This window comes from Antedon mediterranea, chromosome 10 (genome assembly GCF_964355755.1).
Source record: "Antedon mediterranea chromosome 10, ecAntMedi1.1, whole genome shotgun sequence".
Taxonomy (NCBI): Eukaryota; Metazoa; Echinodermata; class Crinoidea; order Comatulida; family Antedonidae; genus Antedon; species Antedon mediterranea.
In genome coordinates, this window is record NC_092679.1 from 20,979,500 (window position 1) to 21,051,588 (window position 72,089).

Consider the following 72,089-nt stretch of genomic DNA (forward strand, 5'->3'; position numbering starts at 1 on the left):
TGAGTAGGGGGTTACCCCGGTGTATTAGTACATCACAGCCACTGATCACCAACTGGGCCCTCTGGGAGATCAGTCTTTGACTGAAGAGGTCACCCAGTATAAAGATAAAACAAACAAACAAACAAACAAACAGTAAATTTTGCTGTTAAAGTTTTAGAGAGCAGATAAATATCTTTAAAAATATGAGTTTGTTCAAAAGAATCCTTATCCAAGAAGAATTGTTTTACCACCAGAACAAATGGTGTGCTTCGAACATGTGCTAATTGTATAGCTATGGTCTGCAGCACTCCTCCACTCAATCACTTGGATTGAGTGCGTTCAGCATAGTCCCAACATCACACTTCAATAACAACAAAGAAACGAAATCATTTTTTAAATAATTAATTTTATTCATTTTTTCACTACACCACATAATTCACCTTAATGAGACAGAAACAAAATATAACAAATCTAACAAACAGCTAAATGAACTATCTGGCAACTGTCCTGTTCATTATAAATAAGATTACTCATTCATTGTTTTACACGTATAACATTCATTTAATGCCAGAAACCACACACATATGTGTTTGAACACTCACACTAACCCTCCCTCCCATATCCCATATCCCATTTGACTATAACATCATAAAGCAAACTTTTACGTTTTATCTAAAACAAATCAATTTATTCTTTTCGCATTATATTTATTGCGACTGAACGGTATTCACCAATTTAGACCGCAATATGGTTATTTAAGCACCAGTGTAAATCAGAGAGGCAGACTGATTTAAAGTCCGTTTATAAACTGTACATTATATAATCCACATAGTGACCCAATGGCCAACAAAAATAAAGCAAAATAAATAAGGACTCTATAGGCGATTATCTGAACAACAACAATGTTAACAATACAAAGGAATCTATGTTAATCTATAAAATAAACATATTTCTCAACATAAAAGAATCAATTCAGTGACTATTACTTTTAACAAAAACTTTGGTTACAAAAAAAAAGTTATTCCTGACAGACATTCACAAATAAAACATGATTTTCGTTTAGTAATAAAACAAATATTTATCGAGAAAATATAGGTTCTGTATACTGTACTAAAAGTACAATAAACTAAAAAAAAACACTGTTCTTATCGAAATAGGTGATTGCACAGTATAAAACATATAATAAAATGAGGAATTTTCTAATGCTTTATTACTTTTTAACATTGTTGAAAACTATTAGGGAAATGCCTATACCCTATCTAGGCCTAAATACATCACAGTGTCTACCATTTAAAAATCATTTATACAAACAATGTTTTTTATTTTATACATATATTTTTTCTTTATTTGACATCAAATAGATATGATTTTTAGGTGAAGTTGTTCAGGAATTTTTTATTAAAAAATACTCAAAAGGTATGCATTTTAACTATAGCACCTTTTCAGACTATTGACTAATAACTATCCACAAGGAGACATTTTAACCTGCTCACTGACTAGAAAATGTTTTTATGATTTTTAAAGTTTTTCTTCTATTTAAATCAAAACGGCTTTGATTGTCTGGCATTTAATATTACAAAAAAATAAAATAGTAACATTAAAAACAGTAAAATTCACTAACAAATGATTTTTCAAAAGAGAACATAATGGAACATTTAGTTAGGCCCATAATCAGTTAAACCATTTTAAGTGCCATTATTTGACACTATACTGTGTTCAATCAATTGTCTAGGTACCTCTGCAACTAACCATGGTGCTGATTAAAATTCTAAATCAATTATCTTTTGTCAAAAAGAAAAAAATTAAAGATTTAAAATCAACAATCAATAAATATTGTTATACCTTATATAAGGTAGAAATGCATAATGCATAATAATGTCAATTATTTTTAAAATTTGTAATAAAAATCAATGAATTTTAAATAAATAAGTTGATTGTGTACTAAAATGCACAGGGCATTAAGTGTGACTAAATTTTTAGCAAAACATTAACAATAATTTTATTTTAGAACTGTTGAAGGGTTAAAAAATAGAATAAATATTTGGAAATAGCGATAATTGTACATGACATGACATCTAATAAATAGTAAATATAACATTAAATAAATGTGAGTAGTGAAAACAATGTTAATTTTAGACAAAATACAGTCAATTCTACCAAAACATGACATGTCTGATTTATCAAAACTCGCTTAAAGCAAAAAGAAATCATATTAATTTTGTTATAAAAGTCAATAATTTTTCGTAAGTCTTAACAAACCTAGGCAAATATCTAAACCGAGATTGGTTTGATAAATATGGCCAACATTTTTCACTTAAGTACTTATGAACTTAAGAAAAAACTAATAAATTCTCGCCCATTATTTGAAGTAAAGCTTGATTCCTCTCTAGTTTTTCAGGAAGCCTGGTAATGGGAGAGTTGACTGTACTGTATAGTATTTATTTAGAAAGTACATAATAAAGTAACAAATAAAAGGTTGTAAATCGTGCCTTGGCACATACATAAAATAATCTTCATCTTGCACAGTAATGAAATAAATAATTTTAAAAACTTTTTCCAAAAACATACAATTTTGTTTATGTACATGGGTAATCTTTATAACCCTGGTTTCTTCAAAGTATTTATCATTTTTAAATTAGTCAACAATTTCAGAAATATATTACAATCTTTTAAACAGGATATAGTTTATATTATTATTGGATAGATGTGCTAAGCCTTAGTACTGGTATGGGCGAGTAGGAATATTCAAAGGTTTTCTATCAATTTGCAACTTTTTCCTCACGTTGTCAAAAGCAAATTTGATTGCTATCAAAATTGCTTTAAACCAAGGAAAAATAATATCAATTAATAATTTATTTAATGAGATACAATAAGGACAACCGTACATTGGGTTTACTAACATATTGTAGAACATTTTTGCATATTTGAAGCCTTCTACGGACAAACTTTGTACACACACTGGGCTGTACATGCAGACAAGGGGGATTTTAAGCTTTTATACATCGTAGGTTTCACGATAGTCTGTACAATTTATGTGGTGTTATTGATTAAAAATTATTCAAATATATTTATATTTTATCTCAAGGAATATTTCTACTTAACATTCTTTTAAATGGTCTTTAAGAACATTATATATTTTACAATGTTTACTAAAACTCCAGACAAAGGCTATAACACACCAACTAAATGATTGTTTAAGATTTTAGCTATATTTGATTAGTAATATAACTTGAAAATGTTATTTAAGTTGCAACCATCAATAACTTATTAATATACCTTTAAAATAAACTTCCTAATGTTTGAGATCATTTCGTTTCTGGTAAAAAAGCTGCATTTTGGCATATTATTTCTAAAGTGTGAGTTGTCATTATTTAGAATAAATAAGCATAATGGAAAAATTAAAAGCTATTAAATAATAAATAAATTACTTAGAATAAGATTTACATTGCAAATATTAACAAAGGTGGTACTGGATATGAATCCAGTCTTTTTTCTTAATTTATTAAATCTAAAGATTAATACAAGATATTTCTATTTCTTGTGTAGACTTCTTGTTATGTGTGTTGCAAAGTCATACTTATCACAACAAATATGGCCACAAATGTTGCATTCGAAAGGATGGTTAACCCCATGGCAACCAAGATGGATGCCAAACATAACATCATCTGAATATACCGTGTGACAATGTTTACACCGACGAACATCGTCCTGAGTTGCAGTATCCCGCGTCCCTGAGCTCGTGGCCATGTTGTATTGTGTCGGTTCCGGTCGCATATCATTTCCAGAATCAAAACTTGATGTGCGCGATTTTGAGTCTGATTTCGGTGAGGCTTCGTCGGCTTGACTGTATATGGTAGCATTTACCGAATTGTATTGTGGACTCACGGGACTGGCGCTAGTCACGTACACACTTCGTGGGGAATCTTGTGTTTTCATGAGTAGGCCAGGCATTTGCATCAGTGGGCTGGATGTAGGACTAGTAGTGTTAAAATTTGGGCTACCTGGTCGGTTATAACTCGGAGACACACTTTGCGATGGTGAACCGGTAGATATAGTTTCTGAGACTGCTGGGCTCAAACGAAGTGAACTAACATCTGCTACTATAACAGGCATTGTGGATTTATGTTCAGTACGGAATTCTGGCCTAGGAAAATCTGGTCTTGGGAAACCAAAGACGGGAGAGAAAAATTCTGGCCTAATTGGGAAATGTGGGCCAGCGAGCTGGTGATGCGGAAAGATTCTTGGATTGTGGAGATGCGTTAACGTCGGTGGAAGGCGTTGTGGACCGTCTGTTAACAACGGACGCATAGAAATTGGAATGGGTCCTGGAAAGGTTACTGCAGGCACATCGATTCTATCATCTCTGATCTTAAGCTCTTCCTCCATAGAAGACTTTATAACTTGCGGAATTCTAACAGACGCAGTTATGACGTCTTTGTGGCGCTGGCTTTGTAGATGGATATGATAACCCTGCGCACTTGTACTCATAAAACCACATGCATGGCACGTGTACGGATTTCCATTTGATACAGGAGTCGTAGGCATCACATGCTTTGCTTTCTTATGGCTGTCCATGGCCGTGAAAGAGGGAAATGTCATCCCGCAAATGTCGCATCGGTGAGTCCGCTGATGTGACTTCATGTGCATTATCATACGTTTCTGGCTTTGGTACGAGTTCCCGCAAATCACACACTTAAATTGATAGTTTGTAGCTTTACCAGGAGCATGGCGAGTTCGAAGATGCAGTTGAAGATGATCTTTACGCGAAGATCTATACTCGCACAGCGGGCATTTAAAAGGTCGGTGACCGCTGTGAAGATTCATGTGCCTTCGCAAGCTCTGCTTTTTCGAAAACTTCCTGTTACAGACTATACAAATAAAGTCTCGATCTGGGGCATGTTCTTCACTATGATGAAAATATTCTTGTTCATTTTCGGTTCGGAAATTGCACTGACTGCACTGGAATAAGCCACGGTGAATCGTGTCCTCAATTCCATCTTCTCTTCTGTGAAGAGTATAATCGACTGCTTCATCGACAGTTTCGGGGCTTGAGTTGTTTTTAACAATAGCTGAGCCTCCTCCATTTTGTAAATTTGGATGACCTGAAAAATACAAACAGAAATTTAGAAATTAATATTTAGTAATTAACAAGTTTGTGTTTTTTCAGGAAGAATGCTGTTGCTGCAGTAATTTTATAGGCTACTGCAGTTCAAAATTGATGGTATGCAGTACAGAGTAAAAGCTTTGTAATATTCTAAAGAATATTTATATAAACAATATAATAACGGTAAACAATTAATAAGCAATGTTTATTATTGGCAAAATATAGGTTATATTAAATATAAACATTTAATATAAAATACCAGACAAATTAAATGATTTATGCCGAATGAAAATACCAACAAAACATATTTCTTCAATAAACCCAACTTTAAAAGCTACTCAAGTGAAAAGACTGTTCAAGCGTTGACTAACATAATTCCCAGGTCCATACCTTTCATTTAATGTTGCGAAAAAGTCTAGAGAAATACCCAATTTAATTGACTATATTTGTAACTAATTGAAATAAACGATGGGGAAAAATGACCGATTGACCAGCGTGGGCAATAGATGTTGATCAATCATTTTAATTACAATGTATCTGCGTGATAAATGCCGATTACAAAGTTTTTAAACTGAAAATATTATAAATGCCTTAAGTTTGAGTTCATTAAACGACCTACATTCTACAACACAAAACCTCAAAAGATCTTACAAGGGATTATGGAACCTTTGACAGACAATTGAGCAGAAAATTTGTTCATTTATTCTTCAATAGAGCAGTATTAATAGTTAATCTATTCTCTAGAACATGGCCGCAAAACTTTGTTTTCCTGACGTTTGATAATAAGATTTTTGGTGGTAAAAAAACACATCAGAGCGCGTCGCTCGGAGCAGCAAGCATTGCCATAAAAGTATGCTAAGATTGTGCGCGTTTGCTGACGCGATTGTGGATAGAAAATCCCCTTGTGGTGTATGGGTTTATAAGGCTAAACCGACGGCTTTATTAGTCATTAGTTAGAACCGAATCAAACAAAGATATAGATGCAAAACAATAAATATGATGGACGTACATACACTCTTATTTTACAGGCTTTTGAATCAGCCGATTGTTAACTAGCCTACTGGATTAAAGGAACTTTCTGACATTGTGTCAATTTACCATATATGGGTTTACAAAGACACCGACAAATTTCAATATCTCATCCGACGACAAATGTTGTTACACAACCAAAATATATTACTATATACATAACATTTTGTATAGGTAATACATATTACAGGATTGACATATATTCAAACATCCTGTTTTTATTAGATCATATTTTTCAAACTTAAATTTAAAGATCAGAATTTTATTATTTAGAAAATGATTCAAAGCATATTGGTATATTTATAGAATTATTTTATATATATTATTTTTATTTTATTTTCTTTTTTTTTTACATAGTATACGGATTCTTACTATCAAAGTTTACGTGTAGGATGAATATTTATCAGACTTTTCACGCATATGATGTTTGAAATATGTGTTGTATACAAAACCTCTTTATAATATAAAATAAAAGACTCACCTAGGTGTATAAACATACCAAAAATTTTTATTAACAAATTTATATTATAAATAAGGTAGCCTATTTATTACTCCAACACCTTTTGTTTTATATATCTGCAATCTACTTTTGACATGAACTTAATATTATCGTGTCATACACAGAATTGGTTAAAGACGGGATTTATAAATGCACTATTTACTTCATTTAAAAGATTAAATTACACAGGGATGTGTGTGTTTGTCAATATTATAGCTTTTTTAATTATTTTATAATCCACAGAACAATTGAATCAGAATATATAAACAGTGATGAAATAAGTTTTTGTAGAAGAATAATTATTGTTAAATATATTTTAAACCGTATTATTATTATGCTAATGAAGGCAATATGAATTACATGCATTTAGTATAGGTTATTTTAACTTCGACCCATATTCTCAAACTCATTAACTTTTATCATAATGTAAACATTCATTATATTCAAGAATTATTTTAAAACATAAACATAATGTACAGTATGTTACGTAAATGATTTATTATGTCGTAGGCAACATTCATTGTTTATTATAAAGAAATTCAATATGCAAGAACAGATTAAAATGCCATTTTTTGGGGTAAAATAAATAGTATCATTATGTGCTAAACTAAATTTAACTTTAAAAAATGAACATTTTTTATTTTGTAAAGAAATTTAATCTCTGATAAATCACTAAAAATGTTTATTTTGATGTTTTAGGAGTAACAACACTTTGCCTGTAACTTAATACAAACCAATTTATTTTTATACTCAATATATAGATTCTTCTCAGCTTCTCCCTAATTACAACATCCCATAAAAAATTCAATTCCCTCGAAATCGGGACTAAATTTGACGAAAGACTGTCTTTTGAAGCGAACTACAAAATAAATCTTAGAAGCAGGTTTGCTTTGATTTTTATCGCAGCAAATTCTCGACAAAGTACACGTAACATTTGAAATCAACGATTCTCTCCGGTTCAATGTACTTGCCGCAGCCTATTAGGCCGGTAGAGAATTCTACCTAATCACTAAGAATGACAAATTATGCACACTACTAGAAAAACCTAGGCAGATGGTATAGCCTATGTAATGTGTACAAACTGGCAGGAAGCCTATTGTTGCCTCAGTACAGAAGGCCATATGTTAGGGTGTTCTTAAGCAATCTCAATAAAGCAAAATTGTACCGAGGCTCATTAGTTTCACACTTTCAGGAAATCTATTGTGTATAAATGAAAAGGCCTGAAGGTGAATATGAGGCTCCTTCACATTCATCTTATGCAAAACACGCCGCTTGGGCTTTTGGATAATATAATAGTGTTAATGTTAATTAGGGCTGCAGTACAAACCCAAATTTCCTTGTTCATTAACTAAAATACCGAAGGCAAAAGCATTATGCGACGGCGGTCAGCGTAAAGGATTTAATTGGTCTTTGAACTATTCTTATGATTATAGTCTTTTACGTAGATAAAAATATCGTAATGATGAGGAAAACGGGACAAATTATTCAGATCAGGTAGAAAGTGTAGAGAAAGGTTAAGGTTGTTTGACCTGTTTATCATTAAGTAATTCTGCTGTTTAAAAAGTACAAATACGAATCTTTATACATGCTTACATTATAATGAGATTATCAGATTTTATTACAAAACACTATAAAAAAATATACCAATGATACATATTTCATTTATTACTTTAATGGTTATTTGCTGTATTATCATTACATGTTAATTAATCAGAAGCAATATATTCATTCATTCATTTATTCTCTTTTGTAATTTAAAATTCTACAAATTTATTTTAATACATAATTTTACAATGCAGATATCAGTTATTTATTATTTGTTAATATTTTTATTCTCAGTTATGGCGACTTTTTCTAATTCTCACAAATTTCCTGATCTTTATACTTTCTAAATTAATTAGTTAATTTTCAGTATCGCCCGGCGGTTTTAGAATTTATTGTGCCTGTTAATTTATTTTTTATATAATTTTTTTTTTAGTAAAATGTTTTAGGTATTTATGATTTTATGACAGTGATAAATTTAGAGATATCACTGTTTTAAAATAAATGTTTTTTTAAAGATTGTGAGCAGGTCAAGAAATAATTGGGTTAACTACAGGTGTAATCGTTTTTTTTATTACGGTAAAATATACCTTTTATTGACCATCAGCCAGTCATTCATCCCTATCATTGTATATTAATGACTGATCTACAATTGCAAAATATCGTCGTATAATCTTACATTTTCACGTAATTTAAAGAACACCCATGAGAAGTCATAGATATCCTAGTCAGGTTTATGATTATCGTCTATACCTTGATTATTTACACCTTTTCAGCGAATCGTATTAACGTCGTGGATGCACTTTGATAGCGTTTACTGCAGCAGCCCACGTGAAACATTTGTGAATGCTTGGATACATAGTATTGGCGATTAAAACGAGGGCATTAGCTGCGGTTCACAGCATATGCTGACTAAACAACTTGTAGTAGACTACACGTGTGATCAGAAATCAAAGCCGTTTGATTTACGTAAATAAAATGAAAATATTCTGCAAACTGCTGTACTATTTCGACGAAAAACAAATAGATGGATGTACTCTTTAAGACTAAATGCAATTTAAATCTTTGATTAACCCAAAAGTAATAAATATAATACCTTTATTAACCTAGTTTTTAACCTATTGTTTTTTTCTCAATAAATGTAATAAATATTTTCCAAAAGATTCTATTTAAGTACAATAACAGCTTGTTATATATAAAAAAAGAAGTGTCATTAAATTAATTTAATATGGTAAATCTAAACAGAAAATATTGAACAATCTAAAGTAGCATTTTCAGCAGATGCCTTCCATATTAGATCATTTTAGATTCATAAATACTGTATTCAAATAGCAAATTTATTTAATGATATACTTAATTCATTAAGAAAATCTTTATTGAAGATTATATCAAAGATTACATTTAAGCTATGTATTGCTCAACCCGCAATAGATGAAATACAAACACTGAAATATAATTGTTTGACCAATATGATTTTGATCTACTAATAATAAAATTAATTTATTTCATCTTAATAGAACTTCAAGGATTGACTAACCCAGATGAATTATAATTTGTGGTTTTTTTTTTACAATATTACACAAATCAATTCAACTACAACACTCAACCTTATAAAGCCAAAACAAATCAATGATCTCTAATCATTATTGATAAATTTATCGCTTCCTAACAGATTTTAAAACCAAATCCCATTTATTTAATATCATGATCTACCCAGATTATTAGCAAAATTCGTCTGTGGGTATTTTACTATAAAAAGAGTATTACTTGACTTTTAAACCGGACTTTTGATAACACTTCACGTGATACGTTCTTAGAAGACCACCACAGAACGTCCACTTACCTAGTATTGTTTTAACACCATAACCTAGATATATGTATTGAATAGGATGTATTGTGGTTTATGAAAATCCAGTGCAAATTATAAAGGTCACGATTACTGAACTATTGTTATTAGGAAATAAACAAATTAATTTATCTTCACCTCATGATTGAAAGCAATGCGTGACATGACAACAAATTGTATTTAACATGTTTTATTAATTATTTAAATGTATGTGTAAATTAAATAATTTTGACGAAATACTATTAGAAAATTATTTTGTTTTAATTTATGTTTTGATTTAACCTTGCTTTATTTTTTATTTTAAAATTATTTTGAGATTGAGATGCAGTCACGGTTATTCCACAGCATTATGTTTTCCCCACTACTGTAATAGCAATTAGTTTAGATGTTAATTACAATTATTTAATATATGGCTTTAACATGGAGAACTGCCTATCCCACACAATGTGAGATGGTTGGTAATATAGGAACTGTTAAACTTTATTGACAACGAAAATAACACTATCACTAAAACTGGTTCAAATTAATTATTTCCTATGTCTCAATTCTACTTATAGATTCAATACCTTACAGGTGTAAAAACTACCCCATCAGGACACTAAAACAACATTACTTGACCTGAGGGACACCAAAAACATACAGGAAAAGATTACTTAAAAAATAGCAGATTGAAATGTGTTTTTATTATCGACAGATGAAACAATAAAATTAGGAATTGAAGAATAAAAGATGTTGATTAAAGTAGAGCAGTGCGTGGTTATTTGGGATGTTATTGCACAGGTGTACGCTGTAAAGAACATGACGTTCTTGGGAATATCTTCTGAACATAAAAAATGTTTTCCCCTCCGTCATATAAGTCGTCTTCGCAGGAAATAATTTTGAAAGTAGGTCTGGTGATATACTATCACAGAACAAAAGATATTTGTTTTAAAATCAAACAAATATAATAAATTACTTTGGGATTATTATTATTATAAATATTTAGTTTGTTGTCAGTGTATATTTGGTAGGACTGTTAAAAAAAAAAACATTCTAAAACTCTGTCTACACTATTAAACTAGTTTGAAAAAAAAAGTGTGATGTGCCCAAATAAGGTAGTGATACCCAAATATGGTATTGATATGACATCATCATGTCCATTTAAAAAACAACTGTCAATATTAAAAAAAAAAGACAATGACGATTTTAATTTTTAAAATCAAGCTATAAAAACAATTTGATAGCGATTTGTAGTGAGTATACAATTTACAAAAAATTAAACAAAAAAACAACAGGCAAATTGTTAAAAAACCATGAATTGCCGATTATTAGTTTAAAATATATAGGTCTTTTTTATAGGTCACTTTCACATACACAGAGACATTCTCCCAGCCTCGTTATCTAGGAGATGAACTCCAGTTTATGCAAATGAGGCCATTTATTAATGAGTTCAGTGTACAAATATATATGTTAATGAGAATTTGTGTGGAGAAACCAGGTTGGAGGTAACGGTGGATGTACAATACGCTCATCACGCATGAACAAGCACCACTCCGCAGATAAAACATATAGCCATTGGCCTTTTAAGGTCAGGAGACCCTTTACTCTATACATAAACAATCACCCTCGACCATGTGTTCATATTATATATATTAAGGTAGTATGTTTATAGTATTGGTCTATGCAAATCAAACCCAGAAATACCATATGGACTTTACAGGCCTACTTTATTAATTACAGCAAAATGATACACCGTATTTATGTATACAATTTTGTGTAAATAAATGAATAAATAAAAACAAAATTTACCATTTTTAATGTTCCAGCCAAAACATCATATTGTATAAAAATAAACTTTGTTGTTTATTAATTCTGTAAATAATTATATATTTATTTTGAAATTTAACCTGAAAATTGAGTAGGAAGGGGTTGCATTCAATAAATTGGAGAGAAAAACAAAAACGAAATAAACCATAAATACTGTTATGATACAAAAAAATAAGGGTAACTAATGTTGTTATTTACAGTATTTCTGGTAAATATTTAAATAATACAGGTAGGTTTATTATCGGATTTAATCTTGATACACATTTTTATTTTGTGATTACAAATAAAGATAAGAAAATATGTGTATCTACTATAAAAGAATCATTGTTTGTTGATAAAGAAAGTAGAGAAGATAATAATAATAATGTCAATATTAATATTCTGAAAAGATTGCATGAACTGTGTTTAATACATGACAATGATGTCATAGCCTTCTACACTTTTTTAATAAAATAAGCTAAAAAATAATACAATTTTTAAAGTAGAATACCAGAAATAACATTATTAATCATTTTATTTGAATAAACAAAAAATGAAGAATCGGTAATTGACACTAACAAGCATCGACCTAGTATTCATGATTTATAACCAAAATTAAAAATCCTTCTGCCATAATATTTCAAATATAAAAATACCCCACAACCCAGTAGGGAATAAACTTGATTAATATTCACTATTACCCTAACTCAACATGATCTTTCTGAATCGTATTACTGAATCATCCCAATTTAACCTTTTACCTAATTACTGATTTATTAGACAATACAATAACAGCAAGGTCCACACCGTAGAAACACGGGAACGGATTAAGTCTTTGTTTTCGACCGCGATATGAATTTGTTGACCTCGAGGCATTATAATCCGAACTCAAGGATGTTTTACCCAGGGACTGAAAGTCAGTCAATGAAAAATGAGTAAACAGAAAATAATAGAAGAAAGTACAATACAATGAACGAGGAATATTATTTTGGAAAAGGTTGATTTAAAACACATATGGTTAAATTGCCGATAAGCCCAGTTAAAAAAACAAGGCCATATCATATCAAATTTGTTTATGAAATTCAAAATAAAGTGTAATGATGTATAAACAAGCTTAAAGTTATTTCTATTTCTTGTAGAATTTCCCCTAAAATTCCCTTTACATTTTGGTATAGTATATTTATGTGAAAGCGAGGGAGTTTGTTATTTTTCTTTTTACGTACTATCTCAGTTTATAAGTTTTGTATAAACTGTCTGATGAAAACAATGGATCTGTTTGCTTCTCAATCAATCTTTTAAGGTGGTTTTATGTTTCAGTTATTTTTACTTTTTTTTAGTGCAAAATACTTAATTAATAATTAATATAATATTAAAAAAGAATATTTAATAAAAATCATATATAAACAAATCAGGCACAGAACATTAATATATATATAAAATATTTTATATATATATATATATATATATATATATATATAAAATATGTTTGTTTTACTTTTGTTGAGCAGACAATTCTATTACCAATTTGTATAACTATTAAGCTAAAAATATAGCTACAATTTATTTAAAATAAAAGTCCATAAATAACATTTGTATTTAAAATCATATGATTTTTTTTAACGTTTAAAGCTGGTTTAGATCTATAACCTACATAACAAAAAATAATTTTTCTTTGAAAATCACCTAAAAATGAAATGTGTGTACTTATAATCTATGATAATATAAGACACTGAGAAGAAGTTACACATGTTATCCTGTTCTGGATTTACTTCAAACTAGGTCAAGTATAAAAGGTTACAAGTCGTGTAAACGTAAAATGTTAACTCATCGTCTGTAGACGTAGGTACCGATAAACTTTAGTTTTATCAATTTTTTTTTTTTAATCTGAAAATTATTTTCCAAGGAATTTAAATTGATTTTGGCTAAATTTTTACAGAATGATTTCCGAAATGAAAAAGTTTATCGATTCAATACACAATGATACACACGTGTTGATGTGATTTCAGATTAAACAATTTGGATAAATAAATATGATGTATCTGCAGTATAAACAATATTAATTTAATAAAAACATTTATATTTACTTGACAAAAAAAACCTTTTACGATGTATTGTCCCCCAAAAACATGAAAAAGGGAAGATTACTAAAACTCAGAAGGCCTTTTCACACAGAACTTCGGCAATATTGCGGTAAGCAAGCCGGCGTTATTGCCGGTCTAAACCCATTCACACAGAAGGTAATATTACGGTAATTTTACCGTCTTCTGTGTGAAAGGCCACAGTGGAAAGGCGCAATATTTAAAGATTACTGTCTTCATAAAATAGAGGTCGCACTTTTTGAGAAAAGAAAATGGCGGGCACCTGCACAAAACATGCCATGCGCGCACATGTTTGCTGATGTTGTTTTGTGTGTCCGTCGTTTAGTTTTTTTATTTACGATGCATAAAATCTATATTTTTGCCCAACACCACTCCGTGCTAATAACTGCCCGATCGTGATGGCCATTCTACAGAAACAAAATCTATTAGGCCTACAAATAGACGCGAATTTAATTATCAGAAGCGGTTATGAGCTAGCACCGGGAGCGCGCACCGGAGGATGTTCCTGCTAGAACTATGCTAACTAGGGCCTAGGCTTACGTACGTTACAGCAAGTATAATCTTTGGACCAACATCTGTTATATTTTTATTATTATTGGCCGTATTCTTCCATTGTATTATTTACAAACTAACCTAAAAATATATAATATAATGGATATAATCTAATAATTTGGCCTAAAGTAATTGCCACAGTCTTTCTCAATCAAGGAAAATGTCCCCAATTTATCCTTGCTCAAAGAATATATATTCTTTGCCTTGCTTCACTGCGTAAGCAGGCGTTATATCGTGGACTCTTTCACACAGATCAGGCTTACGACCGTGACGGTAATATTACCGCAATTTTACTAGGTCCAGAGGCGGTCTAACGGAAGCCGGCATTAAGGGGTTTTTACCCTTTCACACATAAGCCGGCGTTCGCGAATTACCGCAATATTACCGTCTTACAGCTCTGTGTGAAAGGGGCTAGAGATTGAATACACCATTTTTTGAGTTTGAATAAAGTTAATGACTTCTAAAGAGAAACAAATTTGTTTTCACTTTATAAAAAAAAAAAGTAACAAAACCATTGGTTTTCATCCAATTTGACTATTTTTTCTGGTAAATAATTTTTTTTTTCAATCAAATTTTTGGTCAAAGTGAATAACTATATGTGACATTAAAGTAGCATATTCAACAAAAATATTTAAACAAATATTTTTTCAGGTGTACAGGTACAATATCTTTAATTAAAATAAGCATTTTTTCAAATAAAATGAAGACTTACTAAACTCTGGAGCATCAGAACCGTCGAGTGTCGGAGGTTGTCGTTGGCTAATACATTTATGCACCATGATTGTTTACCTCTGATAAAATACTTTTACACAAGTGTAGTCTTTGACTTCACAGAAACTTATAAGCACCGATAACCTCATCAAACGTATTAAGTACTGATCTAACAATGGGCTCTCTCAATTGTGACCAAATCAGAGCCAGTGAGAAGCCTTTTATTATTATGTTTTTTATCAGCCCAACAGATTATTATCAAACATATCAGGGTTTTTTGTGTCTTACGTGTGGTAGATGATCAACCAATCAGAAGGATTCACTATGGTGGAAGTCAAAATTAAGTTGGTTTTACAAGGGAAGCGGTTTCCTCGAAATGCATCATCGAGCAACAATTCATTTTATGACTTCACACGGCATCAAACAGATCTAACACTTTCCTTTTAAAATATCTACCTTAAATATACTGTCTATATATATTAAATATCTATGTTAAATATATATTTTATTCGATAGTTTTAATTTATCTTCTAAAATAATTTAACTGGATATATTATATGGATTCAACTATGAATTTAATTCAAATATAGATCTACTATAGATATTTGAAAATGGTTATTTTTCTCTGTATATTTATAAATTGAAATATACCAATCAATTAAATATCAAACTCTTTAAATCATTATATTTAATATACAAACATAATACCCTGTATTTTATTATATTATTTACCAAAGTGACAGTCTAACATACCTTTTTGATTACATATGGATATCACAATGAACGTCTAACTGATTGAAATGATTGCATGTACTTTTTTTTTTACTAAAATCCCAGACAAAGTAGATATCATTGTTGATGAAAAGGGTTGAGAAAGTACATGTTGATGAAACGAAGTAACACATCTAATTGATACCCTAAAGGTTGATGGTTTTATATTCTATCAGAAGATGTATTTAATATATCAATGCATCCTTCTTAGTGTAACTTGGGCTGGGATTCATACCTCAAGGCAAAGTCTGCATCATATGCCGTCAATTTCAAACAATAGCAGGGGGATTAAATACAGTAATTAATAAAATTAATTATTAATTTGCATATTATATTAAGGTTCAGTAACATTTAGGTGAAAATACTCGCTTTAAAGGTATAATTATTCAATATGCTTTGACTTTAATGTTATTTTTCTTCATGAATAAATTTCGAACACCATAAAATCGTTACTGAAAATATACTGTATTGTAAAGACCAACAAATTGATTAAAAGTTTATATATTCCAGTTGTAGCTCTCTTCTGGGAGAGAATAGACCAATGTCGGTTTATCCAGGTAAGCTAGGCACGAAATAGACTAAAATTGTTTTCTAAATTTTTTGTTATTTTAATATTGTTGCAATGCCAAACTACTGTACGAATATTTTGTTAAACTCTCATTATGTATGTAAACTTTCACATTTTCCTGGGAAAATAAAGAGATTGTTAATATTGTCAAAACATTCGTTGCCATTAGATTACAATTATCCTGTATATAGTATCCTCAATAGGTATTAATATTAACCTTTTAACCTAACTTCCAATTTTGTATTGCCAAATTTGAACCGGTATTGCAGTTCACAGGATGAACGATACAATAAACACTTTTCATTAAGGTTATCAAATTGATTTTAACTAGTATCATTTAACATTCCATTGGCTACACAAAGCTAAAAAACTGTAACTATTTAATTATGCGTGAAAGACTAAAATTAAGGTAAAATATTACTGGGGTGTGAAGCTTACAAAAAGATACAAATTCTCAACAATTGTAACCCGGTCGTGTGTTTGTTAATAATAATTGTTAGAACGGTACGATCAAAGGTGTTGCTACCGGTAACTACTAAAACCAGAGCGTGGCTTTGACGCCCAGAGGCTTTCTCTATTCATAGCAATAAGTTTTACTTGATTTTTTACTTGTGTATTTTTGACTTGTGTATTTGTAATAATAATGTAGACTAATAGATGTCGATTGTCATAGGATTTTCTTTGATCTGACCGTATCTAGGCCAAGCCAAGGATCCTAGATCAAGAATTATCAGCACGCTTTAAAACTCAAAACACCTGTAATCTAAAACCCATTAATTCTCCATGATATTTTTACAGTTATTGGACAACCTACTTTGGCGATTTGCTATTAGTAAAATCAATAATTAAAAACGTTTTGAGCATATTTTAATCTGTATATTTGTTTTATAATTAATTTTAATATGAATAGACATATAATTACATATTTCAAACATTTTATATTTATCTTAAAATGTATTTGTATTTGTTAGTCCTGTTTTTATTTCTATAGATCCCTACCTGACAGTGATTTAGTTCACTTTTGGGGTGCCCTGTCTCATGTTCTGGCTGTTATTTATTATGTTTGTATATTTTATTGTTTTTTTTATTGTTTTGAGACGATTGAATTAAATGAAAAAAAAAATGAAAATAAAGAAGAAAATGAAAATGATTGTTAGAGACTAAACTAGAAAGGTTTATCTACTTTAAAATAATTATTCATTTTTTCTCTTGCTTTGTCTTTGAAATGATTCTTTCACAAAAAGTGTGACATAATTGAAATTTTATAAATGTCCTTAATTTTAAATTACAGCAACACCTTCATAATTAGACCTACTGTATTTGAGTAGTATGGTAGTTAGTACAAGAATGTCATTGCCAGTTATAATTATTATCTTGCATTGTTATGCGTGATCTTATTAATGATTAAACAATTTGTTTTTGTTTTGATAGAATGTTATGCAACAATCTTGTTATTTTGTGGGAGATGAACAAACACATCATTTTGCAGGTAAGGACTGAAATAAACAGTTTAATAAGGTATCACTGATACTGAATTCTGTCAACAAATGTTTACCTTTACATTTTGATGCTAAATATTCCGCCCCCACCCCATGGGATTAAATAGCAAACTTACTTCCTTTAATATTTGTTTTACAAATTCATATTTGTATATATGTCAATACACTTTATACACAAAATGTTCATTAGAAAATTTGATTTATGATACAGAATTTACAAACACAACTGTAAATACTTTATTAAGGAAAGACAAAAAGATAAATATTTATGTTATCGCAGAAATCTAATATCGCATAAGCAAGGAGCGGCATACAAGACCCAGTAAACTTCCTGGTAGAGCAATCACAGAACTAATCACCATAATTAACAGGAGATTATTAACCCTTGTCATGTGTTATAAATCTTTTGTCAATAAATAGTTTATTATAAAAAATGTTTGGTTCGAGGATTTTAGTGTTTACTGCTACACCAGTATTAGAAGCCTGTTCTTTCAAAATACACATAAAAAGTCTTGCATTTACCTAAGGGGAATCACATGGACAGTGTAAATCATAGGGGACAGAGCCAACAATCACATGGAAAAATCATGCGGTGTAGGAGCTGACGATCACATGGGGCCCCTGTAGAAGAAGTGGACAACTGCATGGACACTTTGTAAAATCATAGGGGAAGGAGGGGGATGATCACATGGACACTGTAAAATCATAGGGGAAGGAGGGGGATGATCACATGGACACTGTAAAATCATAGGGGAAGGAGGGGGATGATCACATGGACACTGTAAAATCATAGGGGAAGGAGGGGGATGATCACATGGACACTGTAAAATCATAGGGGAGGAAGGGGTGATCACATAGACCCTTTGTAAAATCATAGAGGAAGGAGGACGATGATCACATAGACAATGAAAAATCATAGGGGAAGGAGGAGGATGATCACATGGACAGTGTAAAATCATAGGGGAAGGAGGGGATGATCACATGGACAGTGTAAATCATAGGGGACAGAGCCAGGGAACATTTTCGCCAGTGTAGCGTAGCAAAAAGCTATACAAAACAACCTTATTGCTACACATTTTGAAAATTGTGTAGCAAAAAATACAATACAAAACTATGTTTCTCGACTTAAAAATCAGTTTGATTAGCAATATTGCTAAACAAAATTTTTAAATGAAAATTTTCCCTGAGAGCCAACAATCACATGGAAAAATCATGCGGTGTAGGAGCTGACGATCACATGGCCCCCTCTAGAATCTGAATTAAAAAACACTATAAGACAGACTACAGTAATTGCACATCGCAAGGGCAATGACTGAAACCCCTGAAAAGATGTATTAAGTCCGTGATTATATGTGTATCTATGGTGTGTCATCATCATCTTCTTAAGATAAATGGTTTTGTCTCAACCCCTTCATATTTAGCTACACGCTGACGATAGCTAATGACTCGTCTTGAATAAAGAGCAAAATAAATTGATAAAGTCGCAATTCTTTTAATTTACTTGTCGCATTGACTTGAGATGAGATACTTCGTACCAACATATGAGACATGCAGTAGCAATTATTGTTTTAAAAAAAGTTTATTCAAAAGGGATTACCATAAAATGTTTGAACCAACTATTAATTTTCACTCACTTCTCTTATTCTCTAAATGTACAAGATCAGAAAATACTGTGCCCAGAAATAAAATACAGATTGTTGTTATCATGACCATATTATGGTATAATAGTTTTTCACGCCACTTCAAATTATTATTATCGTCAGATGAGTGGCGTTTTTCGAATAAATATTTCTTGTTTAAACTTGGTATAGCATTATCTTTAAACATATCACATGAAAAAAAGAATAAAAGTATGGATGAAATTTTTTTTTTTTACCTTTAAACATATCAATTAAATCTGGGTCTTTTTCTTCTGTGACCCCGGTAACTTCATCTTCATCCACCATGATTGTCTCCTTCGACATGTTATAATCTTCAACCTCCTCTTTCATGATTTCGTCGGTTGCTTCTCGTTTTATTTGAATGTCCGCTGAAGTCATCATCGGCTAACGTAAAAGATCAGAAGTAAACACACCTCTACAAAAAGAAGATAGCAATGATAAATATTATGCAAGAAATATGCAAAATGTTATAATTATTTAATCCCACTATCAGTTAAATTGCCTGAGAAAGGTTTTTGTAAACATTATGATTCACAGTGTAAATTACACTACATTTACCAAAACAATACCATGACCTATCACCAAAATGACTGAAATAAAACAAACCAATGTTATCAGTACAAATCGATAAAAAAATCCAAGTGTGTAAAACATTAATACACAATCATAATTTCTTATCTACCATTTTTTTTTACAGTTCAAAGTACAATATTTATGAATCTAACCTTTTATAGTATTGTTTTTTTTTTTAAAGATAAACTGTAGTATTTCAATCTATGGGCCTGTTTCTGCTGCAACTGCTCAAAATATGGTATAAAAATACGGTATTTTTTATACCGTATTTTTTAGTACCCCGTTTCTGCTAACAATACTTCTTGGGTGGTCATGTTAAATTTCATCTTTTTTACCCAAATTGCCATTCATTTATTTGATCGATAATTAAAAGTCGCAATAAAGGAAATTTTACGTCTCACTTTCAACAGCCTAGCCCTAGTGATAGAGATGTTGTGAGAGCACAGAAAACATCGTAATGGGGACAATTAATTCGTTCCCTCCCCGAGTTATTGTATTTTACAATGTTGTACTGCTTTCGCAGGCTCTTCAGCTTTGAGTTTACTTGCTTTGGAGACAAGTCTATTCCATACTCCTGCTTTATTTTTTTAGAAATGTCTTTATAAATGTGGTTGTCCCTTTTATTACCTTTTAGTTGGCCAGACATTTTAGCTTCCCCACACACATTTATTTAGTAAAACTGTGACGTCTTCGCTCCACATTTTCGCCGAATATATCTATACACGTGTGTAAAGCAGCTGACAGCGACAGAAAATAAAAACACGAATGTTGACCTTTTGTCATGTAAAAAAAAAATATGGTATTTTTTATTGGCAGCAGAAACGGGTACAAAAAATACGGTATAAATTTGTAAATACCGTATTTTATCCACAAATTTTGAGGGGAAAATACGGTATACAAAATGCGGTATATTTTTTATGAGCGCAGTTTCTGCTGCCAAAAATATACCGTATATATACGGTATTAAAAAAATACCGTATAATATACGGTATTTATTTGGCAGCAGAAACAGGGCCAATGTATCAGAATGAAGGAATGTTTGACCTATGTATAAGCAATTATATAAATACTTATTAATCATATTTGAAAATACAATATAATTGTATATAATCATGATAACATTTATTTTAAATAAATAAAAAATTAGTTTATTCAGTAGAGAAATAGTTGTATTTTTACATAGTTTATTAAAGAATATTACAATTAAATTATTAGACAAAAACAAATTAACTGTCAGTCCTATATTTCCACCAGATGTTGATATCGACAATAAGTAGTGTCCACAAGATATAGGGCATCTAGGCTAAACATAAGTAGACAAGCCACTGGCACAAAGCCTGCTGCTACGTCTTTCTACCAACAGAGGGTTTAAGCTGGTTATTAATGAGGCTTGAACAAACTAGGTTAAGACAGCAACCCACTTCAACAGCCAGTATAATAAGGATATTATGCTTGGACATTCAGTAATCATAATATATGATTGAAGTATATTCAGTTGTTTTAAAAAAAAATTAGCTGATTGTCTGTAGGCCACTGTATCTGAATTCTGTAATTACAGTGTCACATACAGTATGTATCACATGTGATGCCTGTATTATGGCCATAAACCTTGCAGGATTTAGCAATACCCCCAAACCTTTATGTGCCATACTGTATATGGCGATACACAGTATGTAACTGTACTAAACGAAATACTCTAATTTAACACTCAATGAAAAAAAGCTAAACTCAAGAATAAATGTCCATATTACTGTATACAGAAAAAGTGAACTTTAAAGTAAATTCAAAAGGGCTTTTTTTGAAAACAAATATTTCCACAAATAGTTACAAGAAGGATATAGTCAGAGTGTTTGAAGTGGAAAGCAATCCTGAAGTGGAAAGCAATCCTATATTGTGTTTGTTTTCTTTATTGAATGGACTTTAAAGTTGATATTATGACAAGCCTAAAAGCTATTGTGATATATTGTAAGTTTAGTATTCTCTTTCACAAGTTGACATACGATATTAAGTAATTTAAATAGTCACAAAAGTGATACTGCACCCAGTCTAGCAAATATGTCATTAAATGTTGTTATGAATCATGAGAAAAAAAGCAAACAAAATTATAATTTACCATAAAGTGGTCTAGTGGTTAAAGTGTAAACAAGAAGTTTGATGTTCAAATCCAACCAGTATAGGTTTATATTATCTTCAATATAATAATCTACATGTTGGACCTGATTTAAGTCTAACTAACTAAAGTACTTGATACAACAGCAGAGCAAATCAAGCCTGTAGCCAGAATTTTTACAGGGGGGTTCTTTTTTCCACAATTAGGGGAAAAGTGCAAACATAAGCAACTGAAGAAGAAATATTTAGACCTAGCCTATTAGATAAAAATAATTTGCCTGCTTGTTAGGTAAGATTGGTCAAAAAATTGTCGTTAGTACTGTTAATAGCCTAAGCCTATTTACTAGACTTTTCGCTGCTGGTCTCCAGTTTCTTCTTTCTTTCGAACCCTATGAATCCCTTTGGAGACAAGCTTAGAAATCTATCTTTAATTTTATCTATCTTGAATATTCATTTTTTGTGTAATTTATTTATTTTCTGTGAAACAGACACCATATCAAATTTAAACAGAGCATATTCAAGTTGTTTTTACTCCAGTCTTCATACACAATGATTTATTTTCATTTTATTCGTACAAGTTGCGTTATTTTGTTGTATTGTACCTATCTGTGTTTTATTACTACTCCACCAATTTCATTTCATAATGTAATGTATTATGTTATACTTATAGTAAATATTAGTACAGCATTCAGGATCTGACACACTAACCTCTACCATACTAACCAGTTCATGGGTTTTAAGTACAAACTTTTTTTGTATGCATTATAAATAGAAATATCATAATATATGAATACTAAGGCACTATCAAACTAGTTTTTTGAAAAAAGGTGTGATGTATGCCCAAATATGGTAGTGATATGACATCATCGTGTTCACATCATATTTTGTTGTAATGTAAAGTTTGATAGACATTTAGCTTTACGGTTTGACAAAAATATGAAACGATTTAAAAAAAAACTATTAAAAAAAAATGTCTGAAGGACTTCAAACGTAATTAATTGATGAACAAAGTTCAATTATTATCAGTTACACTCGTCAACAGATGAGACAAAGAATTTGGTAAAGTATATGCAAATAAATTTTTGCCAAAATATAGTGGGAAGTTACATAGGTTTAATAGGGAATAGGAGGGCTAATGGCATTGATAAAATACATGTATTTGTTTAGCTGTAGATAGACAGATTCAAGTTCTCCAACATCCCTTGCCCCACTTCCTACCCCTTGGGAAAAATTATAATGCAAAAGATATGACATTAGCACAATTTAATACTTTTTAGACCTTTCCCCCTCATCCTTATTTCAAAATCGTGGATCTGGAAGAGTTGCCAAATTGTGCAATATAGATACTGATAGGGAGCCTGTACTTATAGACCTAGTAATTAATATAATAGCAACCCTATTGATGGGCTACCTGGCTACCAATTACTTCACCTTCCCACCATCTATCATATTAGCAAGAACAACTATTTGCCTGCGAAATTTCCAAAAATATAATTCATACTGGATGGCCTAACTTGTACTTAAGCTAGTGGGTTTTCATTCCCAGAAACCTTTCATTTTAAAACCAAATCAGAAGATTGATAATCATGAATTCTTGAACCTTGATTGAGGAGAAATAATTAATATTTAATATTAACCATATTCCAAGAAAGAAAAAAAAGTTACGCCTTATTAAAGATAAAACCGACTCAAAGTAATGAGAGGAATACTTATTAATTTTGCAGCAAACTTTGGTTGCCAATATCGTCCACAAAAATTAAGTGCAAAGTGTATTATTTTATGAAAAACGTAAGCATATTGAAGCTGTTGGTCTGGAGGATGGAGTGGGCACGAGAGTTGATTGTTAATTAATTAACAATTTCAAGTTTTAATGACAAGACGTTGGGATTCCTTGCAATCAATGATTACTTTATAACTAACTATTGTAGACTATATGCACACATTTGCTTGAAATGGTATGCTATAATGTCTTGCATTATCATCATCATCATCTACAGTCCAATTCTTATTAGAGTTTGATGTTCGTTGTTAAGTGTTTCTTGTGGATGATGAGAATAAACAAACCAACAGTGGTGTTGGTAGTCTATGAGTGCCGCTTAACCTGGATAAACCAACATTAATAGCCCTTAACCCAATTAAAGAGGATGACAATATAAAAAGGATTTTAGTGGAATTCTTCTCTACAAATGGTATAGTTCATGAACTCAAGTGGAAGGTTCCCCACAAACCACCATCATCATTTAATGAAAATTTCGAGTCATGTATATTTCGCTCTTTGAGGATAAAGGCTGTTGTCGGTTTATCCAGGTAAGCTAGGCACGGAACTTAAACAGTTGTTGCTTCCCAGGTGTCGTGTGTCAATGTTTAGGTAGTGTTTTTAGTACCTAGTTTTACATAATTTGTTGCTTTTCCATAGCATTGTTCTGCAGTTCTGCAAACACAACATGTTGAGTACCAATATTTGTACTATACTTATACCTTTTTATGCAAATATGTACCAGGACATGATGACAGATGCTTATTCAAAATGGGTCCTTTATGGAAACTAGTCTAATAATTATATAACTTGGCCATTACATTTCATTGCAGGGCTTCAGTTAAATCCATAACATTTGTATTGGCTTTAGCAGCTCACTAGCTTCATTGTGTTAGAACAAGGAAATATTACGATCGGTCCAACTATATAAATCTATACAATTTATTATAAAACTTTATAATAGGAAACTTTTATGTCGCATATGATTGACAGTAAATGAAGGCTGAAGATTCAAATAAAAAAATGTCTGTAGATAAAAAAAATCATAAAGAACAGTACTGTATATAAACAACATATAGATGATACTATATATAGCAACATTATATAATTAAATAATTTTGAATTATGATAAAAACAATTAAGCCTGTAAATTGAAGGTAATCCTATAAATTATCAGGGTATATACCTTGTTTAATTATGCACATAAAATAGTATAATCTATTATCATTCTATTAAATCTGGTTTATTATCTATTGTCTTTCTTATTCTTTTATCTATATATGTATATCATAAATATTTATAAATTTAAGGTGTATTGATACAAAATTATGATTTACAATTTTATTATTATTTTTTGAATTACAAAATATTACTGTATTATTAAATTTTAATATTTCATTGTTTTCTTTTAAAGGATAATTATAAAACCGTTGATACTTTAATATCATAATAATACAAATATTTTTTCATATTCATAATTTATTAATATTACACAGTTTTTAAAATTTATTTTTATTTCATACGCATCCAACAATGAGCAGGATGGATAAACTATTTTATAATTTATTGTGCTTAAACTTATTATTTGAGACTTAGTTAGTGGTGTTGAATGACTCATAAGTTACAAAACTGGCACTAAGTAAGGATTGAACCCTGTACCTTGGGATTAGGCAAGGAAAGCACCACCAAGCTACAGCTCGAGTTATTAAATGTATTTCTATTTTTTTATTTTTTTTATTATTTATTGCCAAAAACCAGTTACAAACAAACAAAAACACAGAAACTAAGGGAGTAGGCAGGAACCTAAAAGTGAACCTAATCACTATAACAAGAGTTCAGGTTCCGTACTCCCAAAGTAACAACAATGATATATAATAAACTATATAAAAATATTTAAATAACAAATAGACGAATCAACAGTGTCAATATAAAAAAAACCGGATAAAATACATTGCTATTATACATGTATGTATGCACTTGTGTAAATATGAATATATTGAAAATTAAATAATGATAATTTATTGGTAATATTTGTCACATGTACTGAACCATCAAACAATGTAAATACGTGCTGATTAAATTTTTTTTTATCACAACAAACAGAACAACAAACAGAATCCTAAACAGGAATAAGATTAAAAACAAATTATATATTAATTTATGGTTATGGCACCTTTTGTATTCTATGAACACTGCAATAGTGATCTGGAATTTACATTATCAAATTCTATATTTTTTTAAAGTCTTTGTGTTGTACCCCAAAAACCTGAAAAATGAAGATTATTACAGACTTGACAACAAAGTTAATCACTTCTGTAGATAAAAAACCTGAAAAAATTATGTTTTCACTTATAAAATGAGTGTTAAATTCAACCAAAAACCCATTGGCTGACAGCCAATTTGACTATTTTTTGGCTTTTAATTACAGTTTTTTTTCAGGAATATAATTTTTTTTAGATCCAATTTTTAGTCAAAGTGAATACCTAATATGTGATGTTAAAATGGCACATTGAACAAAAAAAAATTTGTTTTTTCAGGCAGAGGGACAATATATCTTTAATATTTGAATATGAACGTTGTAAAATTGAATACAATTAAGCATTAAAGAAGAATAATACCTAAATTAATATACTAATTATAATAATAATTTATGAAACGTTTTGTTTTATTAGTCCGATACAAGGAAGTACCAAGTCCAATCTGCTTTGAGTTACACCCTAATAGCGATTCTTAATCAAACAAATGACTCATAAATGCAATTAGACAGAAAACCCAAACCCTGTTCATTAAACAAAGGTGGCTGTTGGATTAATTAGCCAGGCTCTTTGCCATGTACACAATAGATAATGATAATCTCAACCAGCTATCCAATTATTCCTTGTTTGTGTTAGAACAACCGACATTTTGGATTTTTAATTTCAGGCCCTTCTGTGGCATATGGGATGTTTTTATTACAAAATCACACTTTATTCTACATGCATTTTGATGCCTATAATATTAATAGCCTATTATTATACTAGCCTACGTTATCTTGATAATATCACTCTTTCTATTCTCTCTAAATAATGATTTAAAACATTTTATATTCAGTAATAATAATTAAATTAATGATATGATCATTTAATATACCAAATTTTACAGTAGCCTAGGTGAAATCAACACCCTATGCATAAAAACATTGTTATGTATTAATTTAATGATACATTTCCATCTAATAATTCTATTAATATTAATATATATATTAAATTTAAATAGATATAATATCGGGATAAAAAAACTAATTAAAAAGAATGTACTGCTGTAACTGCAATAACATATATAATTCTAGTTTGTTTCAATGAAGAAGTTTATTCTTATTTTATAGTCTCTGAAATAAACAGTGTTCCCTCAAAAAAGCTTGCTAAACAATGGAAAAATATAGTAACTGCAGTAGCTGCCTGCAGTAGAATGTGGCATGGTCCCTTATAATTTAACATGTATATAACAGTATATAATATTAATTGTTCTTTATATCGTGTATAAAAATGATTTAAACCATTAAAAGATAAAGAGTAAGTAAAGTATAGTTTACTGCAGTAACTGCAGTAGAATGTGATGACATGGTCCCATATTTAAAGAAGTATTTAATAGTAACCTTGTTTCTTCGTTATTTTCTTAATATCAATAGTAGAATGATTTGCTTTCTACAATTTCATTTATGATTACCTTTTTTGCAAAATGACATTTATTTTTATAGCATAATAAAAAAACACTTACACTTGATGTCCAGTTGCCTACTACAATTGTGTCTTTCCCCTACATTCTTTGCAAAGTAATTAAAATGTATGTAGAGATTCACGTAACAAATTAAAATGTTAATATATCTATGTGAAATTATGAAGATCTTGAACAATTACTACTTATGTATTGCTATTTAATGATATTGTTAAATGATAAAAAACAACAAAAATTTCTATTGAGAATTGCAATAAAGATATATTTTTAATTAGTTCAGTTCAGTTGAATCTAATAGGAATATTTTGTTTTCTCTTTCTTTCAAAAATGATAATTTTAATCAATTTTTCCAATGGTTAAGAAAAGATATTTCTGAATAGATATTTATTGTATTGTTATATAAAATTTTGATTTGCATAAATTAAAAAAAAGTAGTTCTCTACCACACAAGAGAAGTTAAAATTTATATTTACAATGTAATATTAATAAAATGTAAAAAACAAATGGTTAATTTAAGTTAGTTGAAGTTAAAAAAAAAGTAAAACTCAATCTTTTTCCATTGAATCTTTATTTCCATTCTTCACTTTATGAAAAAGTACAATATCACATTCTTAGAAAAGAAAATTAATTTTGTGATAATTTAAACTAGGCAGTTGTAAAAATTAAAGTAAAACAAATGTAATGTTTTACTACAGTTTTTCTTTCATTTTATGCCAATTGTCGAGGCATGTCGACATCAGCTGTGGCAACATTGAAAATGAATAATTTAATTGCCAATCAGGGTAGTTTACTCAAGGACAAGGATAACATACAAAACAAGACATTTTGTTTGTTTCATAAACAGATGTGTACAGTATGTGCTATATTAAATTATGGACTCTCTTCCATGATTACATTTTATAAATAGTTTTTTCTTGAGCAAACATGATACAGTGAGTGAATATGCATAAAGAACACTATAAAAGTGATATTGACAGAAACTGCAAAGTAAAAGGGTCTTTATTTTGAGATATAGTTACTGCAGAAAACATAATATACTGCAGTATTAACAGATTATTATTATTATTGCTATGCCACTTTTATTGGCTAGCTGCAACCAAATCAACAGTTTCTTTATTTGACATTTAGGATAAGATGTTTTTTACACCATGGCCAGTTATTTGGAAACAAAAGCAGAAAGAAGAATAAGCAGAAACTTGTTTATATAAAGTTTATTTACCGCAACAAAAATAATATTTGGTATTATTCAGCAGAATGGAATGGAACGTGCAAAATATAACTTACTATAGAATAGAAAGCAAAGACTTTTAAAAATGTCTGCACTTGTGACGTAACCATATGAATATGATGATGTCATATCAATACCATATTTGGGTACACCACTACCATTTTTTTTTGTCAAACTAGTTTGATAGTGTAGACATGAAGAGCTTTAGAGCTACTCTTGTTCACAAACAAAACATTTTCAATTAATTAAGCGGAAGAATCTAAATATTTACTCAACAAATTCATACACAAAAATAAACAAGATGCTAGTAGTTTTTACAATGCTTGAATAAATTCAGTAAAAGAGCTAAACCTGATTTGATTAACAATAATAGAATTAATTATGTATGGTGATATTATACTATACAATGTAATCGTGTAAAGCCAGACTGTACATCAGACAAAATAATAAAATTAATATTTGTAACATCTGGTTAGAGGTAAAATAGAATGTAAATATTGTTAAAAAGATAATATGGAATTTATGAAAGAAATATTGATATAACTATATGCCAGATCTTTTGTGGGTATTTTCTAGATCTATAGTACGTATGACCACAGTACTGTTTCTATAATGATAAAATAACAATGTAGATTTAAGCCAGGGGAAACACAAGTTATCATTGACATCACCTTTCAAAATTTGGACAAAAACGTCGCATCAACTCAAGGTCGATATGTCAGTGACAACCTATCTAGTCTTTAGACTCTGTTATGCCTACACTTTGACATTAATACCACAGAAAATCCTAATTTGTGATACTGTAACAAAAGAAAAGAATGAAAATAAACCAATCTTTCATCACCAATCAGTAATATCATGGAAAATTTATATGATACAGGGAGGACTTTCGCATACAGGTTGCTGATGATGAATGAGAGAAACATATATGGCCTTATATAATGTTTAATATCTAATCTATATACTTAATATCTTTACAATAAAATGGGAAAATCAAATTGGTTACATAAGTTTCAAAATCAAAATTATTATATAGTCATGAACAATGTTTTAGGGCGTGCTGAGTTTAAAACATCAAATTATCCAATATTTAAAATAATTCAATTTAAATATTAATAAATTGTAATAAAAACCTTACCTATTATTTAGCATCCCATTTAATGATACTCAGATGGAAAAACGACCTAGAGTAATGGAACGCGTTGTCATTTTTATAAGCCTACAGAATGATAGCTGGGAAAGGATAAGCTGGCCTTGTATAGTGGGATCTATATTGAATATGAGTAGCTAGTTTTGATAATTGCTGGTACTACCTGGTGTATATATTACCTAAATATTATTATCTGCTTGCATTGTTTTACATACTTAACATAATATCAAGGGTATTTTGTGAATGCTTACCTTTTAGTATGAGTAGGGACTTTTTATTTGTATGACACGTACAATGGCACCAAACACCAAAAAACGAAGCATTACATACTTAACGCACCGCGTATAAACGTGAGCCACCATTGTAAAATGTAGTTTCAATAAATATTATATGTTATATTATAAGAGACATTTCCATCTACAAACTAATTAATGTTGGGAGAGCTATATGGCACAATGGAGAGTTGAGACCTAGACAAATGCACATACAGTAGTGCACGATAAAGAACTATTTGGAAAAAGCAGGGGCTTTTCTGTAAGGTTGCGCTGCACTATGGCTGCCTTGGTTTTCCCGCGCCTAATCGGAATTTTCTCAATATCCATATTTTATTTATTGTGGACCGTTAAATATAATTTAACATTTAAGCTAACTTAATGTAAATTGCCTTGACACTATCATAGATCTGTGTGTAAACAACAGATAATCGTCACGCTCTGCTGCTTTGTAGTTTTTAATTTCATCTAACATATTGTTTTTTTGCACTAATAGTAATACTTTTTTTTGTACTAATAGTAATACTGTTTTACCTTTAATTTGTGGCCCTATAGTCAGAATGTATACGCAACATTGCTATTTTTATCTTTTTCAGTTGTGCGTACTACAAAAATCTTCAATACATTGTCCAGTACAATTATGATTTTACCAAATAAAAGTTTAATAAATTCTAGTTTATTTATTTACAGTCTTCTATTAAACTAATTGTAACATTAGAACATTAGGTATGGACATGACAATTGCGATTTTTATGTCAGTTAGGTACTTCAGATTTAATTTGAATGCAATCATGTTTCATTTTATCAGGAAATGAATTTATTAATTTACTTCAAGTGCCAAACTTTTTATCAGTTTAACATTAAATTTGAAATAAAAATCTAATTGTTTAAATATGGACTTGAAATTGACAAATTACAAAATGCGTTGTCATTGTATGCTAATTTGCATATTTTTATAAAAACTTTATGAAAGAAATATTTTTTCAGATTAAAAAAATGTAATTGTTTACATTTGTAAGTTATTTTTTAAAGACACCTTCCCTACAATTTGTGATGTTTTGTAAAAATAATACATATATTACTTTAAAAACATTAAACCAGGTCATTCCTTGTCTTAAATGTACGATTTATGGTAAATTATGATAAAAAGTGCAATGCATTTTGGGATTTATAGCGGGCCTATATAATTAGTAGAATCGACTTTTTTTTTCACATTTTTAACCATTTAAAGACGAAAAAAGTTATCGAAATAGGACCATATAGTATTATTTTTACATTAAATATAGTTTGTGTCTTAAATTAGATCTAAAAAACGTAGGGAAGGTGTCTTTAAATTTATTTTATTTTTTAATTTATTTTAAATCAACTGACAGAGATAAAAACCTCCACTAAAAAGTTGTAAATAAATGTATTATTCTGGTGTGTGTGTGTATTCCTCATTCAATCAATCGTTCGATTTATATAGCGCCATTCCAACATTCATTGCTCAATAAAAAAATAAAATAAAAAAAATTAGAAAAGGTGAGTTTTGAGTAGTGACTTAAAGTGACTCAATAATGATGTGTGTTTAATGTTCAAGGGTAGGTGGTTCCAGAGCCTAGGTCCAGCAACAATTATAAAAAATAGCAGTCTATAGGCCTAACTGTCAGTAACCTACCATATTAATTAAAAATTCTACCAGTAACAAATTAAAATGCCAACCTTAATTAATTCTGGGTATAATAACTGTTACATTTTCAAGGAATTAATAAAAATAGATTTTCAAGGTTTAATTAAAAAAATATGATATCATTAAAGCATAAGGAAGATTGAGTAATTAATTTTTATGGCTCTTCTGTTAATTGGATTTGCCCCTCTGTTCACAACATACCAATAAAAGGATATGATGATATTAAGCTGTCAAACTATATGTTACAAAAAAAGATATCATAGCACTACAATATTTGGGCATATCACCACCATATTTGGGCACATCACCACCATATTTGGGTGTGCAAATCACACTTTTTTGTCACATGCTATAGTTTGGTAGTATAGACAGGGCTTTAAACAGCTATGTAAAAACTATCGAATACTGTTTGTGCAATAGGTCAAGTACTGTAGGCCTACTAAAAAAAGTACTTATCTAAAACCAAGCCTACAAACAATTACTTAATAGCTATACACCCTATACTAGCTAAAGCCCATCAATGATTAAAAAGATAATTTTCCAAGATTCCGATATCCGTGAAATATTAATAACTTAACGTACTTCCTACTTAGATGTCCGGATAAAACTTAGGCCTACCCGTTCCAGGTATTTTGTAACGGAAGTCTGACTAAAGGCTGCTTCATACACCTATAATTTTTTAAACACTAAATGCCTCATAAATATTTTTTCCAAATTATTTACATGTACATCATGAGAAAAACCTAAAATTTACTATATACAGTTATGTCCTTAAAAGTTTTTTTTGGTTTTGAATATATAATTAACAATATAAAATAAAATGATTTTCCAGTCAAAATAGACATAGACAAACTTTATCTGTCAGAAATTGTTCTCCTTGGCAAGATAAGATATTTAAATTATACATCAAACTTTATTTGCCAGAAATTGTTCTCCTTGGCAAGATAAGATATTTCAATACATTTAAAATAAATTAAGAAACATTTTGAATAAAATACTTTTAAAATACTACAAAACATACAAAATATTGCAAACTGGAATTAAAAATATCTCTTGAGTTTTGAATTGAATTATTAGGTAAATAACTTTACCAATTGTAAGTATAAGTTTCTTTTATTCATCCATAAGAAAATATAATATTGAAAAAAGCTTAAAAACATCATAGAGTGAAATATGGACAAAAAGGAAGGAGAGAAAAGCTCAACTTCCAATTCTTTTAGAAGACATCAAGCAAATCATGTACAAATTAATTAATATCAAAGTACATTAGTATAAAAGTGATGTAGTTAAGATAACATAACAATTAAACATTGATGAGAATTACTGTTTTTATTAAAATATTAAATTTGAATTATCATAATTTTTGGTTTTAAAGGAATTTTAAACTGATCATATTTTTTCTTTTTATGTTATTTGATGAAATAAATATTACTGAATTGGAAAACAGATTTTGTTTTATTTTGTTTACAAAAATACAAGTTAGTTGGCAAATGAAATTGTAAATAGGTTTGTGTTACACTATTAATGTATGTCAAAAAGTACAGTCAAAACCAAATTGAACTAGAATTCAATATTGAGAAACCAATTTATATGATTCAGAATTAGATAACACGCCATACAAAATCACGTCGTCAACCAAGAATTTTTATTAGTGAGCCGATACAAAACACTAGAACGCTAATTTACTATTAAATAAGTTAACGTGTATATTATAACAGATTTGAAATGACTGCACAGGTTTATCATAGGTCATTTACCTTAATCAATACAAGCCTAGTTAATAAAAGATTGGGTATAACACTATTGTATATTTTATTCCTTTGTTGTTAGTTATTCTGGGAAAATAATAATAACATGTACACATACAAGTGTAGGGTTACATAAATATACCCTTATTTGGAAATGGATTTTATTTACTACTAAAAAATATAATTATTGTTAAATAAAATATAGTGTTTTATTTTGTTGTTTGTTATTCTGGGAAAAAAACACAGGTACAAGTGTAGGGTTACAAACATATACCCTTATTTGGAAATGAATTTTATTTACTACTAAAAAATATAATTATTGTTAAATAAAATATAGTGTTTTCTTTTGTTGTTTGTTATTCTGGGTAAAAAAAAACACAGGTACAAGTGTAGGGTTACAAACATATACCCTTATTTGGAAATGAATTTTATTTACTACTAAAAAATATAATTATTGTTAAATAAAATATAGTGTTTTCTTTTGTTGTTTGTTATTCTGGGTAAAAAAAAACACAGGTACAAGTGTAGGGTTACAAACATATACCCTTATTTGGAAATGAATTTTATTTACTACTAAAAGATATAATTATTGTTAAATAAAATATAGTGTTTTCTTTTGTTGTTTGTTATTCTGGGTAAAAAAAAACACAGGTACAAGTGTAGGGTTACATACACACTGTAAACCCTTATTTGGAAATGAATTTTATTTACTACAAAAAAATATAATTATTGTTATTAGTTATAGAATAGTGTTTTGCATATTTAAGAAATTATAGTGAAATCATTTCTAAGTATAGTACTAATGGTGGTTACATATTGTGTACTTTTTTATATACTATAAAATATGTGTTATTGTTAGTATACAATATTACTGTATTGAAAAAAAGGTTAGTAGTATTAAAAGGGGAATGACTTGTTTAAATAGCATTTTTCTTGTAATCTAGTCTCTCAGAATTAGACTTTCTTAAAAACAGAATTAGACTTTCTATAAAACAGAATTTTAAACTCCTTTGGTCACAATGATCCAAATGTTATTTTATTTTTCCAAATGCATTCAGAACCATACCATAGGTCTACAGTATCAACTTTTATGTGACAAAAAAATGTGATGTGCCCATATATGTACATGATGATGTCATATCAATACCATATTTAAAAATTTCACTACCATATTTGGGAACATCACAGTTATTTTGTTTAGTTTGATAGTGTAGACAGAGCTTTAAAGGTTCTCTTTAGACCAGTCAAATGTGGCCCGAATTCTTCAAAGGTAAATGTACAATACATCCTTATATGAACGCACTTTAAACTTTTACAAAGAAATGATATTGATTGATAATAATTAAATATTCTAAAAAAAGACTATTATTACATTTAATTGATACAAACTATCAAAAAACGTAAATGGAAAATGCAAATGTAGGTCACTACGATGGGTAAATAATAACATCTGCAGGGTTGCTGTTATACGTAAATCAAATGAGCTTGTACTTTATTACAGGGATGAAGTAACAGTCAGTAATTGCTATTAAAATGGGTTGAAATAAGGTGGAGATTTTCCTCAATGAACAAAATTATATAATACTGTAGGTTACCTAACGTTTTTTTTATTTAATTGTCTGTGTTTGTAAAACAATACCATTCACTAAAATTGATTTTTTGTGCTGATATGGGTAAACTTCTATTTTCATTCATTTAGCATCCATTCAACAATACATTTAAAATACATAACAAATAAAAATTACAAAACTAAGTACATGCTATTAGAAAATAGATTTACTGTATTTATATTGGTATTGTATTTTGGTTGAAATTTGGTAGCTTTTCCTAAAAACCAGTATTACATAAAGGTTTTTAATGAATAATACAAATTCTTTTATGTACAATAATTGTCAATACTTTTAAAACAATACATTTGTTTGCCCTAAAAATTAGTAAAAATACAAGTATACATTTATTTATATATGCCTAAGTGGTAATTACAAAAAATGGTTAAACCCCAAAATGGAATAAGTTTTATTAATTATACCATCATTTGGGAATTATATAATTGATATTGGTAATAAAAACAAACAGTCAAAAAAAAGGGCTGGAAAGTAGGCTACCCTTAGGCTGGATGAATCTTTGTGGTGGAATCGTAACGAAGCTGGCAGAAGGAGGACACAGGCCTGTAAAACGACTTTACAATTGGAATACCCGAAGGGCAAACTTTACTATTTTCAGGGTTTCTACTAACCCATTTTAACACCTGGTAGAACTTAAAAGTCAATTGGTACCAGAGGGCTAGCAATTATTGTATTTACTTGTTGATCGCTATCTTTATTAAGTAGGATTGATGATGATTTTTAGGTTGAGAGTGTTGAATCCGGGAGTTGTTGTAATAATTTAACAATTCCCTGGTTGAATAATTCATTTAAATATAGACACATGGTTAATAATCATGAGGAGTTTATAACCAAACTAATATTAATAATAATTGTCATTTGTAAAATCATTTATTATTGTTATAACTGATAAAAACATTATTCAATAAACTTGGAAGTCCTAAAACAAACTGAAACTGAATTTCTTCACCCATAAATATAAAGTATAAACATTGTAACATAGATAAAACATATCAAGGGATATTAAATTGTAAAACAAAATTAAATATAGGTATTGATTGTAGATTTGAAAATAACAAGGGGCCTTATTAATATTTAACTGTACTGTAAAAAAGCAAAAGTAAATTTATATCAGAGTGATTTAAGAACATCATTTTGACCATCTTAATAATTTTGAAAAGTAGAATAGTAGAAATAAAAAATATTCAGATAAACTAATTTGGAATAAACATTTAAAGAAGAACAATGTATTTAATAAAGAACAATGTATTTTATAAAGAACAATGTATTTTATAAAGAACAATGTGTTCTTTTATTACAGATTCACACCTCTGTGGACAAAGAAGTGTGAGAACGGACACTGGACAAAGTAAGTTAAAACAACCCCCAAATATTACAATTATTTATACTTGTTTACTTACTTTAATATGCCTAACTATAATATATAGATTAAATATTGTCTTTATCGATTTTGTAACTTCCGCTGTACATAATAGACAAGACATCGTTAAAACCCGTTTGGTAGGCCTATACGAACACGGTTGGTTCATTGTCCGTCCATTCGGTCATCAGACCGGCCGTAGTGACAAATGATGAACACACAATCGTTACGTACGCAAGGTATCTTAACAAAAAATATTCGGAATATTCTGTTGTGATTAGATTAAAGTTTTATAGCAACGTCAAATTGACAGACGGTATTTTATAATTACGTAAAATACAGGTTTAAAATTTCCACTCCAGTGCCTCGGAGCATCTCGGAGGAGGATACTACCGGAGCATCCTATATACCTACAAAGATCAAATGTTCTACCGCGATTGACCGGTATCTATCCTTCTTCGGACAAATCACCATCGTGATTTTTTCTCTATTTTAACTTACCCTTTTAAACTGAGCATACTTCATAGAAAGATCCCCGCATGTACATTCCTGGGATATTCGTTCTCATAGAATAATGGAAAACTTCCAGATTCGATCATTTCATTACAAAGTACACTGTGTATGTGGTAAAACAAAGCATGCCATATGACTCACACGCAACCTTTTGTGTTTACCGTATCTGCAATCTGTTGTAAGCATTCACCGACGATTTAATACATAGCGCCCTCTATAATCTTAACCAATCACTGGTCTACGGTTAGTCCAAGACGATTTTTTCGAGTCGCAAGAATTTTAATTCGACACCCACCGATATATTTTATACATTAGATGTAGAAACAGACACACATTATATGACGTGAGTTGTATCTGTGTACATATAAGGATAAATGATTGAAGATTTTATTACTTTTGTAAACTACTTTTTCTTAAGGTAACTTTTGCAAAACTATCGAGTGTCTCCGAAGTAAAAATTGTACTGTATTTAAAAAGTCTGAAATTTCAAACCAATTCGTTCAATAATGTCATTTATTTTCTGGAACGAATTTTTTTATTTTTTACTATATTTGAAAATCTTCAAATGGTGAAATATTTTTACACATATTAGAGGCTTGGTTGAACAATTTATTTTGTTGATAAAACTATAGGTCTGCTTTTGTTTTGTATAAATCTTAATGTTTTAAGCCGTTCAGTTTTGCCGATTATCGTTTATACAAGATATAAACCGATACATCGTGTAGATCAATGTATCTGGAAAAACGTTTTTCGACGCAATAAAAACTTATTATGTGAATGCAGACATAAACCCACCAAGGACGATATCTTTTCGTTTTAGGGTAAAGTGTGGATTATTAGGTAATAGCCATATTTTCTGTTAACTTAATCGTTAAGTAAACTTTTCTAACAGACCTACTTCTGAAAATAACGAATCATTACTGGACATCAATACCGCCCTCATTAAGCACGCTAACATTAATGCTATTGCATCCAAAATGTAGGCCTACACATTCATTAATATTTTGATTATATGGTTTGTGTTACAAACAAATGTTAAATATTACACCAACTAATTTAAGTCGTTAGATGACATGTTTAAGATGTTTTCTCTATAAGCCGAATGAAAACGGACGTTTATACTCTTTCGGATTTACGAACTAAAACAATAATAATAGATTTAAAACATTTATTACAATAATAAAGTTAGATGCACTAGGCTTATATCTCAATGCTTCGTCCATTACAAATTTCGTTTGTTTTATATCTGTATTAAATCCTCAATGTTTAAAGCTCTGTCTAAACTATCAAACTAGTTTGACAAAAAAATGTTATGTTCATAATAGTGATATGCCAAAATATGGTAGTGATATGACATCATCATGTCATGCATATATGGTCATATCACATTTTTGTCACATAACGTTTGATAGTGTAGACAGAGCTTAACGAATAGTATGTTCATATTTAAACAATTTGAAATAACGAACATTTTTTATTTATGCCAAATTAGATGTAGGCTTAGATAAATAGTGTAGTTTTTTTGTTTACATATTATAAATGATTGTATGAACGAAATCTTAATATATGTGCAGATTCGTATAGAAGGGAGGATACGTTTATGAATTCAATCTTTCACTGAGACTGTATAACAACATTGTTGTCCATTTTCGATTTTCAGATTCTGAATTACTAAACTATTCAAATAACAATTAAAATAAAAATGATAACAGAAAATGCGACTATTAATGCTAGAAATAGTAATAATAGGCATAATTATATATTGATATTTATTTATGTATCTCTATTTCTATCTATATTTCATTTCAACGACACGACACAATAAAGTATATTTGTATCATAGTAGTATTATATGAAGATATCGATGAATTTAAAGAAATTTGTGAACAATTTTTACATTTAACTAATAGAAATACTAATATAAATTTTCATGAAATTAACTACAAAATATTGACGAATGAATTATGCGAAATATCACAGCTCTGTCTACACTATCAAATGTGACAACAAAGTATGATGTACCCAAATATTGTAGTGATATGCTTAAATATGGTAGTGTTGTTGTCACATACAGTTTGATAGTGTAGACAGAGCTTATCATAATTTTCAAACAAATATTCGAACCTGTAATATAGTAAAGGAGGCACGCGAACCACGAGAGATCCGCGCCGACGACATGCGAAGTCATTGTCAGTAAAATATATAACGAATCTACAGACTTGGTAGTAAAGATTTACTGAAGAAAATATGTTGCATTTGATGAGAATGAGAGAGGTTTTCTGGAATTATATAAAAGTAGTAGAACGAATTTGAATGGATAATGAAAAGCGGGACAGTCACGGCGAACCAACCTCGCATTTTGTTATCAATTAGCCAAGTCCGATCGATGGCGCAATCTGTTTTTTTTCTTTCCCTTTTTGAACCCTGCTCATCCAACATGTTCCCGTGCCATGATTTAGCAAAAAATATCAATAAATCTCGATACTTATAATATCGAAACTGACAAATGTAACGAATTGAAGTTTTGCAATCAAGAACGCTGCTCCTAAAATGTGTCCAATTGTGCGTAATAAACGCATAATAAGTGTTAATAATTATAATAATAATCGATAAAATACAGTGACAATAATTACGGTTCTATTCTTGATATAGAAAATATGGACTTGAATGCTAATATAATGACCTTAAATAACTGTTATCTTCATATTCGGCTTAATAAATAAAATGGTTAATAATATAATATTACAGACCTCTACATTTGAAAAACATTTACAATGACCAACCCACGTAACTTTAAAGATAATTGTCCACTAAAAAAATCGTGTTTTAAATTTTTCTTGTTGAATATGCCAGTAAGTAAATACATTATTACAACTGCAAAATGGCCTATATATGTCAGAGATAAAACTGCGGCGATGTTTAGTGTCTTAGACGAGAATCTGGTGTTGTATATCGGTATAAATCATGGTATATATCGCAATGATAACTGTTAAAAAAAATTAGGCTGTGAAGGTATTACGTTTGTTAAATAAACAATAAATTGAAGATTATAGTTTAAATCTAACTTTTGAAAAAAGCGGTCTGATCCATTCGCTATGAAATATCTTCACTACATTATGCTCATTTATCAGGAAGTTACATACATACACGAAACAACATTAATATCCTAATATTTATTACTTCATTAATTACAAGCAGTAAAATCATTAGTGTCATTGGTAGGATTAATACATTTTGAATTGATACATCTTAGTCTACGCCAATGAACAAACCAACAAGTAATCACACATGAGCCTAAGGTGATAACTAGTTTGAGGGATGAGTTAGTTTACCTAATAATCGATAATAAAATGATTTCATAAATCGTCAACACAAAGCTGACGCGCGAGTACAAACACCACGTCAGTATCATCCGTGTTTGAACGCGCGCGTACAAAAAAAACATACTATTTTCATCAACATTGGAACGCGTGTGTTTAAAAACCGTATTTTTATCTTTTGCACATGCGCGTACGTTTTTTTATCAGCAATTAAACGCGTGCGTACAAAAATGACCGTAAAAAGTTTCATTTACAAACACATTCATAACCGCTATAAAATAATGAATATAAAGATCAACGTTTCTTTCTGTTAGTACAAAATGGTACAAAAACGAGAAATTAGTTATAATGTGTATATTACCGCCTAATTGGTTATTATAAGTATTTATTTTAAAGTTTATTTCAAATGATATATTAATTTTTATCGCACCGCTTGATTAACAAATTGCTTGTGAACAGAAGGTTCACAAACTTCAAATTCAATTTGATGTCACATAAAATAAAATAATTTTTCTTACAGCAATACATCAACATTGTAAGTCGTGAAAAAGTACCGTTGTTTAAACACTCACCGGTAACCGTACCACTAGTTTATCGTACGATGTTCTCAACGCGATTCGCACTTAGTCCTACATTTTCCAACCTCCGAGTATGTCCTTCTTTTTTTTGTTCATGACAGCTTCTCACAATCCCAATTTACAATCTAAAGTCGGATGCTTATCTTTAAAAAATATGTTTAATCACCAGTGACAAACAGCGTTTCGCTCTATTGCAATCAGAGAAGATTTTGGAAGATCTACAATAAGTAAAACAGTGGTGCGGTTGTTTTTGTTGTCCGGTGCGCGCGATTCTCTGTCGTGTGAACTTTTTTTAAGCGCCAGAAGAACGGTGGAAAAATGACATACCTTATATAACACGTCATTTATATAATTGTGTGAGAACAAAATATTATATAACTTTTAATGTGTTGAAGCTGAAGGATATAAATCTAGAAATAATTATTTGAAATTTCCAATGAGGAAACGATTGTTTCAGCAGCATTGCTATGTTTGTAATGTTCCCTACAATTATTAGCTGATGATGTAACTGAACACCAGGAAACATCAAATAAAACAGGTGGTTTTTCCACAAACAAATATTCATATGAATTGCATTACATTTCAATATATAAAGTTATAATATGTATATGCAGTTTGATAATAGTAACTAAAAATAATAACTAAAATAATGTAAATCTTGAATAAATTTTTAAAATTTATAAAAATAATATACCATGAAATGAATACAAATCACTAAGGAAAAAGGTCCATTTAAAGAAGGTAGGACATTCATAGTAATAGCAATAACAAAGATTTACTGTACTAAAAAAAAAAAAATTATTTGAAATTTACAAATGTATATGTATAGGCCCCTATACGTTATTATTGAATATGCCGTTTTACATTCAATTATTAGCGTATAGCAGGCATTCACTATTCACTATCACAGTACATGACTTAAAATGAATGTTACCAATAAACTAACCAGACAATTCCCATGAATATATAATAAAATCGATACATAACATATTATAATATAGTAATAAATATTCGATCGTCAGTGACATAGCAAATACACAAATTGAACGCGCGCGCATTTAATTAGTGATGAAATATGTACGCGTGCGTTTATTTTGTGTTAAATTTGTTACTGACGATGTAAGAGGGAAGACTGAATAACTAAAAAGTTTCATTCTTCTCCCTTGTGTTTAAACTACATACGTCCAAGCTCACCTTCAACCCTAGTAGAGTAATAAGCTCCTCACAGACAAGATATGAAATTGGGAATGATCTTGGATGACCAATGGGAAATATCCCTGCTGAGAAAAGGAGGTTAAGACATGTATCCCGGATGTATATCTACTAATCTATATAAGGTCGTTCAAGTGCCATATTTTTATCAATAGAAACTTATTTTTAATTGTTAGTTGATACCTTTTATGTTATGGAAAGTTTCTTTAGTCTTGGAAACTATCCCGCACTGTACAATCAATTATGAATACAATTTCATCGTCTTACAAAATATGGCCTCTTGAAATAAGTTGGTTTTAATTGAAAAAGTTGAAGTGTTTAAAAACCAAAGGCTCAATGGTTGTCGTAGAGAGATTCTAAAGGGATCTTGCCATTCCGGGTTGTTTCATCAGAAAGGATAGTCTGGTTGGGCTCTGATTTCCGATTCAGGAGTGCCCGGATGTGATCGGAAATGGATGAATTCAGATCCTTATCAATTTCTTTCAACACAAAAAGGCTATTAATTGCTAATTAGGTAGGGCTAAAAATAAATTACAATAATACCAACACCTCGTTTGGGACTTAATAATAGGTAAAAATTACCTACCGGGTTTTCGATTTTGTAAGCCAATAGAATTATCTCCAAACAAATGTTACCGTACCTTCGCAATTAAATTCTTACAACTACTTGGTACCGTACAATAATTAATCACGAGAAGTACTATGCAAACAAGTAACTAATCAGTCCTTAAATATTGAATAATTAAATAAGGAAAGTGTTTCTATTAATTATTAGGCCTTATACATACAAAAATTGTTGAATTATCAGAATAGGCCTTTTGCAACGTATCGAAAACATGCGCATCCGGATAAAGGTTTAAGCTATTACACGTCACTGTTATAGGCTATCTTCACCCCGACTTCAACATTTGAAAACATTTATTCATTTTAAATGAACTGACATTTCATGTAACCCAAGTTGTCTTATTAAATATTAAATTGTTCAACACAGACATATGCCACGACACATTTCTTGTTATAGGTTATTGCCATGGTCCGCGCTATAGTGAATGGTACAGAAGTATGCCTCATTTTAAAAGTTAAAATCTGACATTTACAATGTTGGTGCACCTTATCAATGATTAAAACAAATTAATTTAGTAATTCCCTACGGTTATTATGTTCACAATTGAATGTTGGTTTTGTTTTCGTTCAATTTGTTTGTCAGAATATGGTAGAATATTGAACAACTGATCATTATAACATATTCAATTGTATTCAGTTACACTAATTTTTTTTCTTCCAAAATTCTATATTCTATACCGTATATTAATCAGTATATTTTCACGAAAAAAAAATATCTATCAATCAATCAAGTTAACATTTATTTATTTCAAATCAAAATAACAATAAAAACATTTCTTTCAATTTACAAATAATTTATGAAATTAAAACAGACTGGAAAAGAAAGAAGTGTCTAACAAAATGGTAATACATATCTTTTGTTTTTGTCATTAAATTTAAAAAGTTTTGACCAATATGTAAATGTTATAATACAAAATCGATCATGCACGCGCGCATTAAAGTACGCATATTCCTCAAGTTTGAATGTATACGTGGTTCATTAACCATTTATTTTTTTAAAGATTAATTACATTTGGAATTAGTCCTTTTTTTTATTAATGCAAACTGTTTTAGACGTGCCTCTACATTTCGACACAAAGTTTTAAACAAAAACTCCTTTGTAAAATAAGACTATGTGTTTATTCGTACACATTTATTCACATCACAATGGACAATGTAGGCCAGTTTACATGTACAGTTATTTGTCGAGTTATGTGCGAACGAAAATTGCGTATATGCCAAAATAATTGGAATTTCTGTCTTGTAAATATAGATAGAGAAAAAAAGACGGGATAAAAGATGATGATCATTATAATCAACAAGGTTTTAGATACGTTTACCATTGTTATATTATGAATGACACTTGTAAGAAGTGACCTTGTTTCGTCTTAATTGTACACATGTTTCGAGACATGATTGATATTCTAATATAAAGTCTAAACGTTTGGTGATTCCCAAGTCCTTTGTGCCATGTTATAAAGCTAATAACGACGGCCAGTTTGCATTGTCTTATGTACAGCGAACGAATGCAGGCCTAGGCCTATATCGGCCGCCGCTGCCGTGATTTAAGTAAGGCTTCGACCATGGCCAATCATTGTGTTTAATTCCGGTTGGACGATCGTAGAATTCAAAAGTTTTTTATTCAAAGAAACGGGCCTCTCAATTATCGATCATTAGCCTGTTAATTTTTTTCTGCTGTTCTTTGTTGTTCCTTTCTCGATGTTTACCAACCGACAAATCAAGTAGTTCTCAATTTTAACACATTTATTTTATGAATTAATGTCAATACTTTGAACGTTAATTTTAAAATATAGGTTACATTGACTTATTAGTTGATTGACATCCCCAAATGCTTAAACTATCATGAAATAATTCAGACTATGATTTAAGTTAAACAATAGAAATATTAGATAAAGATCTAGGCCTAGATTTATATTATAAATAAACTATAGTTTATCGACATTAAAACAACAACCGTCAAAGTAACACAAATCATTAATTCGTTTATGGCAGTTTGGGTATCGCTACAAAAATAATGTAGATTTAGAGTATAGGCCTATAAAGTAAAACCAGACCTTTCCTACACATTTTTATAAATGAAAATTAGGTCGTGGCAAAATAACGCTCGATTTAACACATCATACAGGCATCGCTTTAGCTAGAGACGAAATATTAAAAAAAGTTTTGTGGACGAGATCAAGAAATTAATGAACAGAGAACTCGACATGTGTTTACTATACGAACAGACGGCGAATTCATGCATTTGCGCACATTCACCTGGCACATTAGGGGATGCACCAACGAACACGTTGGAAAAGAGCCAAACTTAGCCACTAAAAATAACGACATACTCATCAAAGTAAGTAGGCCTACACGAAAAAAGACTGATTAAAATATAAATAGTTATTTATCATTACGTAATGGTGGTAGGTCTATAATAATCACGCGGTAAGTGGCGCTGCATGACACGCAATGCGTGAACATTAATATATGCGTGAAAAATCCCATTTGCCAACTGCGCTCAACACAAACGCGTCGATACGATTTGTGAACCAGCCCACATCAAATGATAGTTTACACGGCGCGCATTATTATTAATCGCTATATAAAAGTGTTATTGTCTGTGCAATTTATTAGGTCAATGAGGATATTTCGTGACTTTGATCGGCAGATGATTCGTAAAGTAAAATGTTGGTTGGGCTCACCACGACTTACATCAAAGAAGGCCGGGTCAAGGCGGTCAGTTAGAAAGTATGCCGCTACGACGAACTTCATTTCGGCTCCCTATTACCGATATAATTTCTTAGTAACTTATGTAATTATTAGTTTATAACTCGTCGTAATCATTGGCGCTTCACGACTGTAACTTATGTTTGAAGTAACATTTCGATTAGGTGTGTATATCATTATTAGAGGTACAACGGCTGATAATGCAGAAATGTGATATAGAGTGATTATGATTATTTATCAATTTTCCTTCTCTTGACACATTTATCTTTATTAGTGTATGGTCTGTGTATTAAAGAGCGAATGTTATCTGCCGTATGTCCAACATTAACGTTGTTGCCGTTGTCGTGTAATGTAGGCTATTTTGTCAACCTTCTTAGCCGGCCATATGGGCCTAGAGTATATTTTGTTATGTGTGAACACATGGCTTAACATGATGTATTGGACTTCAGAACAATTGAGTTACATCATTAAGTGTTATGGTGTCTGTATCCTAGATTCAGACCATGCCACGTAAGACAATACATTATTAATAAACATTGTTGTTGCGTTTTAAAATACATGGGCCTATTTTATCAAGAAGTAGACCTGTAGAATAATGAATTTTATACTATCTTATTATACCGTAGTGTAATTGACGTATGCATTGAAAATGTTATATACCCTAACAGATCCACAAAATAAATAGTTGATAATTATTCTATAACGGATTCAGGAAATATGGTATTCTTAAAAGAAGAATTAAAATTATTAATTCAATAGCATGGTTTTGCAGAACTTATGTTTAGCGCGCCATAACTATTTTTGTATAATATCGTTTATAGAAGATTTTTTTTTACCAGAATATCGTTTATTTTGCGCACCATAATTTATATTTATTAGTCCACTAGTGTTTTTATACAAAGCTTGGTTCCCACTTAGTAGGGCTCAACTTAAGAAAGAAGTAAGCGCAACACAAGTAAGTTAACCAATGACAAGCGACAGTTCGAATAATCCACCGTGTCTGATTGGTCAAATCATTTGCGTCTCTCCAGTGGGAACCAATAATTAATGTGGATTTGAACCAGGGACTTTAAAATACCATGACACGTCACAGTTCCTCAACGTACCTTCAATTAGCGTACATCATGGCTCATTAAGCAGGACAGCTAAGGTTTACAGGTGTAGAAAATGAATTAAGATATCACTGGAGACTAAAAACCAAGATGGATCGTAACAAAAGAGAAAATATAACATTGTAAGAGCAGCCTGTTAAGCAAATGTAGGACTTGATATTAAGGTTAATATTGTTCTATAGTTGGTGAGTGGCTATCGTAACGAGCTTAAATTATGTGTGGATAGTTTATAATGACATGATGGTTTTAGTGTTATATTAATATTTTATTGTTGTTGTGTAATAGATATCAATTGTATACAGTCATAATTTCTACACAGAACTAAAAATAATTGTTAACGATATTGTAATGATAATAATACAAAATGAACATATTATGATATAGAGTTAGAACCCCTTGTTTGGAAGACCCCTAAGTAATAGTACTTGCCCGTGAAACGAACGAAAGGAAATGTTATAAAACAACGGCCAACCACCCCCAATTTAGACCCCCGATACCGGGACCGCCCCGAAGATTTTGTTATATACGTTTGTTGATTGTATGATATATATATATGTGTGTATTGATTGTGCCGATGCATGGCACATCTTCTCTTTTTTGTTCTAATACTGGAAAAAAAAAACAACAAACGTTACCTTAACAAAATTGTTTAAAGTTAGTTCTGAAAAGTGTAAAAGACATTTCCACCCAAGTAACACATTTTATTGAATCCGATCAAGTTGCTTAAATAATATGAAATAACTGCCGGTATTTAATAAATCTTATCAATTGGGTTTATTGTTGTCTAACGAAAAGAGCAAATAATGACGCAAAACAATATTAATTGTTCCTTTGTTTTTTAGATTAATACAAATTTAATGATTAGACCCAAATTTGAAAAATACTAAATGATAGGTACGGTATCACATAAATATAATACAATATATATTACAATATGAATATGGTGTTTCTGTCTGTTCATGAATCTAATATAAATATGTAGAATGGCGTCATCGAAAAGTATGGGCCCATTATGAGTTAGGAAAATTCTTTGCGCATGCTCGTTTAATTGATCGTCAAGGGATAAAATTGATTGTGGAAAGCGCCGCCAATGGTGCATAACGTGTTCGCGCGCTTCAAGAGCTCCTGGAAGTTACTAAACCAACGCCGACTTGATTCTCCTGGGTAGTATACAATGTATCACCTAAACTGAATGCAAATTAACAAAAGGCTAAATACTCGTTAAATATGCGTACTTAATTACTCACTATCTAACACTTCATTTATTAATATTATTGCGTCGTTGACGCTCCATAATTTCCTAATCGCCTGTAAATATAATAGATCAGTTTAATATAGGTTGTAATGAAATAGGCCTACTTATTATATCTTAATAAATATATGAAATATAAATGAATAAGATAAACATTAAGTCAAGAGTATGATGTTTTAGATAATATAGAATTAACGCAATAAATATCAGACATTTTTAACATAATTTTTATGCACGGCTTTACTAATAAAAGCTTACATTATTATTAAAAATAATGTTTTATTAATGATAAATAACAAACCCTACGTTGGTATATCCTTGCAGTATTTATTCGAATAAACGCCCGCTTTGAATTAACCATTTGAATAACCGCCCCACATAGAACATCGTTTGGAATAAACACCCCCCCCCCTCCCCCCCTCCCTCAAATAAATGTCCGGGCCTTTATTTTTTTTTCTTCAAATAAACGCACTGCCACATGCATATACACACAATATTGTATCATCACACATTTCTATTGACTATTTATATTGTCACTTGATATTGATTGCGTTGTATTTTTCATATTTAGGGGAAATTTATTGGATTATACAAATAAACCGACTAAAAACCCCTGAACAATAAACGCACGCCCCCGGGCGTTTATTCTAATACCAACTCTACATATCTAAAACAAATACTATATGATTTTAATTGTTCTTTATTCATTTGGTTTTCTATACCGTACACGCAACATGTTAGTCTAAACATAAATAGTCTAAAACAGGCGTTTTTGTCCAAAAATATGCTCACTATAGTTGAAGTATATCTAGCCTTACTAAGCATGGTTGATTAACTAAGTCTAATATAATTTAACATGATTACAAAACTTTAACAAAATATTTTCTTCAATTTAAATTTTAATTGCAATATAACTGTCATTCGATTGCTAATATTATTCTTTGAAAGGTGTTATTTTTTGGCCATAAAACATCCATATATAGAGGTATTTAACTGATAATAAATATTTTAAAAAGATAACCTATAGTAATTCATCAAAGTGACGAAATAAGTTCCAGTTAATATTAAATAGATACCAGAGATTAGAATGTCCCACTTATGGGTTTTGATGAGGTTAGTAGACACTGATTCATGTAGGCCTAACTCCATAAGGTCCCGTCATTTTAAAGTGGAAACCACCACAGTGAGGGTCAAGCCTCTGATTTGTATAGTTTGGGCCTAAGCCTTAAAAGGATACAGATTGGTCAAGAAGCGATTCATTGGTAGATGTTACTCATTTTGAGGCACCTTTATATAAATGAATTTCAACATATTATATCACTATTAGGCTAGTAGATAGTGGTTGGGTATAGGTAAAATTAATAAAGTCCCGGCAGCGGACTTCCATAATTAAGGTCTATTTATGCATTAGGCCTATCCATTATCATTATCATGTATTTATTTATGGTCAAACACAGTAAAATATGTACATGGTTTTAAATTATTTGTGTTTGTTTTAAAGTTAAAAATTCACATAAAAATGAGTTAAAAAAGTTAATTTTTTGTAAAATACAAATAAAACATTCGGCGAACTAACATAACAAAAGGAATACAAACCAGTCGTTGAGTTGAGGCCTAATCGGAGTTACAATATTTTATCTTAGATGGCGCTATAACACCAACAAGCAAACTGTCAACAAGAAAATTGACAATTGCCTTAATTACATCGAATGACGTACCAACATCGGATATTAATACACTGATATTTTGATTTCGGAAATTTATCAAAATGTTTTTGAAAAAAAAAAGAAACAACATTGTCGTCTTTAATTCACTAATATAGTTGTTCCACAATGGACGATGAAAAAAAAGCAATAAAAGTACTCGTATAATAACATTGATATGGACGTGAGAAACAATAAATAATAATAATAAATAAACAGTGATGTCGGAAGGATGGATTTATGTTTTGACATAATATTATATAATAGAAATAATATAATAATAACAATATTTGTGAAAAAGTAGTAGTTATAAATTGGATATAAAAGTCGACGCGCGCGTTCAAATTCTGGTAACCGCAATACAATTTTTATACGCGCGCGTCTACCTATTGATGTTTGCAGTGTGATTGGTGAACCATGAGTGAAAACGATATTTCTAATATTCATAATAAAATAATTAAAATTATTTTAATTTCTCCACGATTGTATTGATATATTTTTATATTTATATTATCTCTAGTTTGTCCTGCAAGTACTCTCAATTTGCACTGATGAAGGGCAGTAGTGTTGCCCGAACGATCTGCTAATTTTATCGTTTTGATTAAGATTTTTGCTTATTTTATTTGTTTTTCCATTGAGATCCAGTCATTTTTCAGTAATTTGCCTTTGGATATATATTATATAATGATGTCTATATTTACCTAAAATAGGTGACATAAACAACTGAATTATTTGCAAGATTACAATTTAGTATCTATATGCAGCTAATAAATCAAATATGTAATATCATTTTTATGATTATGCACAGTAAGATGGTCAGGACAGCAGGTAGTATCAGTTAAATACAATTTCAGCAATGTATAGACTTTAATTTAAATCTCATAAAATAGTTTTCTCATCTAATTATATTGATTAACATACGAATGATAAACTCAATATGAACTATCTACCAGCTTAAATTTCAGATTTATATTCTAAATAATATTTCAGTATTAGCCTCAAACATCCCACTGGCTTCTTCTTGTTTTAAGCACCAATTTAAGCTAAGCATTTATTACAAGTATTGTAAATCTGTGGGCGTACTATTAAGAAGAAAATGAGAAGAGTGTGGGGATTGGAGGAAGGGGGAGGGGGTGAAAATGTAATTCAGTATTGATATGGTAGCAAACGACCCCTAACGTCATTTAGCAAGATATAATTGCCTAGGTTTTCTCAGCCATTAAACCCGTTTAAATATTCATCCATAATTATACGAATGTCAACAAACTTGACAACCAAATCACAGCGACTCATCATCACTACACCTATATCATTCATGACATTCAAATCATATCAGTCTCCTTCGAATAATAACACCACTACTTGCATTTAGGTTAAATAAGTCCCGAGAGATCACCGACGTTTAGGATCCACTAATTACAAAAAAACATTATTTCTGAACTTGACAACATTGAAGACATTTTCTCGTATTTTATATCTCTGCAATTATAGAATATCCCCAGCAGGTCTCTGTGGGCTAGGCAAAGCGAAGGGCATGTGGAAGCTAACGACATCACTATTATACTTTGTAGCATTTTTAAATAAAAAGAGAGAGTTTAATTACATTTTAACCTAAAATATTATCGGAATCGAATGCGCTTTTGTGCGTATCGAGTGTATGTATTAGAAATGATTATTATTGCAAAATTATCCTATGGTATCTTTATAAATTGTCCCTTACGTACATATTTTGGAATGATGATGATGATGACGACGAAATGTTGTTGTTATAATTTGTCCCTATTTACACATTTTGGGATGATGATGATGAAATGTTGTTGAAACAAAAAGAAATGGAAAACTCGAAGGCGATCGAACCATCGAAGTACCAGGATATTTTCCAACAGCACCAGAGACCATATGAGTTCATATACTATTAATTGATATTTTTTTATCTCATTTATTGATATATTCAATTCAATAATCCCATTAATCGTATCACATGTGATAAGGTGCGTCATATACTGTGTTTTTACATTAGTTAAGTATAGACTCAACAGGCAGACGGATACATTTTTTGTCGACTTTATTCTTGGTTCGAACTATTTAAGATATCCACAGCAGTCTAAAAAATGGCATTGCCTATGTGTTTATATATTAACCTGATTTATAGCGCAGATACGTTACGACTTTTACAGAAATAACATCAATAAAATAGACGTAATCCATCTTTTAAGTAATTAGTTACCGTATCTAAGAGAGAATTAATTAGGAAAAAGAAGGAATGTGTGTTACATTTGAGAGGATGATTTTTTCTTCTTCTAATATAGGAAGTCTGATGCGTGGATCGAAGATAGATATAGTGTACAATTAGGTAATGAAGATTAGAATGTGTCTTGAAAACAAAGTAACTACGCCTATTCGACAATAAGACAAAACGCGAGGAAAGTACGCGCAACGCATAAGTAGTTTGACCAATCATGAGCGACGGATCATTCGATGTGTACTGGACCTACGGTTTATAGTCCTTATCAGAGAAGACTTGTTCTGCCACCAGAATCATAGAGCGTCGCTTCATGGTTCTTCCTAGTGGTAGAACGAGTCTTCTCGAATAAGGACTATAAACCATAGGTCCAGTGCACTTTAAAAAACCTAGTACATTTTTCGATACGAATAGGGGGTTACCCCTGTGTACAACACACAGCCACTTTCAGACAACTCATCGTAACTTGATTGTCAGCATACGCTATTATAAATAAGGTGAAATAAAAAATAAATTGTCCTTGTGATCGATCAAATAAACTCAATCGCATTCAAACGCAATCGTCCTTACGTTTCTTCCTAGTGGGAAACAAGTTTTAAAGTCTATCGCAATGCGGACCACGCACGAACTCGACGCAAATCCGTTTGTTTGCTCGATATAAGAACCATATCCTACTAACAATCAAAGTTTTAAATCGCAAACAGTCGTATATGGAAATTACAAAAGTGCTTTCGCTAACCCTGGCCCCGGAGGGATAATTACGACAATTTGATAAAATTGCTCTTAATGACTTTGACATTAGGGAGAGCGCTGCACTTTTTCGCTGGGAAAAAGGCGACAAGAACACTATTTTTACATTATTCTTAATACGCTTTAGCCCCGTTTTGACTTGAATTACGGATCTTTTCGTGGGTATTATTTCTGATTTTATTTGTTATAAAATCGACCATAACTGCGGAACGAAAGCAATGACCGATTTATGGCTGTCGATTACGAAGGATAAAACATGATAATGTCATGTTTGTATCGGGCCGTTAAAATAGAACATCGATGTAACATGATTTTGGATAAAAATAAGGGGACAAAATGCTGTATTGCATTTTAAACAATGTAGGAATAGTGTATCGTTTGTAAACTATAGTCAGTGATATGTCTATCACGTAACAGATACAGAAATTGATGCGCGTACAAATCTTGATGAAAATTGAACGACTTTTGTTCGTGCGCAAACTATAGTATATGCCTATCACGTAACAAATACAGAAATTGATGCGCGTACAAATATCGATAAAAATGGAACGACTTTTGTACGCGCGCGTTACAGTTGTGTTTCTTCGTATAGGCCTACTGATCTTTAATTAATGTTATATTCTGTTAATTATTTGTAATGTTGATTTTATAGATCACTATCATGATTTTTATCATGATCAAATTTTCTTGTATCATTACCATCATCACCATTAAAACCACTGCTCACGCTTCCTCATTCTTAATCACCACACTTTCATCATTGGTCATATAAGTCTCATCTACAGCTTAAAAAATCTTTAAAATAAATAAAGCACTGTAAATCTTGTATTTTGTGACTTATTATATCATTCACATCGCAAATAATACATCAAAGTTGATCTTAAATGGGAAATAAATAGGATACAAGCTTGTAAATGTGCCGATCACTAGTGACTTTAAATTAATCTACCAAGTATAATACACGATGCAGACTGGCTTTCTTACATAAATCAAGACAAAAACAGCGAATAAATATGTCACAAGTCAGATCACACCCCTTCAACAATATAATGCCTGACTTAGGATATGAGTGCGTAAACTAATGTGGGCGCCCCTGGTTACCACGGTAACTAATACGCGATGACGAGCCTGATTAAACTATCATTCTCATAGTACTAAAACAATACATTGTTCTAGATAATGTAACTATGTCGACAATCAGATGTGTTCCCAAAATGTAGTAAATTTTAAAAAAGGAGCAAAACAGACCTATAACATGAATTAAACTATGCTATCCGATAATCGTCCGATAAGTCTGTTATAATTCATGTTCACACTGTAAAAACTAAACAAACACAACAAAATTTGAACTATTATTGTTATAGTTATAAAGATGTAGGCCTTTTATTTGTATTCTTCATGTGAATTCAAGTTTCATAAAGAAAGGAAAATGATGCCGGAGTAAAATATGAACTATATACATTGATAGCAATAATCACATGCTAAGAAATTGTAAATATCATAATTAAGAATAAGATCGAATAGCGCATCAAACCTAATGAAACGTTCATTTAAAACTCAATTCGTCAAGAGTGCCAATGGGATTTCGTTTCGCTTTTTACATATTTCCACTATAAGCATTCCTACTCAAAGTAATGTTATAATTATTGTTTTTGATGTAAGGATAATTATGCAATTATTTGGAAAATGTCGAGAAAAGTCTACTATAATTATTGTTTTCTGATAGAGTGCCTGAAAAAATATCAAAATGACATAGTGTCTCATTATTTTTATGGGAATATTATCGAAGAAAAATATTCCCTTTATTTAAATAATTCTGATAGAGCGCGTATAACGTAACTTTATTCAACCAATCATTTTACCTTAATTAAGAATATATAAGTCTAGAAATATTTAAAATAAGATAGTATGCTTTTACACAAAATAAAAAAGTAAAATAGATTAGCAATTTAAAACTTATAAATTGAGACAAATAATTTCTATAATGGAATAAAATCAGAAGTATTTTCATCATAATAACATAGCTTATGCCTTTTGTATATACGTATATCCTCGAATATGTGTAATTAAAATATTTATACAATGATATTAAAACAGTAGGTGTTAAAATTCCAATATTGATATATTAATAGCTACATTATCTGTCTAGAAAAGTAATTCAAATGCTCACGTAACATACAATTGCTTTAATAAGAAATGCTATACACCCGACGTGTCGTTATAGAATAGGATTATTGATGGGATTTTGAAATTGAAACCCATTAGCCTGCTACATTGTCGTTGATAGACTGAGCAATTTTTATAAGTGATCCTATTTACAAGCTATCAAGTTGTTATTGATGTTAAAGGTATAATAACCTTACTCAATTGATTTACAGATAAATGATTAGAAACAAGAGTACAACTCAATGATGTTTTGTTTCTTTACACAAATGTAATGATATTACCTGATAACAAGTTTACATACGATTATATAAATTATTGTTTAAAGTAAATCATTCTTTCTTTGGAAAGAGGAAATAGAAAGGTATTTATAATAACAAATCAAAACGTCAGACACTAGCTGAATAAACGTTGACGCGCGCGTACAAAATGCATACAAATTGACGCGCGCGTACACAACTGTTTCATCAGGGTTGGTACGCTCGCGTCGAGTTACGCGTGCGTACAAATATACATGCTACATATTCAGCTTTGCTGCTACGTGCGTCAACATCTCCTTTTTCGTCCGAATGTCACTCTCAGTATGGACAGTATATTCATTTGTATTATCAATTCAAAAATATGCTTCTTAAATTATTCTCGTTGGGCAAAGGAAAATAATACAAAAAGAGACACATTTATGATGAATAACCTATGTACACTCATAGAATGGGTAAAACATTACTTACCGTAGTAGGTTAACTTTAGACAAAATAATGATGCGTCCTATATGAATTTAGTTTGCGATTCTCCTGCAAAGACAGAAAATTAAATTAAAAATTAAACCCATTACAAGTAGATCAAGGTCTAGAAAAAATGTCAATAATCTTTATTGTTGCTGCAATATAATAAATCATAACACTATATGTTTATAAAATCATAACGTAATAGCCCTAACGGTCAATTCTACCTTTAAACTGTTTTTTTTTGCGCGACTCCTACATGATATAAAACCTTAAAAATATCAGACCTTCTTGTAAGACACAATTATGCAAATGTATAAATGATGTACGATATATCACAGTAATTAGGTCAAAGGTTGTTAAATAAACGCATAGGATATGTTGTGGTCCAGCACGGCACAATACAGGAAGGAATTTAGCTTTATTGTTGATCGACAATAATGAAAAGGTACGTGTAAAAAAATAGCCTCGTCGTAATGACGTAATCAACAAAATTGATCCAATAAGGGAACGGTAAAATTAGACAGCGGTTTTACTTAAGTGGTCTTGATTTTTGTGTTAAGATTAAGTAGTTGTATCCTAACAGAACTTTAAGGGGTTTAAGGGTTTTAGTTGCTAAGGAAATGTCAAAAGTGTCATAAAGACAAGGTATTAAATATTCCTGGTATTTCTATCAATATTCATAAAACTATATTTGCGCGAGGGTTATAAAACCAGGGAAGAGTATTGGTATTACTTTTTTTTTAATTGCCACACACTTATTTTTATTTTATTCTCGTTTCCGTACCAAACTGTGTTGGGTAGGAACCAATAAATAAACCTTAACGGGCCCAATGATAGTAGCGCGTACTGTATCATCAGTGCCACGCGATGCCCGCATTCAAATGATGATGGTGTAACGGTTGTACGCGCGCGTCAACTTTGTTGATGATGTCACTACTGAACAACCGCGTACGCTTGATAAAGTTCCCTGTGTTTCTCATATCGAACTTGGAATAATGTTTAATTATCAATGAGAGAAGTAATATCTGAAAGTAACAAAACTAGGTCGGCTTCTCATTTTGATCAATGAGATTGTGAATTATGCCATTTTAATGTGTTGTGTTCGGTTCTCACGTGACACTAGTTATTTCACTGCCTCTTTTTTAGGTTACGCTCCTTCAGTAACCGTATGGCGCGCTCACCGATCGTCTGCAACTGTGACATGATCGTCACTTTTTCCTCCTATACTAAATGTGTCGAAATGAGAGGTGCAGGCGAGCTTCGAAATAACATTAAACTAGTGAAATAGAACGTTCCTACATTCAATCATAATTCTTGATATGATGAGCTTTATTCGAAAGAATCGTAATATTTCATAGAATTAAAAGTCAAATATTCAATCAAATCTGTAAAGCTCCTGGCAACTATAGGCTAGAGTGGGCGGATCAAACATTTATAGTGGTATTATGTACAATCATGCCAAACTATAAAACTTGTTTGTAAAAAAACAGAAGAAATTGTTTATACTATTTCCTGAGTTTTTGAAATGTTTAGGAAAAAATAACAATATTTCATTTCAAAATGCGTAACACAGCACTATCAAAATATATGTTTTTCTTTTTTTTATATAAAACATTTAGTCTGGTAATTTATTTTTTTAACATTACGGTATAATAAACAATGATTAAAATAGGTCGAAAGATACAATCATAACAAACTCCGGTAACTACATAATGCAACAAACACGCACACACATAAATAACAAACGTCTATATATAAGAAAACAAACATAACAAATAAAATGTTAAGCTCTGTCTATTTTCAAACTAGTTTGACAAAAAAGGTGTGATGTGTCCAAATATGGTAGTGATATGCTCAAATATGGTAGTGATATGACATCATCATGTCCATATATAGGCACATCACATTTTTTGTCACATACAGTTTGATAGTGTAGACAGAGCTAAATATTTCAAACTTTGCTTTGTATATGAAACAAACTCAAAGAATATTTCCGTTTTAAGATCATTCGGAAGACTTCGTTTATAAGACCTCGTCCCCACTTTGCACGTGTAAGGACATCCGAGTATTATAGTTCGGAAACCCACGAATCCAAGTTAATACATATTCTACCTTAATCGCCCATATCCACACAACAACCTGTTACGGCGGAACCGTAAACCACTGGTAATCATGTGAAGATAAAGAAGAAATTTAATTTTGTTATAACATTATTAAATATAGGCCAAGTAGGCCTAATTACTAACGTTTTATGAAATCTTAATCTTGTGTTTTGAGACTAATTTTAAAAATAAATCCCAGAGTACTGGTTGACATACGCCATCCTCCTTTTCTTTATTCATCATTTGGCGCGCGCGCGTGGAAAAACTGGTATTGATTTATACGCGCGCGTACATACATAAGGGAGGCCTGAAATAAGCCACTGTAGACACCTAGCTTATGTCGATGAAAGATACTATAAAGCCTAATTTTCTGCAATTGTGAGAACTGAAAATGAAATAAAATTAATAACGTGTTAACAAGTGAAACAATCTCAATTATGTATCCTTAATGAAGGTCATCAAATATAACATAAAAACTTGATTATTTTTTTCTGTTTCTATTTTAATCAAAATGTTAAAATTATGCCTAAAGTGAAACACATTTTGAAGTACCAATATCGAATAATTAAATGCATCGAAATCAGATTTGTCTTTTTGACTATTTATACGATGATTAGATTTGTGTTCTATGTACTATTTTATCTATTTACACGATGGATTATAATAGTATAGGCCTACGTGAATATCGTTGCCGTTGCAACTACAATCTAAAGACACGTTGTCGTTAACAATTGAAGTATAATGACGGGATGACGTTTTGTCGATTCACAGCGGCAATCATGTAACAGTTAACAGGTTTTCATATCTCATTCTATTCACATCAAATGTGAGAGGGCTGGGGGAAATCACTTCAATGTCATCGAAACTTGACTGTCTCGACGATAAACCCGAGGCCTCTCCCTCCCAAGTGGATACTTGTATCGTTATAAGCGAGTCGCCGGCTTAGCGCTTTATTCTCTTTTCCGAATCTAATTGCTTAACGATAACTCATTTGTATTTTAGTAGCTAGCCTCCCGTGGCGTTCCTCATCAGAGTTGTTACCAAGCGTTGTCAGTGGTTGTCTTGGCTAGGAGATTGAAAGGGGTGAGGGGGACGTCTCAATGCGACGTATTATTTCGATCTGATGATGATTCATAGTTGTGCGCGTCACTATAAGGTTATCGTCTGCTGTTTCAGCATATTGATAATTGTACAGTACATTTTACAGTTTTTTGTTTATTTTAAATTCATCAAATTTCTTTTATTAAAATATGGGTTTTAATAAAAGAATAACGAAATTATTTGGAATAACTTTCTATTTTAAATTTTCTATATTGTCCAAATCGTATATCACAACATTAGGAAATTCTGTTGTCATTTTATTTTAAGTTATGTTTTGTTTATCGATAACTACTTATTCTAAATTTTAAATAACAATTCTACTTTGTATAATTAACATTATTTGTTTCGCTTTGTTTAAATTCATATTATATTTAATAGGCCTGTGTCGTAATTATCTTTACCAATTACCACGGTTTTAAATACATATATATTATAATAGTTATAATTAAGCTGTCTATTAAGTAACAATAATATCATTGTTAGTTATCATCACTTATGAATGTTTCATTATAACAAAAATGTTAAGCAAAACTGTATGACTAAAATCATACTCATGTTATTAGATTTATAATTCAATTTTCACACTGAAAAAATAACATAATAACATAACAAATATGGTATTGAATAAAGGATGATGAAAAGGAGAAAAAACGTGAAAATATGCACGTGATACTCCAATTTAGGCCTATTAATTTTAATGTAAATTGTTACTCTTCAAAGAAAATAGAAAACTCACGTAAAATATCAACAACTGTCATTAAAGTTACACTCAAAATTTGTTCCGTTTTTCACAAAATACGGTGCCGTTTTGTTGAAATGGCCAATCATAAGCTTGGTTCTCACTTGAACTCGACGTAAAGACGTAATCGCAACGCAAGTGATTTGACCAATCACGACGCGATTGAAAATTATCGTTGTGATTGGTCAACATTGCGTTGCGCTACGTCTACTTCCTAGTATTGTAAGAGCTTTGCGCCGTTTTTATTATCGATATTGATTTTCATTTTTGATGATTTTTTAAAAAGGTTTTATTTAAATATTTTTATACATTTCCATACATTATTGGGCCTATCTACCAAAACCATTTATTGTTATACATTTCCATACATAAATGTATTATATCTACCTAAACCATTTAGGCTTTAAGTTGTTTTCTTTTGTTTGTAGGCCTAATACTTTTATCTTAATCACCGTATGATTTTCTGTATTTTAAGATTTCCTTTAGAATGGATAGAGTTTAAACGCTAAGACAAGGCAGTAAGAAGTTAGGGGATAATTGGATCATCCACATTAAGCTAAGCCGCAGAGTATCCGCTGAAATTATCCATATGTGGATTTAATACTAACCAAAGCAAAGACTGTTGTTACAAAAAAAAAACATTTGAAAGACATTCGAATCAGCCGCTTGTCGGAACTTTATCAATTTCAGATTACCATCCCATACATTTGGCTTACTGTAGTTGTACTGCAGTAATGTGTGAATGCTATCTTGTATAATTGTTAAACCAATTGGTTAATTACTGCAGTATACTGAAGCATACAGTGACATAACAATAAATTAGCATTTTGAAATGATTTCACTTTTATTTACTTTCACTATATTTATTTATTATTATTTAGTTAGGGTACTTTTAGAATATGCCATGACGTCTTTCTTCTTGTGCAAAGCACTTAAGAACATTTGTATTACCAGGCGCTCTATGAGCCAACCAGAATGCAAATTTAAGTTTTTTTTACATAATTCCGCATTTACCACATCAACTTTTAACTATACTAATTTAAACTATAATAAAAAATTTAAAAAATGGAAATAAAAAAAAACAAATATTAATTGCAAAAGTTACTACAAACATTAGTAAAAATGACTATTTTTTCGTAATTAATTAAATTAATTATTAAATATTTCTAAGCTTATTTTTTATTTTATTTATTTATTTCAACAATATTTTACGAGAGTGGTCCATCCAGCCGAAGCTGATCTTTTAAACATTCGTTTTCTCGTTTTGTTCACCTTAATGCCCATGAATACATTGCGACTAGTGACTTTTCTCTCACCACAACGAGCTTACATTATAGACAAAATTTAAACAATAGTTGAAAGTTTAGCATAAAGTTATTAACATACAGACGAGATAGTTGGAGTTAGTTTAACGCCTGGACGTGGCAGCTAATCGCTGTTTACGCAAGTTAAATAAATCCATCGCACAACACACGGAATTACTGATCAATAGTGACAACTAGTAAAATCCAAAAAATTCTGTTCAAGTCTTTCTTTATTTATCAAAATCCAAAGTATAAAAAAAAGAAAAAAAAACACGAAATTCACAACGAAAGAATACGAATAAAAGAAAGAAATTCATGTTCTAGTCTTTCTTTATTTGTCCAAATTCAAAGTATAAAGAAGAAAAAAAAACCGAAATTCACAACGAAAAAAGTACAATTAAAAAATTACTATCCAAGTCTTTCCTTATGGTTCTAATCCAAAGTATATAAAGGAAAAAACAATCAATAACGAAAAATGTACAATTTAAAAATTACTATCCAAGTCTTTCCTTATGGTTCAAATCCAAAGTATATAAAAGAAAAAACAATCAATAACGAAAAAAGTACAATTTAAAAATTAATATCCAAGTCTTTCCTTATGGTTCAAATCCAAAGTATATAAAGGAAAAAACAATCAATAACGAAAAAAGTACAATTTAAAAATTACTAAAAAATAACGAAAAGGATATGAAAAAAGGAAGAAAAATACATGGCCAAAAAAACTCAACTATTAATGCTTGTAGTTAAAAAAAGAAAAGAAAAAACATGCCCCACTAGCCCCCATCAGTTATGGGCACTGAAGGATGAGTTTTCAATAATTATTCAAGTAAGTAAATCTAAAAACTGTAATGTTTAAATATATTCGGTCCTTTCAAAACTAATCTAATTTCATAACTACATTTTTGGAAACTTTGGGATAAATATAAAATAATATATACCATTTTGTGTTAAGAACACTTCCGATAACGATATAGTATTCATACCGTTTTATCGTTACGAAGAACAAAACCGGTAAGGAAAACCATTGAGAGATAAGGTAGCTTATTTCTACATGGTACAACAGAATAATTGATTATATAGATTGCCAGAGAGGTACTTTCAAAAAGTACCTTAAAAAGATGTTATCATACAAAAATATTTCTTGCATTTGTTTCGATTGGAAAGACAAAGAATACAGAAACAGAAAAATGCAATAGCGCGGGTCGATACCCTTCAAAAGTTTCTGGCAAAATAAAAATTGAGTGTAATTAAAGCTGACTACATACAAAGTATACCATTACTACATACTCTTATTTACATTTACCTTTGACTGTAACTTTGTCTGAACTAATGAACCTGCAAACATGATGTGACGTTATGTAAAAGCACACCAGCTGAGTTAAAACGCGTTGGAGAAAGTTAAAACGCGTTGGAGCAAGTTGACGCGTTTTGATGTAAACGGCATCGTCAATGAAAATTTGATGATTTACTAATAGCATTGTTTTTTCATTACATATATTGTATTATCTATTGTTATTTTGAGTTATTGTTTTTCTTTTCAATTTCTCTCCATTCTTAAAGACTGTTCTGAATAAATTGCAAAAATATTATTGTAAACTCTGAGTGAACGTCAGCTCATTTCGCGCGCTTTTTATTTTGATTACTTCAATAAATCACGGAGAATGTAAATGGTAGGAAGGCCTACTGTATTAAACTATTTCCGGGGTGATGCAGTGATGTTTGAATTGTCTATCAATGATCTAGCAAGCAAGCTTTAAATGTAAAATTCCTAGAAGAGTTTGTTTTTTTATATTAATTAGGTATATGAACATTGTACTATGATGTGCCAATCATTCCACCCTTAACGATACGATAACTTTTTCCAGAAAAAATGGTCCATAGAAGCTCAATAAATCAACTTTAAACAAAGAAAGAGAGATAGAAATAAACATTTTTAATGTTAACATGGTAATTCTGAGAAAAAGTTACAAAATACACAAGCGAAACTACTATTGCATTACTATCTTCAGGGTCAGATGCCTAATAATTCCTCTTAATTGTACACTTTTCATTGAAAATAATAATTTGGTCTTTTAAATTATTTTGTTTCTAGACTTTCAGTATCTTAATGTTTTTAAAAACGCATTAATGTTTTTATCATCAATTTCTAACGATCCTCTTTGGAAAACAATGGTTTCTCTTGTTTAACCTGTGATACATAATGTTATCTCATTTAAATTAATCTTGGTTCCCCATTGGGCGCAACTTATACGCGCAACACGATCAATCACGTGGCAGGCGACGGTCATCCGAACAGTCGTTTTTAATTGGTCAAATATTTTAGGTTGCGCGCATGCACTGCGTCCTAGTAGAAGCAACGTTTACAGAAAGGGTTCTCACAATCCATTCTATAATCTCTTTTTCAATACTGATTTAATCCGAAATTAATTTTGAACAATTTGCTTTTGTACTTTATTATTATTTCAATCATTGAAACCTGAAGACGCCAAATTAATGTCAAAATTCTTCCAACAGAAAAGAATTCGATTAAGTTCAACGATCTTTTACGTATTTTGTCTTAATTTTTCTGTTTGTGATTATTATTCATTCTTGTGTCGCAGTGCAATATAATATAGTTTTACAGACTCTCAATTTGATACTAAAGTACTTTCATTACCAACAAAAATCATTGTTGACTTAAGATAACAGATCAATGCATATATAGTGTATTCAAATACCCATTAATATCCTAATGTTTTGCGTATATCAGCGTGCCACACATTGCCACCTGTTGATTTTACGTATGTTACTTTCAGAGTAAACAGCATAAACCATTTATAGAATACTGCATTTATATGCAAACATGTATTTTCGATACGCTGAGGCTAAAGTTCTAGGTTTACACAGTTTTAATGATCGCTTTGTTAGTTTAGCCTATTATGGTAACAATATAATTATGCATACACGAGTCACATTAAATAACATGCTTTGTTTTCTTATAAGGATATAGGCCTACGCATACTTATTATGTTTGTTTGGTTGTAGATATACAATCATAAATCTCTATCTTTCAGCTGGTGAATTTCCACGCTTTTTATTGCGTTGATTTTAATAAAGGCATATGTTTTTGTACTTTTTTACTGTATTGTACTGTATCGTATTTAGAGTAATACATACCACTTAATAATAAGTAATACGTATACTATTGTGATTGGTAAGAGAGAAGTGGAACCCGTTCTTCAAGAAATATGTAACAACATGTTTGTCAGCACTCGGCCGGCAATTTTTAAACTCTACAAATGGACGGGTTATTTTGCCAAGCCGAATTATATCGAATATGAGGAACTCCACTATTAACTTGTGTACTACCAAAACAGAACGCTCTCAACAACGAACTTTGAACAAATTACATTTTCCTTTTTGATTCTAGTTAGAACATTAAATTTATTGCATAATGTAACCAATTAATATTTGATAGAATACATCCTCAGAAAATTAACGTGCAAATTTATTCTATAACTTCAATATTGTGTCAGAATATATATTGCTAGTAGGGACCATTAGCACAATTAATGCTGTAACCTCTTTCCTCAAACGCTAGTTTTTCTATAACAGTTTGTAAGTACGGAAATATCTACTTCCTTTTAGATACTCCGTTGAATTGTCACCGGCAACAACATCTCAAATCGACAGTACTGGGATACTCCCCTGACTGAAACGTTGATAGCATAAGAATAAAGCTTGATTCCCACTAGGACGCAACGCAAGGTCGTAGATGCAACGCTAGCAAGCTGACCTATCACAAGCGATTGTTCGAATAATCCAGCGCTTGTGATTGGTCGAATCACTAAAGCGTGGTTCCCACTAGCGACGCAACGCAAGGACGTAAAGCAACGCAAGTGAATTGACCAATCACAAGCGATGGCTTATTCGCTTGTGATTGCTAACTGTCTATAAATGCGCCTTGAGCACTCTTGAGTGGTTTGTGCGCTATAAAAATCCTGTTATTATTATTATTATTATAACTTCGCTTGTCATTGGTTAAAACGCTTGCGTTGCGTTTACGTCCTTGCGTTACGTTCTAGTGGGAACCAAGCTTTACGCTGCGTTACGTACTTGCATTGCGTCTCTAGTGGAAACCAAGCTTAACCCTGCATTAACTACCAATTGTGATGGAAATTCGTTAGTTCTAATTTACTACAACCAAAATTACACAGTAGTTCAGTATTACGTTTAAAAGTTCTTAGATTAATGTGTTTGGTTCCATGATTTAAGTTCGTTATGAGGAGAGTTAAAAAAAAAATCTTCTTTACTTTCCATAAAACTTTCGATTTTCTTTAAACATTTTGAGCTATGAGGAGACAAGAAACGAAAGGGACAAATGATCCAGTTTTAATCTGTGATGGTTTGTAAAGAATAACATCAATGGAATGATGATATTCAACCTGGAAAGTCTTTAAAACTTCTAATTGTAATTTTTGATCTTGTATAATTAAAAATAACAAAGCAAAACAAAAATATTGAATTGAACATTGAAAGAATATTGTGGTTCTCTGTGTTGTGTTTGCTTTCTCCGGCAGACAACAGCCTGGTAAAGTCGATTTTAATTTGTTTTAAAAGTTGCCTTAACAAAGAGAAAGGGGGATGAAAGTATTCCGACATATGAAAGTAAAATATACCATGAATTTAACTTAAATAATAGAAACAAGGAAATGGAAAACACTTAATTTTAATAAGCTATTATTTTAAGATATCGTGTGCTCTATAAAAACTAATTAAGTGTAGTTGTTTTTAAATAAACCTTTAATTAATATCCAATTCAAGTCTCGTAAAACTTTGAGATATACTTTAACTTTCTTTCTTTGCTTTAATAAAGAAAGTAGTAAAGTTATGTACATATGATGTAATAACACGCGTAGACCACATCTGTGTCAACTTTATTTCTTAAACGTTTATTTAGATAATTAAAAAAAACCATGATATTATAAAAAAAGAAAGCATTATTATAATGGACCCCATTGTCTCACAGGGCCCAAAAAGAAATGCGTAATAAAATACAACAGCAATAATAAATTAGATTTGAAAAAATATAAAAATGAAAAAGAATATGAATATTAATTAAGAACAATTGATTCTTCGTGATTATTAGACTCTATGCACAATGTACAATTTTTATCTTGGAACAATAAATATTAACATAGTGCTTCATCCAGATTTTTTTTTAATGTGGCTCATGCTTAAAATATAGTAAATAAATAAAGTGTCTGTTTTAATATGTACATAGTTTTGTTAGTCCGCCTATGGAATCATGGGATACTGTGACCAATAACAGTGAAAATAGTTGTTTTTTTTGTAATGAGTTTTCCATGTTGAGGTACATACTCCATCAGTGAGTTACTTTTTGTGTACTATTTTGCTGAAATCATAAATATTATTATCCAAATTATATGAAAATGTTGTTTTTGCGATACCAGCAGTTTTACAGTAGCCTACGCTATTTTAGATACAAAATATTTATATTATTTGAATCAAGTAATTGTGGTCTAAACAGGTTTAAAAATTCGGAAGCTTTCAGTTAAAATAATAAAACACTTATTAATATATTATAACTTTATAATTATATTTCACACATGATTTATGAGGTTACTTGAAATGGTGTAAAATTAATCAACTAATATTTGTATTTCATATACTGCAAATAGTTACTTTACAACATAAAAAACAAGAGAAAATCATTGACTTACTTTCTTTAAAAGCGTCACGGCAGAATGTAGGTCTAACTAATCGGTAATGGCCGGCAAGGATGGCTACGAGTCCCCAAGCCTAACACATTCACATAAGCTACCGCGACAGCAAGGCAGCACGGAGTCGAACGGGAACACTATATCTGCTAACTATTTCAAACTGTAGGTGGCGACGCCTATCAACTTAGAAATGCTAATAAAGAAATCGAACGCAATTGGACAAATAGGAACCAGCAAACTTAGTACTTAGTTAGTTATATATTTCCTGCAGTCGTATACAATATAACCATTTATTATTATAAAGTAAACCTGATTTTTCTTCTTCGTTTCAACAAACGAAAAATTGTGATCATAAATAGGCTATGCCTCATTAACAGAAATAAATATAGCAAATTTTTCTTTTAGACTTCTTACAATAATCTGGAATAAAGAAAGCAGAGTATCCATAATGCCACTGTGAAGTAATTTGTCGTTTTTGTAGAGGTAATTAACGGGTTGCAAACTGGTATAACCATTTTCTTTCCCTGGGCTAAATCTCATACGTCTACCTCATTTGCATAATAAAACTTTATTGGAAATAGAGGGCGGTAGAGTGAATCGGGTCATCATACTTGGTACTATGTTGAATTAAACATTTTTTTTGTTCAACTGTTCCAGATTTGTGGGCTTGGTTTCCCTAATGAAACAGCGTGTTTTGTTTCTGTTAATATTATCGCATGTCTAATGTACGGTAAACTAAATGTAGAGCAGATTCTATTAATTTTACAAAAAAGAGAGTTAATACTATCATTGAAGGGGGGGGGGGGGGGAGGATTTTTGACATTGTGGTTCACACATAAATAGCCTACAGTAGGACAGTTAAAGAATATTTACTTTCTCGAATTAGATTAATTTTTCATTGTTTTTGTTTTAGTACATACTTGACAACGATGATCAATATGTTTATAATGTGCTGCCGCAAACTTCTAAAATTAACTAAATCTTACGTCTACTTGTTGTATTCACTTTTTGGTGGAAACAAGTTTTCTTTTATTTTTGTGTGTGAAATGTCCCCTCATATTAGTTTCCATTTCAGCAAAGTACTCCTTTAAGTGTAATCACTTATTAAGATAAAATACGCCATGTCCAACTGTATTTGTGTATTGTAAAACAAACTATAATTTAGCAACTTGCTCGCTTCCAGCATAATTCATCTCATTGTGTTCTCCATGCAATCTGACAGGTTTGGCCGATTCTTTACTAAGTTCCTGATCGCTGGCGAATCATTTACTTTAATTTGCTCGAACACTCGGTAAATAACAATAATTGAAATTTAAAGCTAGCTTGTCGAAAGTAATATTTTAAGAAAATAATCGAGCACTTACTTGGATGAAAATTACACTTTGAATAATAACAAGACTCAACAGACAGTCAAACGGTAAAGATTGTTCATTGATATCTACACATCTTGTGTTTTAAGCGTATTTATATAGGGATTATGCTGTTTAAAAGCGTAATGATAAATAAGTGTTTAGAAATATAGATGGAAAATCCGGATTATCACTTGTTTTAGCTGTTTCTAACGGAAAGAGAGAAACGCGAAAACGCCCAGCGATGATACATAACAATGTTAATGCATGTTTTCCACTAGGCGAATATGTTAGGCCTATATTATTTACGCGAATCGAACATTCTTTATTACGTGCTTTTGCTCTGATCATGGAAATATAATATTATAGTTTTATGCTTTGAATGATTGCGCATTTTTCGCGTCTAAGAAATGGATGGAAGTTATGAAGAATATACGCATGCGCATTATAGATAACGCTTTCGATTCGCGCGAACAATTTTGTATAGTGTAAAACAGGCTTTAGCCTATAGCAAAGAAGATTGCCGTTGATGTTGAATTGTTTAGTTGTGAATGATTGAAACAATTTTTTTTAAAAGTTTTTTAATTTTATTTTTGTTGTTCTTCTTTGTTTCTTTTTAATGTGACCAAAATGTAATTAGTGTTTAATAATTAAACCATATATGTTTTCTCAACATCTAAATTGTACTATTATTTGTATTAAGTTTTTCGTAGTTTCAATAGGCTCCTATTGATATGCCAATAGTTTGGTTGATCTTGTTAATTTGTTTAAATTATTATGTAATTTTCCTTACGTCACTCTAGGCCTACACTTGCCCTGCATTAACGAGTGAAGTTAATTTAAGTTTTCTTTAACGATAAAACAAAAATGAATAATCTTTTTATAGTTGGTAAGGTTTTTTTCTTTATTGCATTTAGTTATTTTATACGGTATAGAAATATGATAAATTAAATTTTAACCCACCTGATCATAGGCCTAAATTCTTTCTTTTCCACAATAATATCCCCTTTTCTCCAACAATTACACGACCTTTTTGGTGTCTTTGTTCCCGTTAGTTCATCAGGGAAATCATTTTGTGAATTTCAGATCGTAAAGTGTCAATTGAATTGGAAAACATTGGTGTTTTCTTGCACGTCCCCTCATTGTGTCCTTGGCAGGCAAATCAACCCTATTTTATCCCACTAGTGTTGTAACATAAAGTAGGTTACACGGGACCTATGTTTGTTAGCCGTAATAATTGCGTTCTCCCAAAGCGCCTCTGGATAACAAGGCCTGAATTCGGTAGTTGTTGATTCGCGGTAGAGTTATTACTAGGCGAATAAATATTTTTACCTTGAAATGAATTATAAATCAAAAGAAGATTATGGGAAACAAATTTTGGAATGAGAATTTAAACTATATACTATTTTCAATGTGATTTTAATTATGAAATAGTATACGATTTTAGTAAGATATATTTTTTACTTAAAATAAAATTCGTTCATTTGGAAAATATTAAAATTAATTAAACATTGTGGAAATGCATAAGCAAAAGAAACTAAAGGCGACCAAAGACATTATTAAAATGACTTTTTTTCATATATAACAAAAAAATTATTGAAATGACTGGATTTAAAAACCAAGGATAACGTATTCTATTTTGTAAAATAATGTAGAAAAAAATATAACTAGATAGTATAGGCCTACAAATAGTATATTTTTAATATTTTTTAAACAAATTATTTTTTATTATATTGTTACTATTAAAATTAGTTTAATTACTATTAGGAGAGATGGAGAGAAAGAGTTTTCTTAAACATCATTTCCATTAACGATAAAATAATCTTTTTATAGTTGGTAAGGTTTAATTGGATGTAGTTAAGTTCTTCTGGGGCCCCATATATTTCATGTTATGGTGACTCGGTTGCTTTTGGGGTCCCGGGACATGATGTCGAATAAATAAGTGAAAGAAACTTGTAGACATAAACCCTGTAAATATATTAATGATGAAATAAGTGATTATAATTGATACTTAAAACTAGTTTGACCCTTTATTCCTGGGAAGGGTTCTTTTCTAAAAAGATGTCACAGAAAGTGTTAACTTAGATAAAGATATGCATTTTGAAAGGACTAAAATAAGAAGCTTATTGAAATGCGGTAAATAAAGTGTCTCTTTAACTATGTAATAAAGGAGTCAACGCCTAAAAATGTAGTTCACACCGATAAGTGTTTGCGCCCTTCGGGTAGTATGGCACGCCGGGGAATAATATCCGAATCCAGTTTGAATCTGCCATCAGCCTCTACGTGGTCTATTTCTCCACAAACAATCTCATCATTGAAGGAATTAATCAAAATTGGCCAAAAACAATTTATACAATTTTGCATCTACGATGACAGCAACGATTATCGAATCCAAAATCAACGCAGACACCATGTGCCGTTTGATTATAGTTAAAAACACGTAGTTTGAGAGTTATTATACCTAGAAGCAACTTGCACCAATTGGTCTTTGGCATCATAACCCTTTAGTTATTCATGGAATAATTGCTGGACATAATTGACATGTGAATTATCGATTGGAAAAAATGATAGATGTTCTCCTTTTATAAATCTCAATTTTAATGAGGATATAAGCCAACACGTCTTAATCGTCTTCACAAAAAAAGTGATGGCATTTGCTAATATTTCAAACCAGTATGCTCACTATTTCACATCTAGAGTATGCCATAATTTATCAAAAAGAATAAGACACATAAGAATAGAATAAGACAAGAATAAACATATACAAAATATACATGTGGTCATTATGATGACGTCAGGGAATTGGGGGATGTGTCAATATTTTCTGTTTGGTAAGTCACTGGAGATGAAATGCAATCACAAAATGGGTTACCTCTAAGTAAATAGTTTGGTTCTAGTCGTAGGAAGTTTCTTGAAATTTGCTGTAACGATGAAATTCAGATTGGTGTGTTCATCGTTCGTATTACCGAAGCGTGGTTTTGATTGGATGATGTTGTTAACAGGAAGGGTCTTTATTAGGAATAGGGCCTACTCTCAGTATTTATTTCCGAATAATCCTTTTTATACATATTTTCAACTATAGCTCATTTCAATTGATATATAATAGTTTCAACTACAGTATAGCTCACTTTTTCTTTAGAAGTTCATTTATGCAAATTGTTTATTTTGTCTTTTTTGTCACGTGAGTGCAATAAGGGCAAATAACTTTCCTACGAGAATTCCTGTATGACTCCGGAAGTTTTGTAAACTACAGTAGATGTTTTGGCCACTTTCCGTTTATGTAATTATTAGATCAACGTACTTTAGTCAAGGTCCTTACAAACCGGAGGTCAGGCAATGACCCCTGTCTATATACTTATAAACCAGCCGTCCAGAGAGAGAGAAGTCCGTCGTGATAGCCTTTACAGCCCACTAACCCAGATTTCGTTGTCATCTTCAATTTCGTGATTTTCCGAGGGTATAAAGCGTGTTATTATGCCAGTTAGAGGTGCGACCTGATTCTGGAAATAAATATTTGATGCTCATTTATTAACCTAGATTCTAAAAAGTAGTGTAGCCTCTAGTTATGAATGACCACGTTTCTCTACTTTTAAAGGAACCAATTACAACACAGAGAAAATTAAAACAAGTAAAAAGGGCCAGTTGTAATTTAAGAAGTATATAAAAAAAAGAAACATTCTAAAAGTTCACTAACATACAATTACTTTCTAAGGTGTGGTAACTGTCGAAATGTTGCACATTAGTTAACACGTGGCGGATATTTAATCGACATGCCATAGCAAGATGGTGTTGTGTACGTACTTATGTATTAATGTTACTAAGTTGCGATCTGCCTAGTCATGTTTTAGTGTAGTAATAAAACCGCTTAATGTTCCTCAACTATTACACCATCACTGGTAGATCTATGCTAAGAAAACCCTTTGGAAATACCATCAATTAATTAGCCCGATACTTAACGGCCAAACATGATGAACTGAAATAAAAATTAAAAAACTGAAATGAAACTCAAACACACGGCT

At 30.6% G+C, this 72,089-nt stretch overlaps 1 protein-coding gene across 2 annotated transcripts; it reads right to left on the reverse strand.

Moving 5' to 3' along the window:
• Positions 1–352: 352 nt before the first annotated feature.
• Positions 353–37,499, reverse strand: LOC140060727 (uncharacterized). 2 transcript variants are annotated; one of them, XM_072107061.1, is made up of 3 exons: positions 37,351–37,499; positions 19,861–20,060; positions 353–5,081 (listed from the first exon to the last, which is right to left on the reverse strand). In XM_072107061.1, the coding sequence occupies exons 2-3, from the start codon at positions 20,024–20,026 to the stop codon at positions 3,511–3,513; spliced, it is 1,737 nt and encodes a 578-aa protein (XP_071963162.1). In that variant the 5' UTR covers positions 20,027–20,060; positions 37,351–37,499; the 3' UTR covers positions 353–3,510. The 2 variants fall into 2 exon arrangements, with proteins under 2 accessions (XP_071963162.1, XP_071963163.1); XM_072107062.1 differs by lacking the exons at positions 19,861–20,060; positions 37,351–37,499 and adding an exon at positions 15,148–15,250.
• Between the last annotated feature and the right edge of the window lie 34,590 nt (positions 37,500–72,089).

Bases quoted from the DNA above. Each gene is read 5' to 3' on its own strand.
- LOC140060727 (XM_072107061.1), bottom strand. From the start codon at position 20,026: ATGATGACTTCAGCGGACATTCAAATAAAACGAGAAGCAACCGACGAA. The intron at 5,082-19,860 runs GTAAAAAAAAAA...TGTATTTTTCAG, and splicing joins TTTAATTGATATGTTTAAAG to GTCATCCAAATTTACAAAAT.